This window comes from Hyperolius riggenbachi, chromosome 10, assembly GCF_040937935.1.
Source record: "Hyperolius riggenbachi isolate aHypRig1 chromosome 10, aHypRig1.pri, whole genome shotgun sequence".
NCBI lineage: Eukaryota > Metazoa > Chordata > Amphibia > Anura > Hyperoliidae > Hyperolius > Hyperolius riggenbachi.
Window position 1 is genome coordinate 152,529,850 of NC_090655.1, and position 72,089 is coordinate 152,601,938.

At 43.9% G+C, this 72,089-nt stretch overlaps 1 protein-coding gene across 2 annotated transcripts; it reads right to left on the reverse strand.

Annotated features, from left to right (window-relative positions):
- Nucleotides 1-5,180: 5,180 nt before the first annotated feature.
- On the reverse strand, nt 5,181-57,238 carry GHITM (growth hormone inducible transmembrane protein). Of its 2 annotated transcripts, none has more exons than XM_068258864.1 (9): nt 57,141-57,238; nt 55,112-55,258; nt 48,817-48,919; nt 44,034-44,145; nt 29,525-29,666; nt 20,276-20,384; nt 16,399-16,587; nt 15,385-15,556; nt 5,181-6,511 (listed from the first exon to the last, which is right to left on the reverse strand). In XM_068258864.1, the coding sequence occupies exons 2-9, from the start codon at nt 55,235-55,237 to the stop codon at nt 6,424-6,426; spliced, it is 1,041 nt and encodes a 346-aa protein (XP_068114965.1). In that variant the 5' UTR covers nt 55,238-55,258; nt 57,141-57,238; the 3' UTR covers nt 5,181-6,423. The 2 variants fall into 2 exon arrangements, with proteins under 2 accessions (XP_068114965.1, XP_068114964.1); XM_068258863.1 differs by having other exon boundaries at nt 57,117-57,224.
- Nucleotides 57,239-72,089: the final 14,851 nt, after the last annotated feature.

Here is a 72,089-nt window from a genome sequence, read left to right on the forward strand (position 1 = left end):
GGGAAGGATGTGTAGTTGAAGCGAGATGAAAAATTATCTTTTAAGTATGAATCATAATGTGCAGGTTTGAATACTGGTCAATAATTCACTGCCATGGAATTAAATGTGGCCACTGCCGTAACATTCCTATACTTTAAAATACCCTTCTTATATGCTTCAAGGGACCTAGCTAAGTAGGTTGTTAAATTATAAGTTTACAATAGCAGAATTGGCCATACAATATACAGGTGATGTAACCCATAGGAACTGCCAAATTACATTCTAACACATCCTATTTGCCACAAGATAATGTGTGAGTGGCACCCAAAGAGTTAATAACTTCTGTGGCGGTGGAAGAAAAAGCTGCTTTTAATTAAATTTAATAAAAGTGTTGGCATATTTACAAGATGTACTTCTTGTTTGGTGTTCAGACAACTCTGGAGTTTTCAAATGAAAAACCAGAGTGCGTACAATCCTGGCCAAAAGTTTTGTTTCAGTTGTTTATGTGATGTACTGCAATATAATTATAAGCACTTAAGTTTCAAAGGCTTTTATTGACAATTGCATTAGATTTATGCAAAGAGTCAGCATTTGCAGTGTTTGCCCTTTTTCAGGACCTCTGCAATTCGACTGGGCATGCTCTCAACTTCTGGGCCAAATCCTGACTGATAGCAACCCATTCTTTCATAATCACTTCTTTGAGATTCTCAGAAATAGTTGGTTTTTGTTTGTCCACCCGCCTCATGAGGAATGACCACAAGTTTTCAATGGGATTAAGATCTGGGGAATTTTCAGGCCATGGTGGACCGAACATTTTGGTCCCCGAGCCACTTAGTTATCACTTTTGCATGTTACATGGTGCTCCATTGTGCTGGAAAATGCATTGTTCTTCACCAAACTGTTGGAAGAAGTTGCTGTTGGAGGGTGTTTTGCTACCATCCTTTATTCATGGCTGTGTTTTTGGCAAAATTATGAGTGAGCCCACTACCTTGGATGAGACGCAACCCCACACATGAATGGTCTCAGGATGCTTTACTGTTGGCATGACATAGGACTGATGGTAGCGCTCACCTTTTCTTCTCCTGACAAGCTTTTTTCCAGATGCCCCAAACAAATCGGAAAGGAGCTTCATCTGAGAATATGACTTTGCCCCAGTCCTCAGCAGTCCATTCACCATACTTTCTGCAGAATATCAATGTGTCCCTGATTTTTTTTTGGAAGTGGCTTCTTTGCTGCCCTTCTTGACACCAGGCCATCTTCCAAAAGTCTTCGCCTCACTGTGCGTGCAGATGAGCTCACACCTGCTTGCTGCCATATCTGAGCAACCTCTGCACTGGTTGCACTCCAATCCCGTAGCTAAATCCTCTTTTAGGAGACGATCCTGGCACTTGCTGGATGCCCTGAAGCCTTCTTAACAAGCATTGGACCTCTTTCCTTGAAGTTCTTGATGATCCTATAAAAACTGGTGATTTAGGTGCAATCATAGTAGCCACAATATCCTTGCCTGTGAAGCCATTTTTATGCAACGCAATGATGGCTGCATGCGTTTCTTTGCTGGTCACCATGGTTAACAATGGAAGATCAATGATTTCATGCATCACCCTCTTAACATGTCAAGTGTTCTCTAACCCTATCAGCCTGACATAATGATCTCCAGCCCTGTGCTCGTCATTCCCACCTGAGTTAACAAAACGATTACTGAAATGATCTCAGCAGGTCCGTTAATGACAGCAATGAAATGCAGTGGAAAGGTTTTTTGGGATTCAGTTAATTTTCATGGCAAAGAAGGACTATGCAATTCATCTGAACACTCTTCATAACAATCTGGAGTATATGTAAATTGCTATTCTAAAAACTTACGCACCAACTTTTCTAATTTCCAATATTTTTGATCGTCTCAAAACTTTTGGCCAGGACTGTACACAAGACCAACATGCTCTGTAAGGATTCTTTTACAATACATGCAATTGTACAGGCTATTCCGATTTTTGATGCAATAAAAAAAAGAAAAAAAATGCAGCATGCAGGGTTTTTATGTATTTTTCTTCTCGTGTTGCAAGAATCCAGTGAAAGTTCCAAATTGAAATTGCAGTGTAAAGGAAGCCTCAGTCTTTCCTAATCACACACGGTCCATTTTCAGTGACATTGTAAAGTTACTTTTACTTTAACTAAAATGGGAAGAGACAGAATCATAAGCAGCAGCCCTCATGTTAGCAGTTTACAGAGAATGTGATAACGTCTGTGTAAATGGAGCACCGAGATTTACATATGTCTGGTACAAGCTTGATTAGCAAATCGCATTTATTCTGAAAATCAAATCAGAACACATACATTGGCAAAAGGCCCTTAGTATACCATAAACAACTGACACCAGTTTACAATATTGTAATGTAATAAAAATGATGCAGTACATTTTTCACTTGAGGACAACTTTGTACGTATAAGAAATTTATAACACGTGCTTGTTAGCAGGGAAGTATCTGTACAGGATGCTGGCTTTGTGTATTTTGCAGTGTGGTCAAGAAGAAGCTGTTGGGATTTGGAGGTCAGAAGCATTTATTTTAAACAATACAACACACATCACACTTTCACTTCATTCTCAGATTACAGTCAGCGATTTCAGCCGGCAGCCCCTCACACAGTCGACTGCTAGATTGAAGCTAGACTCCCAATATAATACTAATAATAATAATAATAATAATAATAATAAAAAAAAGTAGTTTCTGCATTGAAAAAACAGACATCCATGCACGCTCGTCAATCTGTCATTCAGCTAGTTTAGAGTGATTTTATCTGGATCGCAAAGTCAATGAAAGCTGCTGGTCGCCGAGGACGTTCCAGCTCTTCTCACGCCTTGTTTTTGGTCATCTCAAGTCCTCTGCCGCCAACATAGTTAGGCTCTACCACACGGGACAAGTGCCAGTATATAGTTCAGAGTCCTGGAAGAAGCATCAAGCTTGGTTCCCATCTGCTTTTCACTCATTTGGCACAGATCAGACCAGTTCAGTGTCTGCTCCACTCTAACTTTGCATTTGCTGCCATCCCACAGCATTAGTCCAGTCTCCCACACCGACATCTGAAAAGGGGCATGGTTTACATGCCACTCACTATTCCTTCACTAATAACTGGAGGGGTAGGATGGCTAGTAGAGCATATACCTCGCCTCCTAGTTCTTCAAGTGGCAAGGAGAGGGTTGGGGGAGAGGGAGCTCTGCGGAGATAAGGGAATGGTCTTGGGATGTGCCGTAAGTTGAATTGGGACAACTGTTATCAGCCAGACTAGTTGTGCAAAGGTCAAGACCCTCAGATGCCAGTATGGGTGGAGAAGTTGAAGGAGAAGATGGGGAGAAACAAAAAAATGGCATGGTCTAAAGAAGGGGGAAAAAAAAAAAATCACGGAATTGCACATACAGTGGAGGAAATAATTATTTGACCCCTCACTGATTTTGTAAGTTTGTCCAATGACAAAGAAATGAAAAGTCTCAGAACAGTATCATTTCAATGGTAGGTTTATTTTAACAGTGGCAGATAGCACATCAAAAGGAAAATCGAAAAAATAACCTTAAATAAAAGATAGCAACTGATTTGCATTTCATTGAGTGAAATAAGTTTTTGAACCCCTACCAACCATTAAGAGTTCTGGCTCCCACAGAGTGGTTAGACACTTCTACTCAATTAGTCAGCCTCATTAAGGACACCTGTCTTAACTAATCACCTGTATAAAAGACACCTGTCCACAGAATCAATCAATCAAGCAGACTCCAAACTCTCCAACATGGGAAAGACCAAAGAGCTGTCCAAGGATGTCAGAGACAAAATTGTAGACCTGCACAAGGCTGGAATGGGCTACAAAACCATTAGCAAGAAGCTGGGAGAGAAGGTGACAACTGTTGGTGCGATTGTTCGAAAATGGAAGGAGCACAAAATGACCATCAATCGACCTCGCTCTGGGGCTCCACGCAAGATCTCACCTCGTGGGGTGTCAATGGTTCTGAGAAAGGTGAAAAAGCATCCTAGAACTACACGGGAGGAGTTAGTGAATGACCTCAAATTAGCAGGGACCACAGTCACCAAGAAAACCATTGGAAGCACATTACACCGCAATGGATTAAAATCCTGCAGGGCTCGCAAGGTCCCCCTGCTCAAGAAGGCACATGTGCAGGCCGTCTGAAGTTTGCCAATGAACACCTGAATGATTCTGTGAGTGACTGGGAGAAGGTGCTGTGGTCTGATGAGACCAAAATAGAGCTCTTTGGCATTAACTCAACTCGCTGTGTTTGGAGAAAGAAAAATGCTGCCCATGACCCCCAAAACACCGTCCCCTCCGTCAAGCATGGGGGTGGAAACATTTTGCTTTGGGGGTGTTTTTCTGCTAAGGGCACAGGACAACTTAATCGCATTAACGGGAAAATGGACGGAGCCATGTATCGTGAAATCCTGAACGACAACCTCCTTCCCTCTGCCAGAAAACTGAAAATGGGTCGTGGATGGGTGTTCCAGCACGACAATGACCCAAAACATACAGCAAAGGCAACAAAGGAGTGGCTCAAGAAGAAGCACATTAAGGTCATGGAGTGGCCTAGTCAGTCTCCAGACCTTAATCCAATAGAAAACCTATGGAGGGAGCTCAAGCTCAGAGTTGCACAGAGACAACCTCGAAACCTTAGGGATTTAGAGATGATCTGCAAAGAGGAGTGGACCAACATTCCTCCTAAAATGTGTGCAAACTTGGTCATCAATTACAAGAAACGTTTGACCTCTGTGCTTGCAAACAAGGGTTTTTCCACTAAGTATTAAGTCTTTTATTGTTAGAGGGTTCAAAAACTTATTTCACTCAATGAAATGCAAATCAGTTGCTATCTTTTATTTAAGGTTATTTTTTCGATTTTCCTTTTGATGTGCCATCTGCCACTGTTAAAATAAACCTACCATTGAAATGATACTGTTCTGAGACTTTTCATTTCTTTGTCATTGGACAAACTTACAAAATCAGTGAGGGGTCAAATAATTATTTCCTCCACTGTACATGTATGTCTTTTTACCAAGTTCAGTTTCTAATGGCTCACAAAATTCTAAAACAAGGAAAATTGTTCTTTCACAGATGTGTAAAGAATGAAATATGTGATAAATCCAGACAAATCAAGTAGCACAATCTGCATGATTCTCGGAACTTTATGATACACACAAAAACAGCAACAAAAATACTCTGAAGAAACAATTTTATTAAATATTCATGAAAAAAAATGTAAATAAACAAACATTTTCAACAACATTCTGCAAACCCCTCGATGTACACTACTCCTCCATGAAAGTAGTATAGTACATTTCTCAGTAGACTTGCTAAAGAACAATTTATTGGTTTTCAAAACCAGATGTTGCAAATATTTTTAACAGCTTTAGTGAACACCATAGTGTGAATCTCCAAGCACCCCAAATTATTTTACACATATCTGCATGAATGGCTGCTCTACCAGTGTAATCAGATTCTTTATATGCTCTCTTTTCCTCAAAACACTTTCAAGAGATTGCAAAAAAAAAACATACAATATATTGCCAGGTTAGCATGGGTTTTTGTACTATTGCCAAAGCAAATGTTTTAAAGAAAACCCAAGGTGGGTTTCTGCAATCAGTATTAGGACACAGAGGCACATTCTGCATATTATCACCAGCCTGTGTGCCCTTCTAGTGTGCCTCCAGCCACCCCCCGTGCTCTGCTGTCCCCCCCTTATGAAAACTGCCAGGCTAGTGACACAGATGGTCGCTGGTCGGCTGTTTACATTCAGGCTGCCGCTCACTGCCTTCTGTATAGCGCAGCTCCCCGCTTGCGTCCCTTTCCTCCCCGCCTACGTAAGCTTCCTCCAATCGGCTTACAGAGGCGGGGAGGAAAAGGACAAACAGCCGACTAGCGACAATCTGTGTCGCTAGCCTGGTGGTTTTATCAGGTGGGACAGCAGAGCATGGGGGAAGCCTGGGGGCACACTATAAGGACACAAGAGGATGGTGATAGTATGCAGAATGTGCCTGTGTCCTAATATTGATTGCAGAAACCCACCTCAGGTTCTCATTAAATGTACTGTTAGTCAATAAATTACTTTTCATTACTCATTCAAAATTGCAAATATTTTCACCCTCAATACAGCACACAATGAAGGAAAAGGGCATTTCTCTGAAGATACTTTGTTTATCCATGCAGTTTATTCATGTTGAAGAGATTAATGGGTCTAGGCAACTCTTAACACTTATCCTAAATTATACACATAAATTGCGTGTTTATTCAGGAGGAAAGGCTTTCAGAATAGCTTCAATCAACACGATTCTAGTTATAATCAAGCAATATAGACATTATCTTGCTGATGATGTATATATTACTACATATTTATGGTCCAGGAGGTGAGTAAAGTGCTCATGGCAATCAATAAGAGATTATGAGTGCTGCGGTGGCAATTCATTTCCTTCTGCTTCCACCTCCCCCAGACAGCATCATGGCCACACGGATGAAGATATTCAGAGTGTCAGTGTAGATTCCCATGCATCTGCAAATGAAAATTCAAGAATATGATTAGCAATTTGTGTTTATGAGGGTCTGAAGCGCATAAGTACCTTGATGCAACAAACATAAAAAAAATATAATTTTCAACAATAATGCACAGGCCAGCTTGTGTGAAAAATGTTAAAACATTCTCTTCATGCAGGTGCTTATTTGCTTCAGAAAATGGGATGTTTCAAATGGTAAATCGCTGTAAAAAAAAAAAAAAAAAAAAAATATCTTTAACCACTTACTCCACTGCTACAGTACATCTACGTCAGCTGTGGCACCCTCCAAGCCACAATGATGTAGATATGCTGACTTGTTTGCAGCCCTGCTATGCACGATCGGGTGTGCTTCAGAGCGCATCCCCCGGCACTGTCAGCTGCATTACTAATTGGCAAAAGGGAACATGTTCCCTTATAGCCAATTAGTGCACCCCCTTCCCATGAACGATCGCTGCAGTAGTCAACTGCAGTGATTCTTCATCTGTCCCCTCCGTGCATAAATAGTTAAAGGGGGGGGGGGATGTTAAGATCACTGGGGGACATCTAACACGGGGGGGGGGGGGGGATTGTCTAATAGTAAGGCACATCTGGTTACCCGGGGGGGGGGGGGGGGGGGGTCAGGGAATAATCTAATACGGGGGGCACATTGGCTATGATGGGGGCCGGTGCAAATCCCGGGGGCATATCTGGCTAAAATGGGGGAATACTGATCCCAGGGGCACATCTGGCTATAATTAGGGGCACTAGTCTTAGGGGCGCATCTGCCGATCTATGCTGGGGGTGGCAAATGCAGGGGACACATCTGTCTATACTGGGGGGCTGATACTGGGGACACATCTGGCTATCTATTCTGGGGGGCATAATTACTAGTGGCATGGTTTTTATGACAGTAGCACCTTTTATTTTTAAGCTGGAACCGATAAAAACTGAGAAATCATGCATTTTTAATTTTTTCCTCATTTTCCCATTAAAATGAATAGAAAACAACTATTTTCTTAGTACAAAATACCCCCCAATGAAAGCCTAGTTTGTCTTGAAAAAAACGGTATATAGATCATTTAAGTGTCACGAGTAGGGATAAAGTTATTGCTGATTAACTAGGGTCATGGCTAAAACATCAAAACGGCTCTGGTCGATAAGGGGGAAAAAAGGTCTGGATGCGAAGTGGTTAATATCAGGATTTTGTACAAGTGCCATCTATATGCTTTCATTGAAAAATGGACCCTAAAAAGCAAAGTGTATATGTACGACTTTGTTAGTTCAACTACACATGAATAATTACAGTGATCTGAAAAACTATTTGCCCCCTTTCTGATTTCTTATTCTTTTGCATGTTTATCACACTTAAATGTTTCTGCTCATCAAAAACCATTAACTATTAGTCAAAGATAACATAATTGAACACAAAATGCAGTTTTAAATGATGGTTATTATTTAGTGAGAAAAAAAACCTCCAAACCTACATGGCCCTGTGTGGAAAAAGAAATTGCCCCCTGAACCTAATAACTGGTTGGGCCATCCTTAGCAGCAATAACTGCAATCAAGCCATGCCACAACATCTCAATAGGATTCAGGTCAGGACTTTGACTAGGCCACTCCAAAGTCTTCATTTTGTTTTTCTTCAGCCATTCAGAGGTGGATTTGCTGGTGTGTTTTGGGTCATTGTCCTGCTGCAGCACCCAAGATCGCTTCAGCTTGAGTTGACGAACAGATGGCCGGATATTCTCCTTCAGGATTTTTTGGTAGACAGTAGAATTCATGGTTCCATCTATCACAGCAAGCCTTCCAGGTCCTGAAGCAGCAAAACAACCCCAGACCACCACACTACCACCACCATATTTTACTGTTTGTATGATGTTCTTTTGCTGAAATGCTGGGTTACTTCTACGCTAGATGTAACGGTACACGCACCTTCCAAAAAGTTCAACTTTTGTCTCGTCGGTCCACAAGGTATTTTCCCAAAAGTCTTGGCAATCATTGAGATGTTTTTTTTTTTAGCAAAATTGAGACGAGCCTTAATGTTCTTTTTTGCTTAAAGGGAAGGTTCAGGGACAGTTGGAAAAATATAAAAATCCGAATCCACTTACCTGGGGCTTCCTCCAGCCCGTGGCAGGCAGGAGGTGCCCTCGGCGCCGCTCCGCAGGCTCCCGGTGGTCTCCGGTGGCCGACCCGACCTGGCCAGGCCGGCGGCCAGGTCGGGCCTCTTCTGCGCTCCATGCCGGCGCGCAGACGTCATCGGACGTCCTCCGGGCTGTACTGCGCAGGCTCAGAACTACTGAGCCTGCGCAGTACAGCCCGGAGGACGTCCGATGACGTCAGTGCGCCGGCGTGGAACGCACAATGGAGCGCAGAAGAGGCCCGACCTGGCCGCCGGCCTGGCCAGGTCGGCCACCGGGAGCCTGCGGAGCGGCGCCGAGGGCACCTCCTGCTTGCCACGGGCTGGAGGAAGCCCCAGGTAAGTTGATTCAGATTTTTATTTTTTTCCAACTGTCCCTGAACCTTCCCATTAAAAGTGGTTTGTGCCTTGGATATCTGCCATGCAGGCCATTTTTGCCCAGTCTCTTTCTTATGGTGGAGTCATGAACACTGACCTGAATTGAGGCAAGCGAGGCCTGCAGTTCTTTAGATGTTGTCCTGGGGTCTTTTGTGGCCTCTCGGATGAGTTTTCTCTGCGCTCTTGGGGTAATTTTGGTCGGCCGGCCACTCCTGGGAAGGTTCATCACTGTTCCATGTTTTTGCCATTTGTGGATAATGGCTCTCACTGTGGTTCGCTGGAGCCCCAAAGCTTTAGAAATGGCTTTATAACCTTTACCAGACTGATAGATCTCACTTTTGTTCTCATTTGTTCCTGATTTTTTTCTGGATCTAGGCATGATGTCTAGCTTTTGAGGTGCTTTTGGTCTACTCGGTGTCAGATAGCTCCTATTTAAGTGATTTCTTGATTGAAACAGGTGTGGCAGTAATGAGGCTTGGGGGTGACTACAGAAATTGAACTCAGGTGTGATAAACCACAGTTAAGTCATTTTTTAGCAAGGGGGGCAATCACTTTTTTACACAGGGCCATGTAGATTGAGTTTTTTTTCCCTCAATAAATAATAAAAGCCATCATTTAAAACTGCATTTTGTGTTCAATTATGTTATCTTTGACTAATAGTTAACGGTTTTTGATGAGCAGAAACATAAGTGTGACAAACATGCAAAAGAATAAGAAATCAGGAAGGGGGCAAATAGTTTTTCACATCACTGTACTTGCTTGTTAGCAAATTAATACAATCAATAAATTTACCGATTTATCATTCTTGGTTTTATTGTGGTATAATGATAAAGTATGAGGATATACTGTAGTTATAAAGGACACTTTTTAATTGGGAACAGCTGTTTTAATCAACTCAACAGGTGAGAGACAGCAGCTCTCTGCAGTTGGTTTGTGTACAGTCATGGCCAAACAAAAGGAGCTCAGTGAGGCTGCTCACAAGTCAGGAAAGGACTACAAGGCCATTTCTAAATGTTTTCAAGTTCCAGTGGCTACACTGCAAAGTATAATTAAAAAATACAAGATGTTCCGAACTGTGGAAAATCTCAGAGGACATGATCGGAAGCTAAAAGTGACACCTGTGCTCGTCAGGATAGTGAGAAAGGGAAAAAAGAATCCAAGGATCACCGCCAAGGCCATCCTGGTGAATCTGGGCTCTGCTGGTGGCAATGTCTCAAGGCAGACAATCAAACGGAAATTGCACACTGCTAGTTCCACGGATGCAGACCAAGGAGGACGCCACTTCTCCAGATAAGGCACACAGAAGCTTGCTTGGCCTTTGCAAATGCTCATCTGGACTAAAAAGAAGAAGGCTTCTCGTCTTCTGTATTATGGCCAGATGAAACAAAAATTGAATTGTTTGGTCACAATGAGGTTTCCTTCATTTGGCATAAAAAGGAGAAGCCATCAACCCAAAGAACACCATCCCCACTGGCTAACATGGTGGTGGGAGCCTAATGCTTTTGGGGTGTTTTTCAGCCAATGGACCAGGGAACCTTATCACAGTAAACGGCACCATGAACAAAGGGCAATACAAGAGGATTCTCAACAAACGACAACAGGCAGTTTGCAGATTAACTTGGCCTTGGGCACCAGTAGACATTTCATCATGACAATGACCCAAAACACACAGCAAAAGTGGTGAAGAAATGGTTAGCAGACAACATTAACATTTTGGAGTGGCCCAGACAGAGTCCTGACTTTAATCCAATTGAGAATCTGTGGAGGGAGCTAAAGATCAAAGTGATGGAAAAAAGACCAAACCAACCTGAAAGAGTTGGAGCTCATTGCTAAAGATGAATGGGCAAAAAGATGGTCTGCAATTATAAGAAGCATTTGATTGTTATAGCCAATAAAGGCTTTTCTATTGATAACTGAGAAGGGTTTGAATAATTTTGGACTGGACAATTTTTGCTCAAATGTAAATAAAAGCTGGGAAAGGTTTTTTTCCACAATAATACTTCTTGTACATCGTCTTATCTTTTCGGAGACATGTCATTTCCTGTCAAAAAATTACTTGCTGGTTAAATAAAAGTAACCAAGTCAAAACTTGCCAGGGGTATGCATAATTCTGGGCAACAACTTTTTTTTCTTTTTTTACAGAGAATACACATATATGTTGTTGTCAACATAATGGCCTCTATTCATAAAACATTTGGGGCGAAAATATTCGTGGAGGGAAAATACCGCATCGGTATTTTACTCTTCTGGGTGGTCATTCATAAAAATCTTGTCAGCTGCTATAGCAGTGCAGAGATTTCCCGCTATAGGCAGGCGGTAACCTAGCGGAAACACAGAAGCAGGCAGAGTCCCTCCGTGCTGTTTGGGAGGTCTGTCCCATTCACTTGTATGTATTCCGCATGCTTCTCGTTACATCAGAGGAAGCGGCATTTCCCGTCCGCAAACCGCTTCTTCTAATCTTTATGAATTGATGTTTTGTTACTTTTTCTAGATAAATCTATAAAAAAAAAAAAAAAATCACTGCACAAGGTGGAAATGTATCGCTCTGCTGGGGAATTGTAGCTTTTCATGCGGAAACAACATTTATGAATTGAGACTTTGCTAAATGGTAGGGAAAGTCAGCTGTTTCCAGCGGTAAGCATGCGGTAAAAGTTTTATGAATAGTAATAATTGTTAGTCTATCTCCAACAATTATATAAACTGAATACTGTGGCAACACCCATACATTTTGGGCCTTTAACCACTTAAGGACCAGCCTATTTTATTGATATCGGTGCTGCGTGGGCTCTCCAGCCCACAGCACCGATCAGGATTCAGCCAGGGCGATCAGATTCCCCCCCCCCTTTTTTCCCCACTAGTGGGATGTCCTGCTGGGGGGGGTCTGATCGCCGCCGGCCTGCTGCACTTTGCGGGGGGGCTCGCACACTGTTCACGAAGATGCTGTCCGTGAACTGGCATGGAAAGGCCGTTTCCATGCTATACCACTAACGACTCGCCGACGCCTATCGGCGTTAGGCGGTCAGTAAGTGGTTAAGCAAGGCAGACTGTGTATATAATTTTAAAGTAAACCGGGGACGAAAAAAAAGTTTTATACATACATGGGGCTTCCTCCAGCCCCCTTCAAGCTAATTGGTCCCTCACCATCATCCTCCTCCTCTGCCTGGATCTTTTGCTAGGCAACCTGTTAACTCTGTGAATCAAAATACTGCGCATGCAGGCGAAGAGCACTCCCAGCGAAATCAGCACAGCTGGGGAGCACGTACAACCAGACTGTACTGACTGGCCGAATTACCGGGCCCCCTAACGGAGGATCCAGGTGGTCTGGAAGGACAGGGAGGGACCTATAAGGCTGAAGTAAGCCCCAGGGTATGTATAATTCCCCCCCCCCCCCCATCTTAGGCACCCTTAAAAGTATATGTCTATTTTGTTTAAAAGTGAGCTTGGAATTATACATTAGAATTCAAAAATTACGTTTTTGATTGGTTTCTTTGGGTAAATTGATGTTGCAGCAAAGAACATACAGTTAGGTCCATAAATATCTAGGCAGAGAACACTTTTTTTTCTAATTTTGGTTCTGTACATTACCACAATATATTATAAACGAAAAAACTCAGATGCGGTTGAAGTACAGACTTTAAGCTTTAATTCAGTGGGGTGAAAAAATGATTGCATAAAAATGTGAGGCAACTAAAGCATTTTTTAACACAAACTTTTTATTTAAAGGGCTCCAAAGTAATAAGACAATTGACACAAAGGCTATTTCATGGGTAGGCGTGGGCAAGTCTGTCGTTAAATCATTATCAATTTAGCAGAAAAAACATGGTAGAGGTAGTGGCATGGCTTGGGCATGCATGGCTGTATAGGCTATATGGGGAACGCATCCACCTGCCCGGGATAATCACGGACTGCACAGAAGTGCTGTCCGCTTTCCATAACTGATTTATTGCAGACTGCATAAATAAAACAGGAGCCGTTCACTGTCAGTTTAGCGAAAAGCGGAGAACTGATAAATGTCCATTCTCAGCTCAAGAGGGAACAGAGGCTATATAATAGTTTATTAATAAGAGTCTGAAGCCATGCAAACCCCCCCCAAAAAAACACATACCTAAGAAGAGGGAAGGATCTGGGTCCTATAGTGCCTTCCCGTTCCTCTCATGGTCCGCTAGTTCTAGCGCAGTATCCCGTTTAAGTCCCCCGCCACGGGAGTCTTCCCTGCGGGAGCGCATGTACGGAGCGGCCCATCTTTGGGAGCACTCAGGCTCCAGAAGACTGCCAAAGCCTCCCGCAGCAGCAGAGAACAGTCTCCAAACAGGGGAGCCAATGCTGGAACGACTGTGAGAGGAGCAGGAAGGCTCTATAGGACTCAGAGCCTTCCCCCTCTCCTTTAGTTTTGTTTCCATGGTTTCAGACTTCCTTTAAACACTCCCCTCAGCACCCGCATTCTCTTGTTGAAGTTTCAGCACTATAGCATGGCTCTCATTAGTGGAGATATCAGAATGCTTTGTATGTTTTTATGGTCTGTTTGCTTAGCAGGTACTTGAGGGAAAGGGAGGTGAATGCAGAGATATGCCACTGCAGGAACTTGAATAGCCTGGTCAATTCTGATCTCAATCAACCTATAAATCTAAGTGTTGGAGACTCCTCCATGATTGTCTGCACAATTTTAAACCATGTTTTTATAGGGAAGAAATGGGAATCCCAGTGAATAAAAAAAGTACATCTTATGAAATATGATCTACAGTAGAGCTCATGTTTTTGAAGCAATCGCCCGTGTATAATAGTTTTTCTACTAATCACCCTTATCGTTTTTGGCCAGCAAGACAAGGCATACAAAATAGTGACAAAGACTTAGGGCTGGTTCACACGTGGGAGCTTTTTAGAGATTATTGCTAGGGTTTTGCCACTGTGTTTTTTACATGAGAATTGCGTATTTTGTACTGGCCATTTTTGGGATTTGAAATACATTGCAACCACTATAAAATTGTTAAAAAAAATGCTGCATGTAGCGCTTTGCATTTAGCGCTAAATGCCGGCGATTGCAGCAGTGAGATCACTGCCAAATAGTTACATTGCATCAGTGCTTTAAAACGCGATATCGCTCGTCAGTGATTAACAGTAAACGCCCGCTAATAGCCCAAGTGTGAATGGGTTCTTATAGTCCACAGAATAGTATAACTAAGGAGCTTCCATACCCAAACTGTGGAAGCTGCTAAACGAAGGTAAAGAGGAACCAGACTCCACAGAACCCCGGGAGTTAGGACCACCAGCTGGTTTCATAGTCAAAAGGATGTCACCACTCAGCAGACCTCAAACCAAGTTTAAATATCTTAAAGAGAATCTGTACTCTAAAATTCTTACAGTAAAAAGCATACCATTCTATTCATTATGTTCTCCTGGGCCCCTCTGTGCTGTTTCTGCCACTCCCTGCTGCAATCCTGGCTTGTAATTGCCAGTTTTAGGCAGTGTTTACAAATAAAAGAAATGGCTGCTAACCAGAGTGTGATAGGCTGAGAGGAACTCAGTCTGTGACTCATACAGAGCCTGCAGGGGGCCTGGAGAGGGTCTGTATAGCTTCTATGCTATCACAAACAGAGCAGCACATTCCTGCCTGAGCCCGACAAAGCTGTCAAAGGAAAGAAGATTAGATCATATAACAGAGATAATACAGCCACTGTGCAACTAGGAAAGGCTGCAGTAAGAGACCACATTAGAACATGTATAGGAACTTAAAGAATAGAAGAAATAAGGCTGAACATTTTGTTACAGTCTCTTTAATCCAAACCCTCATGTGTCCCATATACTTGCACCCCACCACAACATAGGAAAATGTAGTCCTACCAATATGTCAAAGTGACCTTACGGCTTGCTGGTCTGTTGCAGTCTAAGATTACTGCATAGAATCCTGCATCTGTGAAACGTCACACTCAAATGCACATCCAAGTTCCAACCGCAGATCATGTGTGGGCAGGTCGGTCTCCTGCAAACTATTAGGAGAGTCGGCCATAGCTCCACATCTGAAGACACCAGGCTGTTCCTGCAGTCCCTGCTCAGTTCCCCTCTGGTTTGAAGCATAACAGGAACATACACCACTAGCTGCTGCCCCTGCCATCTGACATGGATAGCACTCTACAGCTCAGTAACCTCACTTCTTCCTGAGTGGACAGGAAACAAACAAGAGTGTGTATGATTGAAGCACATATACACCCTGTGACTAATTTGAATGTTTTATCCTACTTCCTGTCCAGATTGAAGTGGGAAGGTTAACTCTCATGGATGCTGTCCTGAGATGACCTGGGAAGAAGATAGTCTAGCACAAAAAGTAGAGAATGTAATCATTTATATTACATCCCATGCAAGCAATTTCTTCTTAATACTTACGAGTTGATGGGGTCAAATTTCACCATTCCATACAAGGGTGTATGCTCAGCTCGATAAATAACTTTCTGTGTGTCATACAAAAGAAACATCCCAAAAAGAACCAAGCCTCCATAAATAGCAACAGAGTAGAGACCGGCACCAAGTGCAGATGTTGGTGGAAGGAATGCACTCCCTAATACAGGAAAAAACAAAAAGACAAGTTTAGAAGTCATTTAAATGAATTATACAAGAAACTTGAAAGCAAATAGATTTCAGTACCCTAATGGCCACTGTAGTAGTGGGCACCACTTGCTGAATGTACCATATAAGGTTAAATCAGATAGACTAATCTTATTACCATTACATTACAACTTAATGGTTCTTGCCTATGGAGTAACAATGTTTGTTTTCCTCACATCCATACTTTGTATACCCGGATATCCAGCTTGGGAGCACCCTGGAATGTCAGAAGTAAGGGAAGTTGTACAAATGCAGATGTCCAACAGCAAGAATGCATGGATACAGACACCTCTACCTGAGGTGTACTTGCGAGTGGTGAGAAGACATTACCAAATTCAGTCTTCACGAAGTGTTCTACTACCATATCACTTTTTGCTGAAAGCAAAACATGGACTCACAAATCCCAATTCTCAAGGAACGACAGGACAGCAATTTAATTTTTTAAATATTGATAACATGGCTAAATATTAAGCTTTGCTGCTTAAAAATCAAGATCAAGTGACTCGCCCAGCCATGACTCTCAGTCCGTTTCTCCTCCCCTTTGTTAAACACACTGCTCCCTGCAAGGGAACATGGTCAAGCTGGGAGTCAAACACCCTCTAATAGAAATGTGGGGTCGAGGGGCAAGCTCCATGACAGTTTGGGGGGAGCATAACTGTCAACCGGAGGCATGACATTGGTATGTCACTACATTCTTCAGGAAGCAATTACGGTAAAAAGACAGGACAACATTTCCTGCACTTTCAATCTAAAAGAATGTACAAGCATCAAAATGAAATTTAATTGCACACTTACCAATTGAAGATGCAAGAACAAAGCCCAACCCAATTCCAAGAGGTCCACCCATATTTAGGAACTTCTCACTTGGTGCACACATGGCTACGGTAGACAATCCACCGACGATTCCAGCTGTATACCATGCAGCTCTAATAAGCAGTGGTCCACCAAGTAAAGTTAGTGGAGCAACTACAGCTCCCATCACGCCTGAAAAAAAACATGGTTTAAAATAAATAATATATATATATATATATATATATATATATATATATATATATATAGATAGATAGATAGATAGATAGATAGATAGATAGATAGATAGATAGATAGATATGAGAAAGAGAGAGAGATTCTTTAATATATAGGGAATACACAGTGTACTACAGTATAAGTATTGCCGGATATGTTAATACAATAATAATACAACAACATTTGTAAAGCGCTTTTCTCCCATAGGATGTTCCCATGGACATGCTCTCCATCGGGTACAAACACAGCAATATTGTGCCTTCGCAGTAAGCCTAAGCCACTTGCCAACAAGCAACTCCGTGCTCCTGCGCGGGAGTCGCTGTGCTAATGTAGCTGCAGTGTGAGCATGCTCTTGCAGTAAACTAGGATCCAGGCCAGCGGAAGTGGGGTCTAGAATGAGAAGGGAAGCCTATGGATAATCCAGAGGCTTCCTCATTATTAAGTATTTAACTCTTTTTCTGTTGCCTCAGATTTTCTTTAACTACTTCATGCTATGGGCTGAAAGGTTCAAATGTGAGAGTATGCGCATGCTCCTACAGCGCGAGTGCGTTTCAGTGGAAAAGAAGAACTTGAATAAAAATGTCCTATTTGCACTAAAGGCAGTTATAAAATGCCTAAATACACTGCTCAAAAAAATAAAAAAAGGGAACACTTAAACACCACAGCGTAAATCCAAGTCAATCACACGTCTCTGAAATCAAAATGTCCACTTAGGTAGCAACACTGATTGACAATTTCACATGCTGTTGTACAAATTAAACAGGTGGAAATTATAGGCAATTAGCAAGACATCCTCAATAAAAAAAAAGTGCTTCTGGCTGATGTTTTGGTCACTTCTGAATGCTGGCGGTGCTTTTACTCTAGTGGTAGCGTGAGACAGTCTGCAACCCACACAAGTGGCTCAGGTAGTGCAGCTCATCAAGAAAGGCACATCAATGCTAGCTATGGCTAGAAGGTTTGCTGTCTGTGTCTGTCAGAATAGTGTCCAGAGCATGGAGGAGAGTCTGTTTCTGACCGTTTGAGCAGACACCTCCACATTTGTTTCCAGCCGGAGGTCTTTCTGCAGGGTTCTGGCAGTGCTTCTGTTCCTCCTTGCTCAAAGGTGTGTAAGAATCAAATATTTAGTCTCTGTGTGTGACTACCTTTAGCATCAGCGCTTGTCCTCATCACCTTCGGAAAGTATACAGCCGGTAGCAGATTTCCACAGAACTTGGAACGCCAGAGCAAATTAAGAGTCTTTATTGTATCCAGCCGGGATACTCTGTGCAATCTTGGTTACAACTTATATTGAAAATGGCATTACATTATCCCAAAACATACGAAGCAAAACAAACATCAGCATGTAATAATACGGATATAGAGCAAAGTTGAGATTAATATGAGTGCGCTAGTGCAGACATATAGGGGTCAATCTTATATATGGAAAAACCTCCAGATCCACAAGGGTTAACTAAACACACCCAGATGTCACCCCTATTAAACACTTGCTATTGGGTTACAGAACTCTGATTGACATCCAGAACTCTGATTGACATCAGTCTAGTGCGCAAGCGTGAAACCTGTTCCCCGTACCCCAAATACCTAGAAGCCTATGTTTAGGAACACAAGTCATTGTTTGGACTTAGCCATCCCAGGCTTAGACAGCCAGTCTGCACATCACATTGATAATGCTGCATTCTGACCTTTACTGTTCCCGCTTATATTCAACACTCTGGCCTTCTAGAATCTGTATAGAGAGAAACCTCTGCATAGAATCTTTGACTGAAACACAGGTCAATTTGGCTATAATAAGGGCCATAACTTGCAAGACCCTCTAAGGATCTTACAAGGTGGAGGTAGCAGTCCTGCTGCTGGGTTGTTGCCCTCTTACGGCCTGTAAGAGGACAACAACCCAGCAGCAGGACTGCTACCTCCGCCTTTGAGCAAGGAGGAACAGAAGCACTGCCAGAACCCTGCAGAATGACCTCCAGCTGGAAACCAAATGTGGAGGTGCCTGCTCAAACAGTTAGAAACAGACTCCATGAGGGTGGTATGAAATCCTGAAGTCCACAGGTGCTTACAGCCCAACACTGTGCAGGATTGGCATTTGCCATAGAACACCAACAGTGTTCTCCCCAGGATCTTTTAGCCGGGTGCTCCACCCGGCTAGATTTGGTGACCACCCGGCTGTCATCGGCTCACCTCTTCACCTCCTCCTATGCTGTAAGCAGAGTTGCCCTGCATTTTCATCTCGACCCACCCGGCTACTTTTTCATGCCACCCGGCTACTATTTCATGCCACCCGGCTGGGAAAAAAATTCTGGGGAGAACACTGACCAAGAATGGAAAAATTTGTCACTGGCGTCCTGTGCTCAGACGTGACGGAGTCTGGACATCCCGCGGAGAATGTTCTGCTGCCTGCAACATGAACGGTTTGGCAGTGGGTCAGTAATGGTGTGGGGTGGCATTTCTTTGGAGGGGCCTCACAGCCCTTCATGTGCTCGACGGCATTTAGGTACTGAGATGAGATCCTCAGACCCCTTGTGAGACCATATGCTGGTGCAGTTGGCCCTGGGTTCCTCCTAATGCAAGACAATGCTAGACCTCATGTGGCTGAAGTGTGTCAGCAGTTCCTGCAAGATTGATGCTCTGGATTTGCCTTCCCGTTCCCCAGACCTGAATCCAATTGAGCACATCTGGGACATGATGTCTCACTCCATCCACCAATGCTACGTTGCACCACAGAATGTACAGGAGTTGGTGGATGCTTTAGTCCAGGTCTGGGAGGAGATCTCTCAGGAGACCATCTGCCACCTCATCAGGATCAAGCCCAGGCTTTGGAGGGAGGTCATGCAGGCAAGTGGAGGGTGCGCACACACACCACTGAGCCTCATTTTGACTCATTTTAAGGACATTACATCAAAGTTGGATCAGACTGTAGTGTTTTTTTACCACTTCAATTTTGAGTGTGACTCAAAATCCAGACCTCCATGTTTGATACATTTTCAATGTAAATCAAATTTGTGTGATTTGTCAGCACATTCAATTATGTAAAAGATTATTATTTCATAAGAGTATTTCATTTATTCAGATCTAGGGGATCTTAGATTTGTTTTCCCTTTCTTTTTTTGAGTAGTGTATTTCTGAAGCTGGAGGCAGGATTGTTACATGTCATGATAGAGCTTTGACTTCCATTTCCGAATAATTAAAGCCATTCACTACACCCCAGACAATTATTATTAAACTATGAGAAAACGATTGGGGAGTAGACACTATTTCATCACCTCACACCACTTTATTTCCATTAGATTTCTGAAGCCGCGCCGCCACCACCACCAGCTTTGTACTGCTCAACATTATACAGAAACTATGAGGCCATGGGCTCCTTTTTGTTCCCGATTAAAACAATGTGATTGACTTATAGCTTCACTTGCAATTGACAATTTGATAGTCAGTTTAATAAAAAATCAATTTATATAAAACGTTGTATGGATTGGAAGCCCAAAGAGAACATAGAATAAACGTTTTGTTTCACCAGCATTTTGGCCACCAGGCATACTGCAGATATGCACCAGATTGGCTGAAATTGTAAGTTTCCCCATTTCTGCTCAAAACTACTATTGATAAACATACACAGCAGTGAGAATTTCATCTCATGAATGCTTACCTGCATGTAACATCCAAGCCAAATGTTTGGCACCAGGACTCTGTTCATAAGATATTGATCTAACCAGCATGCCAGCTCCAATCATTGCTGCAAAAGTTGCTCCAATAGCCTAAAAAGAGACATACAATGAGTATAAGCATTCTTGTGTTTGCTACAAATCCACAAGCAATTATTAGCCACTTTGCTACCTGAAGGCTCAGACTCCTTTAAGACCAAGGCTGTACATGCCCTTTTAAGCATCACGATTGCTGTGATTGGCCCACAGCAATCACGGGATCAGGAGCCAATGAAATTGGCTTCTGCCTGATATACTGGAGCTCTGCTGTTAGCACGACAGCAGAGCAAGTGGGTGCAGAGACGTAAACAGTGGCGGGAACGGTGAGAGAGCATACGGTGCAGTGGTGGTGAAATCTACACCCTGGCAGGAATTAGCAGCCAGAAACAGGGCATAGATTTCAATCACTGCCATCTGGAAGAGGTTAATGTGAACTTACATGATATGCATGTTAGAAAACTAGCAAAAAAAAATAAAAAAATAAAGTAGATAGCGTCCAGTTTGCGTACAAACTATGTAAATTTCTGACCTCTAAGGCATGTACACACCACTCAATTTTACTCTTAACTTCATTCTGATCATTTTAGTGAATGAACGCTGGACGCACGGTTCAGCTATTGCCAAATATGGCACAAGCAAGCAACATCCTGTCCCACAGTCCCACAGGAATCTATCCACATAATGCATTATGCACTTTTGACGCTGGTCATTTACGGATTTGGAATGGCATTAGGAGGCAGCTCTGTGCATGCTAGATTCTCAGACAAGACAGAAAAGAATGACTGGCTGAGGGCATGCAGCAACCATATGCTATACTATTTAAAAACACACCTGAAGTGGAGGCTGACATTTAATTTATTTTCAAAAAATCTAATTTCCTGGCTGTCATGCTGATCCTCTCCCTCTAAATGTGGCCACATACCATACAATAAAATGATCAAATTTTACAGCAAATTGATAAAAACAATTGGTTGTGCTGAAAAATCGAAATCTTGTTTTTTCATTCGTTCAAAGAATCTCATCGAATTTCAAATTTTTATTTGATAAAAGAAGTGTTGAATTTCTCTGATGAATGCTGCAGGGAAGATTGTCATTTACTTGATGTGCAGACCCAAGCACTTTTTTCTGAGTTTTCAATAATGTTTTTCATAATTGGGGAGAAATTGAACATGTGTGTGTGGTACATTGGTCAGGTTTTTGAAATGTTACAATCAAGAGATTGCAATTCTTGAATTGACGAGCTAATTAAAAAATGTTATGGTGTGTGGTCACCTTAACACAATTTACCACAGACCCTGAACAAGCATGCAGATCAAATGTTTCTAACTGAAGTCTGATTAGAGTAGCCACATGCTTGTTTCCAGTTTGTGATTCACACACTTTTGATGCATGAAAGGATCAGCAGGACAGCCAGGCAATTTGCATTGTTTAAAAGGAAATACATTTCACTGGCGCCATACGCCTCTCACTTAAGGTTCCCTTTAAGTGGAAGTTCACTATGAGGTAAAGTAACTTACTTATAGCTCAAATGTTTATGGCGGTCAACACATTTTTTGGTGTGTGGCTACAATTTGTTCAAATGAGGACAGATTATGATTAACCACTTCCCGACCGCCGTATATACAATTGGCGGCCGGGAAGTGGACCCCGCAAGGACCGCCGTATAGACAAATGGCGGCGGTCCTCTTACGGGCATGGGCGGCGCGATCGCGTCATTCGTGACGCGATCGGCCGCCGGCGCCTGGCTCCGCCCCCTCGCGCTGTAACCCGCCGGCCGTTCGGAAGCGCCGGCGGGTTACTAGCACCAGGATCGCCGCATACAAAGTGTATAATACACTTTGTAATGTTTACAAAGTATACAGGCTATATTATACACCCTAGTCTGCACCCAAGCACACCGATTCTCCCCCCCCCTGCCCCCTGATCGCCCCCCCCCCCCAAATGGGGTCATTTGGAGGTATTTATACTATCCTGGAATTCTAGCCCCTCATGAAACATGTCAGGTGTTTAAAAAAGTCAGATGCTGGAAAATGGGAAAATTCACTTTTTGCACCATAAATGCTATAACTTTTACCCAAGCCAATAAATATAGGCTGAATGTTTTTTTTTTTTTGGTTTTTTTTAATCAAAAACATGTTTGTCCACATTTTTCGCGCTGCATGTATACAGAAACTTTACTTTATTTGAAAAATGTCAGCACAGAAAGTTAAAAAAAATCTTTTTTTTTGACAAAATTCATGTCTTTTTTGATGAATATAATAAAAAGTAAAAATCGCAGCAGCAATCAAATAGCACCAAAAGCTTTATTAGTGACAAGAAAAGGAGCCAAAATTCATTTAGGTGGTAGGTTGTATGAGCGAGCAATAAACCTTGAAAGCTGCAGTGGTCTGAATGGAAAAAAAGTGCCTGGTCCTTAAGGGGGGTAGAGCACACGGTCCTCAAGTGGTTAAAGTTGTCCTTATGTGGTTCTACTTCCTATGGATGTTGGAGACACATGAATATCTACGTTCAAGTGTGAACACTGGCCCTTAAACTATGGTCCATATGTAGTTAAGATTGGATGTGGCCAAGTCATTAAAGGGAATGTCCAAGCAAAATTAAAAAATGAGTTTCACTTACCTGGGGCTTCTACCAGCCCCATGCAGCCATCCTGTGCCCTCGTAGTCACTCACTGCTGCTCCAGTCCCCCACTGGCAGCTTGCCGACCTCGGAGGTCGGCGGGACGCATTGCGTACATTTTTACGCATTCCCGCTAGTGCAGGAACATTAACACATACATTTTTACACGTTACTGGTTCAATGCATAAAAAATTACGCATTGAACCAGTAACGCGTAAAAATGTATGTGTTAATGTTCCTGCACTAGCGGGAATGCGTAAAGATGTACGCAATGCCTGAGCGGCAAGCTGCCAGTGGGGGACTGGAGCAGCAGTGAGTGACTACGAGGGCACAGGATGGCTGCATGGGGCTGGTAGAAGCCCCAGGTAAGTGAAACTCATTTTTTAATTTTGCTTGAACATTCCCTTTAAGAAATCCTGGTTTCCACATATGTAAACTGGTTATGTGATCCCTCTTTATATACACAGCATAGGCAGGTTGTTACTAGCCAGCTTTAGCTTACGGGGCATTGCAATACTACTGATGTATGGATCAAATAGGTTTCCTTTCGGACTATTTTTATACGCATGGTATTAAAACAGTGTGCAGCATCTTGGCTTTCTCAGGGCTTATTTCCACTAGGGTGATCCGTTTTGTTTCCACACATGTGAATTCAGACAGGGAAAGGCCAGCCCCTGTGATTTGCATGAGGGGGGGGGGGGGGGGGGAAAGACGGCATGCAGCAAAAATTAAATAAATAAATCATGTCACGTATACAAATTCCTATTGTCATGCATGGCACGGCAAGACCAGGGACGTGGAGTTGGGGTATCGATGTCAGAGGAATTTTTGGGTGCCTAGAGTTGGAGTAAAAAAAAAAAAAAGACTCCTTAGAATATTTTCTCATTTTTCTTTTAATTACAGTTTAAATTTATATTTTCAGTATGTACTGTATGTACAATGCTCAGTCCACAAAAATAAAATAAAGAAATGGAAGCGGGCATGCTGGGGTGCACATGCGCAGACTGGCCCAGACTTTTAATAAATAATCTCTGGTACACATTAAATATAATAATCACCATCTCTGCTGTGAGGCTTGGTCCACATTAGACATGTTTGCAGAACGGTGTCTGGGTCCGTGCTCCGGGTTTGAAAACCCGGAACATAAACGGATCAGTTTTTCAAAATGCTGCTAAGTTGCAGCATACGTTTCCAGTCCGGATACAGGGTTGGGAGGGGGCCGCCATGCTTGAGGGGGTAGCAGGAAGGAAGGTGTCAGCAGGCACAGCTGCGGGGCGGGGGGTAGGGTCAGACCCACCCCTCCCTCACCTGAGACCCCCCTTCCCCGCTCCCCCTCCAGCTAGTTTCTTTTAAAATCAATGTAGCAGCAAGCGGTGAACTCACTCTCTTCCTGGGACCTGAGGACTGAGTTTACTAGAACGATAACTAGGAGACACACACACACACACACACACACACACCTTAGTGCATTGCAAAAGGAGAATTCATTTTATATGAGCTGTAATTAAACAAGTGTATGTATGTATGTATGTATGTATGTATGTATGTACCGTATTTTTCGGAATATAAGACGCTCCGGCATATAAGACGCACCTAGGTTTAGGGGGCAAAAATCAGAGAAAAAAAAAATAAACTAATCCTAGGTGCGTCTATGGTGCAGGGGCGTCTTATGGACCCTTTCTCCCTTAACTGTCACTATCTTAGCTAAACTGCCCATCTACACCACACTACACTTCACTTCACTTACCCCTGCTGCCCCCACTACACTACACTTCACCAACTAACCCCTGCTGCTGTAACCACCTACTACACTACACTACACTAACTAACCCCTTCTGCCACTACCAAATACACTACACTGGCTAAACCCTGATTAAACATCTCACCTGATCCTGTCGCCACGATCCTCTCCTCCCCCATCTGGCTTTCTTCTTCAGAGGGTGTCCGTCATTCAGGATGCAGGTCTTCAGGGTCCCAGCTGCTACGCTCCTCTTCAGCTGCAGTCTCCTCGTCTCTTCATCCTAGGACGTCCTGTCCTCCTTTTTAAAGGTCTTCAGAGCTCCAGCTCCCTGCTCTACTCTTCGCAGCAGTCTTCATTTAGATTGCAGCCTTGCTGTATACATGTGCTGCTGCCGCCATCCTTCCTAGTTACGGCGTCCTCCCTAGTTACAGCGTCCTCCCCAGTTACAGCGTCCTCCCCGACGTCCTCCCTAGTTACAGCGTCCTCCTCCGACATCCTTCCTAGTTACGGCGTCCTCCCTAGTTACAGCGTCCTCCCCAGTTACAGCGTCTTCCCCGACGTCCTCCCTAGTTACAGCGTCCTCCCCCGACATCCTCCCTAGTTACAGCATTTCCTCTGACGTACTTCCTAGTTACAGTGCCCTCTGCTGGTTGATCAGCGGCGCACGTGTGCGCGTGATGTCAGAGGCACTGTAACTAGGCAGGACGTCGGTGGAGGACGCTGTAACTAGGGAGGACGTCAGGGAGGACGCTGTAACTAGGGAGGACATCGGAGGAGGACGCCGTAACTATGAAGGATGGCGGCGGCAGCATATGTATACCGCAAGGCTGCAGTCTATACGAAGACTGCAGCGAAGAGGAGCGCGGGCAGCTGGGGCTCTGAAGACCTTCACAGTGACTGACAAGACGTCCTGGGATGAAGAGAGCCAGGCGAGGAGAGGATCGCGGCGACAGGATCCGGTAAGTATATTCCGGGGCCACATTTGCCGTATCTTTGGAATATAAGACGCACCCACTTTTCCCCCGCATTTTTGGGGAAGAAAAAGTGCGTCTTATATTCCGAAAAATACGGTATGTATGTATGTATTTTTTTATTTATATTGTCAGCTCCCGTACCAATTCTACATGATTTCAAACTCACTTTGCTCATGAAATTAATTGATAAATTACTACATTTGGAGTTGGTGACTACAAATAAAGTCATATACTACTGTATATAACTTTATTTGTATATAACCTATATTTGTATATAAAACTTTATTTGTATATAACCTATATTTTACATATGAACTCCTTGTAAACAATTCAGATTCCGACCCACCCTTCCGATCGCCACCTATGCCCGTCAGGAAATCCCGTTCTGAACAGGATTTCCTTCAGGGCTTTCCCCGTTGCCATGGCGACGAACGGAATGACGTCATCAACGTCATAGGGAGTCCCGATCCACCCCTCAGCGCTGCCTGGCACTGATTGGCCAGGCTGTGCACGGGGTCTGCGGGGGGGCCCCTCTTACACGTCGGGTAGCGGTGGATCGGCAGCGATTGCAGCAAACACACAGCTAACAAAGTGCTAGCTGCGTGTTTGAAAAAAAAAAATTATCCAAATCGGCCCAGCACGGCCTGAGCGATGACATCCGGCGTCTCTGGATGAGCTCAGCTCGTCCAGAACGCTAGAGAGGTTAAAGGATACCACAGCTGAACAAACAGAAAGATCCAGTGTGTAGGGGTTAAAATTACATACTGTGACCTCCTCCAGCCCCCTCCGTTCGTGGAAGATTCATGCCGGTGTCCCGGCGACTTGCTTGACCTGGATATAAATCTTCGTCTCTTCACTTCTGGTGGCGCATAGCTATGGGCTCAGAAGCACGCTGTCCTCTGCATCTACACATGATTAATCATGTGAAAGCTGTGTAATGAAGCGCACACGCAGACCAGAGTAGATGCAGGGGACAGAGTGCTTCTGAGCCCATAGCTATGCGCCACCAGAAGTGAAGAATCGAAGATTTATATCCAGGTCAAGGGTCAAGCAAGTTGCCGGGACACCGGCATGAATCTTCCACGAACCGCAGCAGAAGGAGGGGGCAGGAGGAAGTCACAGTAAGTAATTTTTACCCCTACACACTGTATATTTCTGTTTGTTCAGCTGTGGTATCCTTTAAGAATGTGTAATGGAGGAAGATTCACCCTTATTTTCATGCAGAGTACCTAAGCATCACTCTTACTCTTTTCCACGGACTGTTGAGCTGTGTGCTCGACAATCAGTTAGCAGGCGGCAGTGAGCAGTTACCAGGCAGCAGTGAGCAGTTGTGAGAGTTTGAGAAGCATTTTACTGCCTATCAACAGTCCGTGGAAAAGAGGCCTTCAAGCACTGGCCCTATTTTTCAAAGTATTCACTCTGAGTGGCAATCCGCCAGACAATGGAGGCCGCACAGCCTCCAGCCGGGGACACTTTTCAAGGGCGATATTTCCTCACAGTATAGTAAACCCTCCCCCAGTCTCTAGTAATGATAGGTGAACGGGGCGGGATGAGTCAGCGTTCTCGCCAATCAACTGGCATCCATCCAGCCCACCTATCAATAGGAGGGCTCTTCGCTGTGGATCCGTCCCGCAGTGGTTGGCACGCGCACCGCTGGCTGGGGTGGATGGTGGAATCCGGGCGATCAGCAGGGCTGCACCCTGTCTGACAGCAGGGAGTGGGTGCTGAAGCTGGGGGACACTTTCGGGAAATAGCAGAGGATCAATGTGCAAAGCGATCTGCTGCCATGCTATCTAAGAGGGAGGGGGAGAGCCCTACCTAGCCACCAGCCTCACCTACTTACCCACCCACCCCACTAGCCACCAGCCTGACCTACTTACCCACTATACTGTTACATTACAGTTGGCTACACCCATGTCATGGCCACATCCATTTTCCAGCACACGTAATGGCTAACGACCATTAAACCCCACCCGGCTACTTTTCCATGCCACCCGGCTGAAAAAAAAATTCTGGGGAGAACACTACATGGTAAATCTTATTATGCAGACGTGCCAGGACATTTACGTCATCAGTGACGGGTCCGGATGGCCAACATGGTAGTGTGACAGCTTATTAGCCAGAATCTTTGTTTTGTTCCCAAAAGCAGATACAATCTTAATAAAACTTTAAAATTCCTAAGGTTTGGCAGTGATGAAATGCCTTTTTGTTACATACTTACAATCAACAAGATTGTTATATGTAAATTATAGTAAAAGGAATTACTGTATATACTCGCATACAAGCCCAAAAAGTGGCCCAAAAGTTGGGGGGGGGGGGGGGGGGGTGTCGGCTCGTATGAGAGTCATGTATGTAGTGATTCCCCCCCCCCCCCCCCAGTGAAGCACCCACCACTAGGCAACAATGGCCACGTGATCCCCCCAGTCATTTGCTCACTGTTTAGTGCTGCACATTAAAGCAGGTGGCTGTGTTATCCCCTCAGCGCGCCGCCAGACATGAATGGCAGCTTTGATGTGCCCCGCTGTGTCTCTCTCTACACCCCCCCCCCCCCCCCCAGGGTGTCCGCAGATGTGTGCATAGTAAAGCGGCTTCATTTGCTTACTATGCACACATCTGCGGAGACACTCAGGGGAGAGAAATACGCAGCGGACACATCAAAGCTGCACGCTGGGGGGTTAACACAGCCATCTGCTTGAATGTGCAACACTAAACAGTGAGCACATGATGGGGGGGGGGGTTGGGGGATCACGCGCCCATTATTGCCTAGCTTTTTATTTTACATTAAGGTGAGTGCTTCACTCGGGGAGGGGGGCCAGTTACTACATGTTGGAGCATGTAGTAGGGGCTGCATGGAGAGGGGGAAGCTCTGAGCAGGACTATCCTGAAAGCGGACCTGAACTCAGAATGTCCTCTCTGCTCTGAAAGATACACAACAGCATAAGCATTACAGCATAATACAGTAACCTTTAAACAAAAACATTTCTTTGTTACAGCTAATATAAATCCAATCAGATAAAATGTCATTGTAGTACAAATACTATGATCTGATCAGATCATTTCCATCTGCACCAATCTAGCATTTCCTACCCCCGACTTATATGTGGTCAATCATTTTTTTCTGTTTTTTCAGGTAAAAAAAAAAGAGAGAAAGAGAGAGAGAAAGAGAAAGAGAAAGAGAAAGAGAAAGAGAAAGAGAAAGAGGAAAGAGAAAGAGAGGAAAGAGAAAGAGAAAAGGAAAGAGAAGGAGGGGAAAGAGAAGAAGGAATGAGAACGAAAGAGAAAGCGAGAAAGAGAAGAAAGAGAAAGAGAAGAGAAGAGAGAGAGAGAGAGAGAGAGAGAGAGAGAGAGAGTGTGTGTGGATGATTTTTGTACTGACTCCACAGCCCTGTGAAAGCCGCATGCTGGCACAGAGGAAATGGGCCCCTTAGGGCCATTTTACACTTAATTAGTTGCTCTCAGTTTTAACTGAAAAAACTGATTTTCAAAGTAATGCCCATGGTTCCTATGCACCTTTCACATTTTACACGTTTTAACTGAAGTCTTTTTTCACAATGCACTGCTATGGAAAAAACGTGTACCAACGCGTACTAACACACACCAACTGATTAAGTGTAAATGGGCCCCTACTCTTGTTCTTGGTTATTTTAAGATTACCTCATTTGCATAAACTACCAATTTTTTTTAACTCTTGCACTGACATCTGAGAACAGCTAAAGGATCTTCTACATAGATAAAAACAAAGTATGCCAACAACCGACTACACAGTGTTAGGAAATGACCTGCGCCTGAGGTTAGATTTTAACTAAGAGGCTACATAAAGGTGAAGGTCAGGGTGAACCGAAAAGCCCAGGACACCTTACCAGCCAGGATCCTCTCATCATGAGGCTCATTAAAGCAGGAGATCTGCTGACAGCAACAGCAGACAAGGTTGTGAGACCAATGCTGCCGGCAAAATACATGTAAGTGGATCGGATCCTATCTTTCACATACTGAGGCCAAACGCTGCAAACAAAAATTAATAAGTGAATGAGCTAGTATGAGACAACATAACAACATAACTACCATGGACAAGGTCTCCTCCTGCCTATTTGCCATCTCCTCCTGGATGTCCACCAGGTTCCTGAAACTAAATCTAGACAAAATGGAATTTATGATCTTCCCACCCAGGTCATTCCTGGGCCTCCCAGATGTGCAGGTCACTGTTAACCACACTACCATTCGCCCTACCTCTCAAGCCCGCTGTCTGTGTGTCACCCTGGACTCCGCACTTTCCTTCACTACCCACATCCAAAACCTCACAAAGTCCTGCAACTTCCACCTTCGTGACATCTGTAAGATTCGCCCTTTCCTGACCTCTGCCACCACCAAACCTCCTAACCCATGCCCTCATAATTTCCCACCTTGACTACTGCAATGCCCTTCTGTCTGGTCTCCCTATGACCCGAATAGCCCCACTGCAGTCCATCATGAATGCAGCAGCCAGAATTATCCCCTCCTCCCATCGCTTCACCAGGGCGGCTCCCCTCCGTGAATCCCTCTCCACTGTCTTCCTATCCAGTCCAGAATCAGATTCAAGATATTGTGTCTGACCTACAAATCCGTCCACAAAACCTGTCCAACCTACATTTCTGATCTTACTCAGAGATACACACCAAGCCGCTCACTCCGCTCCTCCAATGAACTTCGCCTGACCGTCCACCGCATCACCCAGTCCCATGCACGCCTCCAGGACTTCTCAAGAGCAGCTCCAACACTATGGAACTCCCTACCTCCACCCATTAGGGCAGCCCCCTCCTTCAACACCTTCAAGAAGGCCCTCAAAACTCACCTTTTCACTCTGGCCTACCACCCCTCACAATTGCTCTAAACCCACAGCTGAACTCTGGTTCCCTACCTCTCGTGTCCCTACCTCTCCCTCTAGATTGTAAGCCTTTGGGCAGGGTCCTCCTTTTGTGTCCTACCTGATCATGCACCTCCATTACTGTAAACCCATGCTCTGCATTTGAGTGAACCTAACTTGCCTAATCTCCATGCTCCCATCAAAAGACTGACTAAGCATTACCTTGTACTCATACTGTGCTGCATGATCTGGGCTTTCTTGTATTCCTGTATTGTCATATTGCTGTATGTGACTCCTAACTATTGTCTGTAACCTAAATTAATGTCCAGCGCTGCGTAATATGTTGGCGCTTTATAAATACAATAAATAATAATAATAATAATAATAAGTAAACAAAGTTTGTATTTTAACTCAATTTCCTTTATATGTTAACATTTACCAGAAATCCGCTCTACATTTAACCAGAGTCCCTCAACACCGTTTATATTAAGCAAGTGAAATATGTGTCTTCTGGTCGCAATTGCATCTACACTGGGGTGGCGCAAGTAAGGTCTGCTCATATCTAGTAGAACAGAGTGCTTGTGCACAAAGGGGAAAAAGCTGTGCATAAGCAGCTTTGTCTACTAAACTTGCACATATTTTACCTGTGCATGCCCTGTCCATATGCACTCATTTGTGGTCGAAGTATGGTCAAAAGATGAAGGGAAACACTCAGGGCTGTGGAGTCGGAGCAATTTTGGGTACCTGGAGTTGGAGTCGGGAAAAAAAAATGCACAGACTCCAACTCCTCTCAGATAATAGTCATCAATAATTTATATATACAGTAATAGCTGTGCTTAGTCCACAAAAATGAAATAAACCAATCAAAAATAGTTACTTGTGCTGCTTCAATAAAGCAGTTCCCGTATTTTTAAAGTCAGGTATACAGATCTGATTGTGACTGTATATATGATGTGTACACTGGAATCTTTTATATATACTAAACATCTATGCCTGTGGTCCTCAAACTAAGGCCTATGGGCCGAATGCGGCCCGCCGAGGCTTTTTCACTGGCCCCCACAAGCAGAAAAATGTATAACTTATAGATGCGGCCCACTGTACCTTTAAATATTGGTTGCCCGCATATAGAATAGCAGTGCTGGCACCACCCATCAACATACTGTAGAAACCAGCGAGCAGTCATTCACTGGCTTCCAGCAGTTATTTGGTCACCTGGGTATGCTTCACTGTCTGGTGGAAAAAGACATTTTCCTCGGGCACCGCATGACTGAATGACTGCTGCTGGGAGTTCTCCTCCAAACAGGATTCGGGGGAATCAATACCTAGACTCAATGGAATGATCTTCAACATCATTTTATGTATGTTGCGCCACCCCCCCCCCCCCCCCAGCAGTCTGCAGTATGTTGACCCGGCCCTTGACTGAAAAAGTTTGGGGACCTCTGATCTACGGTGTAAGACTAAAGCCTGATGAGCTGTCACACTAATAGAGATGGTCAATGAGACAAATAATTCTGAGCTGATGCTGGTTTATGCAAATGCCCTTTGCTCATGAAATCAAATAATTTGATATGTTAAAATTTGGTTTGGTGACTACGAATTAAAGAAAAGTTTTATAGATACCTGGGGCTTCCTCCAGCCCCCTTCAGGCCAATCAGTGCATCGCTGTCCTCTTCCACCATCTGGATCTTCTGCTACGAGTCTCGGTAAAACAACCAGTCAGCGCTGTCCGGCCGTGTGCCGCTCCCACAGCCAGGAATATTCTGCACCTGGGCAATAGTGCTGCGCTGGTGTAGTATGCTCCAGGCGGCAGAGTGCGTGCATGCGCACTACGCCCAAATGGCTCAAGTACCTGGACCCATAGTACAAGATCCAGGTGGCGGAGGACAGCGAGGGACTGATTAGCCTGAAGGGGGCTGGAGGAAACCCCAGGGATGTATAAAACTCAGGATTACTTTGTTACACAGTATTACTAAACTGTACATATGCACTCCCAACAGAGCTGCAGGGAATCCACTTAGAACGTTGTGCATATTGAACAGAGGTGTTGTCTATCACCCATAAACCTGGTGCAGATTGTACATGAAGAATGTGTAATAGAGAAAGAATCCCCTCATTTCCCTGCAGAGTACCTGAACATCCCTCTTACATGTACCCACAGTTACATTGCCTAGGGCCTGATATATGTTCTTCGTTCCTGTCTGTACCTTCTACAAGTACTCTTACCAAGGACTAGTTTTAGTCTATGACTAAGGGGAATAAATATGGCAGGCTACATATCCTCACTTCAGTTGTCTTTTAAAATTCCTAAGCGTTGGCTGTTAAGAGATGAATTTCATGTTATATACTTTCAAACAACAAGATTGTAATATGCAAATTAGAGGAGTCGCAGTCAGTGGAATCCTAAACTGAGAAATTGGAGTCAGTGGATTTTTGCACCGACTCCACAGCCCTGGAAACACTGCCCTTGCCTTGAATGGTGGGCTCAATGAGGAGCAGAGAAGCCTCTTGACCATCCAGAGGCTTCCAACAATAGTAGAAATAACCTCCCACCCACCTCATGCTTTAATAAAAGTAATCCTGCAGTTACATCCGTTGTTTAATTTGTTACTGTTCTGTATTTTTATTGCAATATTCATCATTTCCTATCCAGACATATTTATGAAACTCACAGCATGCAGCAATTTTAATGGTATTGTACAACTTGTATGCCATGACATATACCACTCATTTCATGATTATGCCTCAATGCGAGGAAGTTTTTTGTTTTTTTTTATAAATTACAGACGGTGAAAAAACATTTTGAAGAACAGTGAAGAGTTAAACTACGGGTAGAGCTAACCGGTAGTGGTATTTCTACAAATACTCCAGGACGGCTCAATTACATGAGAGATAGCCAGCTCCTCCCCCAGAAGGAAACAGTTCTCTCCTCATCCTCCAGGACGGCTCAATTACATGAGAGACAAACGAGAAGCGAATTACCTTAGGGAAGGATGATATTCTGTAAAACTTTCCTGCCAAAGGATATGTCCTGGCTGGATAGGAGATCCACCCTATAGTGCTTTATGAATGTATGGTGATCCTTCCAAATGGCCGCTTTGCAGATCTGTTCCAATGATGGGCCTGATCTTTCAGCCCATGAAGTTGACAGAGATATTACAGAATGAGCTTTTATACCCTGTGGAGGTGACTGGCCTTGACTGCTATACTCAGAAACAATAACCTCTCCTAGCCATCTTGATATACAGGATCTTCTCCAAAAAATAGCATATTGTGATAAAGTTCATTATTTTCTGTAATGTACTGATAAACAGACTTTCATATATTTTAGATTCAAATATGCACAACTGAAGTAGTTCAATCCGTTTATTGTTTTAATATTGATGATTTTGGCATACAGCTCATGAAAACCCAAAATTCCTATCTCAAAAAATTAGCATATTTCATCCGACCAATAAAAGAAAAAAGTGTTTTTAAATCAAAAAAAGTCAACCTTCAAATAATTATGTTCAGTTATGCACTCAATACTTGGTCGGGAATCCTTTTGCAGAAATGACTGCTTCAATGCGGCGTGGCATGGAGGCAATCAGCCTGTGGCACTGCTCAGGTGTTATGGAGGCCCAGGATGCTTCGATAGCGGCCTTAGAGGGATGCTTAAAGGGATACTGTAGGAAGGGGTCAGGGGAAAATGAGTTGAACTTACCCAGGGTTACTAATGGTCCCCCACAGACATCCTGTGACCACACAGCCACTCACCGATGCTCCGGCCCCGCCTTCGGTCACTTCTGGAATTTCAGACTTTAAAGTCTGAAAACCACTGCACCTGCGTTGTCGTGTCCTTGCTCCCGCTGATGTCACCAGGAGGGTACTGCACAGGCCCACTATGGTCTGTGCCTGCCCAGTACGCTCCTGGTGACATCAGCATGAGCAAGGACACGGCAATGCAGGAGCAGTGGTTTTCTGAAATTCCAGAAGTGACCCCGAAGGCGGGGCCAGAGCATCGGTAAGTGGCTGCACGGGCACAGGATGTCTGTGGGGGACCATTAGAAGCCCCGGGTAACTTCAACTCAATTTCCCCCTACAGTATTCCTTTAAGTCAAAAATAAAAAATGATTTTTATTCACCTGGGTCATCCCTCAGCCCCCTGAAGCTGTATGGTGCCCTCGCAGCCTCGCTCCGATCCTCCTGTCCCTGCTGGCGCCTACTTCCGGCTTCAGCGACAGCTGCCGACAGGCTGGGAACGCGAGTGATTCCCCGCGTTCCCAGCCGCTATATCATCCTCTATGCTGCTATAGCGTATAACATATACGTTATAGCAGCATAGAGGGCGATATAGCAGCTGGGAAGGCGCTATATCACCCCCATCTGGAATAGTAAGGCCACATCTGGAATATGGAATTCAGTTCTGGGCACCACATTACAAAAAAGATATTGCAGTTTTAGAGCAGGTGCAGAGACAAGCAACAAAATTGATACGTGGGATGGAAGGTCTCGCTTACCAAGAAAGGTTAGATAAACTGGGTTTATTTCGTCTAGAGAAAAGACGCCTTAGAGGAGATCTAATTAACATGTATAAATATAGCAGAGGGCAATATAATAGCTTGGCGGCTGAGCTTTTTGTCCCTAGGCCTTCTCAAAGGACAAGATCTGCGCATGGAGGAAAAATGTTTTAGCCAAGAGTGATAAGATGTGGAATGCATTGCCACAGGAAGTCGTTATGGCAAACTCTATACCTGCATTTAAAGGGGGCTTAGATGTTTTCCTTGCGTTGAAAGACATCCATGGCTACAATTACTAGGTAATGCCTAATGATGTTGATCCAGGGATTTTATCTGATTGCCATCTGGAGTCGGGAAGGAATTTTTCCCTTTTGGGGCTAATTGGACCATGCCTTGTAAGGGTTTTTTTGCCTTCCTCTGGATCAACAGGGATATGTGAGGGAGCAGGCTGGAGTTGTACTTTGTACTGGTTGAACTCGATGGACGTATGTCTTTTTTCAACCAAAATACCTATGCAACTATGACATGGCACCCCAGACCATCACTGACTGTGGGTACTTGACACTGGACTTCAGGCATTTTGGCATTTCCCTCTCCCCAGTCTTCCTCCAGACTTTGGCACCTTGATTTCCGAATGACATGTAAAAGTTGCTTTCATGCGAAAAAAGTACTTTGGACCACTGAGCAACAGTCCAGTGCTGCTTCTCTGTAGCCCAGGTCAGGCGCTTCTGCCGATATTTCTAGTTCAAAAGTGGGTTTATGCTTCCATCTGCTGAAAAGCTTTATGGAGATGAAGATTTAATTTTTCAGCACGACCTGACACCTGCCCACAGTGCCAAAACCACTGGTAAATGGTTTACTGACCATGGTATTACTGTGCTCAATTGGCCTGCCAACTCTCCTGACCTGAACCCCATAGAGAATCTGTGGGGTATTGTGAAGAGAAAGTTGAGAGACGCAAGACCCAACACTCTGGATGAGCTTAAGGCCGCTATCAAAGCATCCTGGGCCTCCATAACACCTGAGCAGTGCCACAGGCTGATTGCCTCCATGCCACGCCGCATTGAAGCAGTCATTTCTGCAAAAGGATTCCCGACCAAGTATTGAGTGCATAACTGAACATAATTATTTGAAGGTTGACTTTTTTTGATTTAAAAACACTTTTTTCCTTTTATTGGTCAGATGAAATATGCTAAGTTTTTGAGATAGGAATTTTGGGTTTTCATGAGCTGTATGCCAAAATCATCAATATTAAAACAATAAAATGTTTGAACTACTTCAGTTGTGTGTATTTGAATCTAACAATATATGAAAGTCTAATGTTTATCAGTACATTACAGAAAATAATGAACTTTATCACAATATGCTATTTTTTTGAGAAGATCCTGTAGTGTCCTTAGACACCTTTAAAGAGAACCCGAGGTGTGTTTAAAGAATGTTATCTGCATACAGAGGCTGGATCTGCCTATACAGCCCAGCCTCTGTTGCTATTCCAAACCCCACTAAGGTCTCCCTGCACTCTGCAATCCCTCATAAATCACAGCCATGCTGTGAGGCTGTGTTTACATCTGTAGTGTCAGTCTCAGCTGCTCCCCCGCCTCCTGCATAGCTCCGGTCCCTACCCTGTCCCTTCCCTCCAATCAGCAGGGAGGGAAGGGATGCAGGCGGGGACTGGAGTTCTGCAGGAGGCGGGGAGAGCAGCAGACTGACACTATAGAGATAAACACAGCCAGCTCTGACAAGCTGTTTGTCAGCAGCGTGGCTGCGATTTATGAGGGATTGCAGAGTGCAGGGGGACCTTAGGGGGGTTTGGGATAGCAACAGAGGCTGGGCTGTATAGGCAGATCCAGCCTCTGTATGCAGATAATATTCTTCAAACCCACCTCGGGTTCTCTTTAAGCCCTTCTTTGTACCAACAAAAATGACACAAATGGTTTGATCTTCTAAAAGAGGCAGTTGCTTCCAGGTAGGCTAGGACTGCTCGCCTGACATCTAGTCTATGCCATTCAGCTTCCCTATCATTGGAGGGAGGGTCACAGAAAGACGGAAGTATTATCTCTTGGGACCTATGGTAGGTAGAACTGACTTTTGGAAGATACGCTGGATCTGTTCTAAATACAATCCTATCTGGAAAAATCTGCATAAATGGATCTTTAATTGAAAGGGCCTGAATGTCCCCTACTCTAGGGGCCGAAGTTACCGAAACCAAAAATACTGTCTTTAACGTCAGAACATTGAGCGTAGCCTTATTCAGCGGCTCATAAGGAGTATCAATTAATGATTTCAAAACTAAATTTAAGTCCCAAGGTGGGACAATTTTATTAGGCAAGGGTCTAGCTCTAGACACCGCCTTCAAAAAAATCAATTACAGCCTGCTCCCTGGCTAATTTGACATTCAAAAATAAAGAAAGAGCCGTCACCTGCACCCTTAGAGTGCTAGGGGCTAACCCTAAATCAACTCCATCCTGAAGGAACTCAAGAATAGAAGGTATATCATTGTTAATGATTCCTTTTTAACCTTCCAAGAACAAAAAACCTTCCAAAATGTACAATAAATCTTTCTTGTGGTAAGCTTTCTACAGCTGACCATTGTAGTAATCATACGGTCTGAGAAACCTTTACTCTAAGGTTTCCCCCTGAAGAACCAGGCTGCCAGGGAAAAAAAAAAAAAACTTCCCTGGATCTGGGTGGACATTGTCCTGTTGTAAAAGAAGGTCCTCCCTGGGGAGGTAAGAACTATGGACCCCTGGTTGCCAGAACGCAAAGATCCGGAAACCAGATTCTGCGTGGCCAGTAGGGAGCAATGAAGATTACCTGAGCTGCATCCTTCACTTTCCAAAGTGCCCGGAAGATCAGTGGAAACGGCGGAGAATGCATACAAGAGACCCTTTGGCCATGGGACTGCCAGAGCATCCAATCTCTCCGGAGGGGAGGATGGATCTAGAGAGAAGACCTTTGTTTTTGAATTGAGAGGAGACGCAAAAAGGTCTACTTCCAGAGGACCCCACATGTCTGAGATTTCTTGAAATAATTCCCCATTTAGGGACCACTCTGCCTCTATTAGTCGAGGCCGACTCAGACGATCTGCCCCAAAAATGTGCGAGCCCTTTATATGAACAGAGGTTATTAAAAGAATTTTTCCTCTGCCACCTGTAGAATCTCTTGCGCTAAAATTCTCAGATCTCTGACTTGTACCTCCCGGTTTTCAAATGTATGAGACTGTGACTATGTTATCCGAGAGGACTATCACATGCGTTTGTTTGAGCAGGGGAAGGAAATCGAGAATAGCTAGCTTCACTGCCAAGAGTTTTCAGAATTTTGTAGTATATACAGGCGCTGATCCAAACTTTATCTCATGTGTATGTTCCACCAGCTGCTCAGGATCAACCACATCCACAATCGGTTCCAAGAAAAATGCATACAAATCCACAGCGCTTGGTACTCAAATCCGCATCTGCAGTAACCCCACAGTGCTCAAAAGCATATTTCCACAGTGACCATCACCAGAAATAAATCGAGAAAGGTCACTTCTCCATCCAATAATCACATAAACATTTATTAGAAGCTGAATCTACATCACATATACTACGACTTACTTCCAGGGTCCTTTTGACAGGGACCCTTAGTAGTTAAAAGCATATAGTGTAACCCAGTACACATTTAAAATCCAAAAACCGATCTCATTTAAGTTGTCCAGTCTCCAGTTCCTACCGGTTTCGGCCTTGCGCCGTCATCAGGGAACACTGTGTTTCTGGTGATGGTCACTGTGGAAATATGCTTTTGAGCACTGTGATGCCGATTTGAGTACCAAGCGCTGTGGATTTGTACGCATTTTTCCAAGAGTTTTCTGAAGTTTGAGGATTTCATACTCCCCTCCTGATCACATAGGCCCTAAGTGTGAAATTTCCCACAGTGAGCCCCCCAGCCCTCCCGACATCTGTGAAAATTCTTACCACTGCAGCGGGGTGCCATAGTATGCCCTGATTGAGATTGGATTCCTCCTCCCACCATCTGAGGGAATCCCTTACTACCAGGGGTAGCGAACACTGATCTAGAGGGGTTCTGCCATGGTTCAATGCCTGCAGAGTCCACTCCTGTAGCTTCCTGGTGTGTGCTTGAGCCCATACCACCCCCGGAATGGAGGAGGTAATTAATCCCAACAGATACATCGCCCTTTCTGAGAGTTGCCTCCTCTTTCTCTGAAAAAAACAAATCCTCTCTCGCATACAGAGTTGCTTTTCTTTCGGTAGAAAAGTAATTTCTCTTGATGAGCCTATCCAGAATCCCAAGTACTTCACCTTTTGGGATGGGGTCAACATGGATTTTTCCAAGTTTAGCAACCAACCCAGCTTCGAAAAAACCTGAATGGTCCAAATCCAAGTAAGCCAACAATTTTTCATTTGAATCCGCAAAAATTAGCAGATCGTCCAAGTATGGGACTATTTGTATCTGAAGTAGATGTAAATGAGCAGTAACCTCTGCCATACAGTTACATAGTTATTTTGGTTGAAAAAAGACATACGTCCATCGAGTTCAACCAGTACAAAGTACAACTCCAGCCCGTCCCCCACATACCCCTGTTGATCCAGAGGAAGGCGAAAAAACCTCCACAAGGTCCAATTAGCCCCAAAAGGGAAAAATTCCTTCCCGACTCCAGATGGCAATCAGATAAAATCCCTGGATCAACATCATTAGGCATAACCTAGTAATTGTAGCCATGGATGTCTTTCAAAGCAAGGAAAGCATCTAAGCCCCCTTTAAATGCAGGTATAGAGTTTGCAATAACGACTTCCTGTGGCAATGCATTCCACATCTTAATCACTCTTACTGTAAAGAACCCTTTCCTAAATAAATGGCTAAAACGTTTTTCCTCCATGCGCAGATCATGTCCTCTAGTCCTTTGAGAAGGCCTAGGGACAAAAAGCTCATCCGCCAAGCTATTATACTGCCCTCTGATGTATTTATACATGTTGATTAGATCTCCAATAAGGTGTCTTTTCTCTAGACTAAATAAACCCAGTTTATCTAACCTTTCTTGGTAAGCGAGACCTTCCATCCCACGTATCAATTTTGTAGCTCGTCTCTGCACCTGCTCTAAAACTGCAATATCTTTTTTGTAATGTGGTGCCCAGAACTGAATTCCATATTCCAGATGTGGCCTTACTAGAGAGTTAAACAGGGGCAATATTATGCTAGCATCTCGAGTTTTTATTTCCCTTTTAATGCATCCCAAAATTTTGTTCGCTTTAGCTGCAGGGGCTTGGCATTGAGTACGATTATTTAGCTTGTTGTCGATGAGTACTCCTAAGTCCTTCTCCAAGTTTGATGTCCCCAACTGTATCCCATTTATTTTGTATGGTGCTAGACCATTAGTACGTCCAAAATGCATGACTTTACATTTGTCAACATTGAATTTCATCTGCCATGTATGTGCCCATATAGCCATCCTATCCAGATCCTGTTGCAATATGACACTATCTTCCTGAGAGTTGATGATTCGGCACAAATTTTGTATCATCTGCAAAAATAGCAACATTGCTCACTACTGCATCTACTAGGTCATTAATAAATAAATTGAAGAGCACTGGACCCAGTACAGACCCCTGTGGGACCCCACTGCTAACAGTCTCCCATTTTGAGTACGATCCATTGACCACAACTCTTTGTTTTCTGTCCATTAGCCAGTTCCCTATCCATGCACACAAACTCTTCCCCAGTCCTTGCATCCTGATCTTGGTGAAGATCCGAGCGGCAGTAGAAATACCGAAAGGGAGAGCTTGGTATTGAAAATGACAAATCGAGTCCCCCAAATTTGATCTTGTATCCGTTGGAAACCAGATCCACAATGTATTGATTCTGAGTAATTTGACTCCATTGCACTGCAAGCTGAAGGAGTCTTCTCCCCACCTGTACCCCGGTCATTTGTTTTCTTTTGGGGCCCCTTTATTGAAAATGAAGGGGGTTTTCCCTTTAGCTGAAGGGTAGACCCACTTCCTTTTCTGGGGTTGTGCTCGCTGGTCTTTTTGAAAAAAAGGGTTTTTTTTACTTCGAAAAGACTTCCGAGTAGGGTTTTTCTTTTGTCTGGAAATTTTCCTTTTGCCTGAAGATTTTTTTAGAATACTTTCTAGATCCTTGCCAAACAGAAGGTCACCCTCAAATTGTGGCGCATAGTTTCTGTTTTGAGCTAACATCTCCTTCCCAAGTGTTAAGCCATACTGCTCCACAAAGTTTAACATAACCTCTGAAGGGTCTGGCTTAGCTTTTCCACAACACTTCTGACATACAGTTTTAGTATATGGAGGCTGAATGCTTAGCTTCACATTTAGCACATCTCTTAGACTTGTCTCTGTGTTTAACAGTCGGTGTCTACAAGAGAACACAAACAGAAGAATAGTGCTATTAGTCACCAACCAAGTAGTAATGCACTACAAACAATAGCTGAGGCTCCATGTTAGAAAGTGAAAGAGTTACTTAAATCACTTTCCACAGCAATGCCTCTAACCAACAACTTGCAGACCACCAGCACATATTTGCTCCGTTGTGTCTGTAGTTTTGCGGCCATTTCCAGAGGAACCACCAGCCTGCTCCATCCAAGTGGCAGGACTCTAATGGTGTTAGAATGCCGCCGTCGTCACGCTTACATCCGGCCGCGTGACATCTGAACCGGAAGTAATACTTGCACTTCCGGTTAATCCGGCCCACACGCTTAGCGCGTCAAACCTCTGCCACCGCCCCCTCCTGGACCAGCCACTGCTGATCGCACATACTCCCAGCCAGCAGCCTTCACCCACCGGAGAAGCTGTGGGCGGACACGGAAAATAGGATGCACTCACCCTCTCTCCCCCGCCCGAAACAAGCTCCAGCACGCAGGCATCCAAGAGTGGAGGGGAGAGGAATACACTGAGCCGAGACCAGCCCAGACACAACAGGTATTGCAAACCTTCACCGGATGTTTCCTGGGTGGGAAACACAGTAATACCGATGGGTGCTGTGTTCAGAGGCGTTTTATGCAAAACCTGTACTGGGTGTGTTTCCTTTGGGGGGAGGAGCTGGCCATCTCATGTAATTGAGCCGTCCTGGAGGATGAGGAGAGAAAATCCCAATGAATTTTTTTTTAGTCCTTTTACCTATTCTTGGGTCTACTAATTTTCATTTTAATTTAAAAAAAAATACTCAACTAAGGCAGGATATGAGAGGTAAAAAAATTCAGACTGCTTTAGTCCCTTTTAATTCCACTACAAATAAAAAAAAAAAAAAAAAAGAAATCCTCAAAGTGAAACTTCAAAAAAGGGACCCTGAGCAGACTGTGGGGGTATGCATTTAAGCATACTCACGAATACACAGTAATAACCCCTCACTTACCGGCCGTGAAGTAAAGCTTTCTGTGCCCAGGCCGGTGTGAATTGCATTGAGGCCATTGACTCTCAGTAAAGTCGAGCTATGACCCCAGAAGCTACTCATGCACTGAGCATGATGACATGCTGCTCGTGCACTGATAGGCTGAGAGGAGGAGGAGTTAAGCCAAAGCATGTGCAGACCGTATGACCCAACTTCCAGGGTCACAGCGCCACTTTGCTGTGAGTCGCCGGCCCTAATGCAATTTACACCAGTGGGACCGGGGAACAGAAAAATTTGACTTCACCGCCGGCAAGTGAGGGGTTATTACCATGTATTCGTGGGTATGCTAAAATGCATACCCATGCAGTCTGCTCGGGGTCCCTTTAAATGAAAACAAAGTGAGGAGATAAACAATTGTATCTATCCTCCTACTCCTAAAAATGATTTTAGAAATCCTCCAGTCTTATCTTTAAAAAAAGATGCATTTTTTGGTCTCAGCTGAATTTAACAGTCTCCGAATCTCAGAGTGCTTAAATATATTAATTAATAAATGATCTACTTACCTGGGCCTTCCTCCAGCTCCTGGCAGCCAATCTGTCCCTCACTGCAGCTCCAGAGTCCCAGTATCTCCTCCGTTGCAGATGCCAACCTCAACCAGCTCGGTATCATCTGTGCCTGAGCGAGCGTGCGGCTTGTGATCGCACTTACGTGGTCTGGAGCATTCTGCGCATGCGCAAAATGTTCAGAGCCATGTGATCGCGATCGTGAGCGGCCGCAAAACATGCTAACCTGGCGAGGTTGGCATCTGCAATGGAGGGGATCCCGGTGCACCGGAACATCGGCGAGGGACAGATCGGCTGCCAGGAGCTAAAGAAAGGCCCAGGTAAGTAGATGTGGTTCTTTTTTTTCCCCTGTTCACACCTTCCCATTAAAGCAGTAGGATCAGCCATACTATGCCAGGGAAAGAAAAAAAAAAAAAAAAAAAAAACAAAACACATATATAGGCCTCTTGCACACTGCACGCGATTCAGATTCCGCTTTTTAATCAGTTTTTACATCCGATTCAGATTCTGATTTGCAGTTTGCTCCCTGCACACTGCAAATTGGAATCTGAATCGGATGTAAAAACTGATTAAAAAGCGGAATCTGAATCGGAATCGCTTGCAGTGTGCAAGAGGCCATAAGTAGATAAATACTTGATCTACTTACATAACACATGTATTAACTGTCCACGTTTTGATTTCAGCGAATGTTATATTGTAAATTACGAGAATTCTGTTCCTGGTGGGGGCCATGTCTTTTGCCCACAGTTAAGGCTAACTCGTGATGTCATTTCTGCCCTTTACTTTTTTTTCTTGTCTCCTCCAATCGCTGAGTCGCCTCAGCCTTGCTTGTAAACACAAGTGAGTAGGGGATTAGGTTTCAGATAAGCAGCAGACAGGGAAATAAAGGGAAGAGGAGGAAAAAGAACCCCCATCATGTAATTCTTTGGCACGACTACTAAAGGGCCAGTGTTCCTTCAGTATGTGATAACTCCAAATCATAACAGCAGAAAAAGTTTTGAATGCAGGCTTAGCATCTTTATCACTTAATACACTCAGACCAGTTGCTGAAGTTTGATTTTTATGGTGACGATACCGCTTTAAGAATCACCATCAAGCCACTATGGGGTAAAAATGTAATATCAGAACTTACACAGCTTTCTCAACTGCACCAACTTCATTGGACATCCCTAGACCATAGTAACAAAGAGCACCAAGACCAACAACAGCTCCTCCCGCAACGAATAATCTCCCCATTGCATCAACTGAAACAAAAGAAAATTTGTAAGCTGAAATTTAGGTATTTGCATCACCTGAAGTCATGGTATGATCTAGGAAAAAAAAAATAATATATGATGTATTAATTCAAATACTGCACACCACCTATTGATTTGTGATAAGGAGAGTACAGTTTAATTTTATTATATGGAGCGAAAAAGCTAGCAAGCAGATTTTAAAGGATACCCGAACTGAAATGTGACAATGAGATAGACATGTGTATGTACAGTGCCTAGCACACAAATAACTATGCTGTGTTCCTTTTTTTCTCTCTCTGCCTGAAAGAGTTAAATATCCAGGTATGTAAGTGGCTGACTCAGTCCTGACTCAGACAGGAAGTGACTACAGTGTGTCCCTCACTGATAAGAAATGCCCATTTTTTTTTTACCTCTTTTTTGCTTTCAGAAGCCATTTTCTGCTAGGAAAGTGCTTTATAGTTGGAATTTCTTATCAGTGAGGGTCACACTGTAGTCACTTCCTGTCTGAGTCAGGACTGAGTCAGCCACTTGCATATCTTATATTTAACTCTTTCAGACAGAGAAGGAAAAAACGAACACAGCATAGTTATTTGTGTGCTAGGCACTGTACATACACATGTCTATCTCATTATGTCACATTTCAGTTTGGGTATCCTTTAAGCACACTGCACTATCAAAACGCACAACAAGCTTAGGAGTAATAAGGCACAGGGCTGTGGAGTCGGTACAAAAATCTTTCGACTCCAACTCAGGCTCCTCTAATTATGAAACCTCCAACTCCGGGTACCCAAAATTGCTCCGACTCCAACTCCACAGCCCTGGTTCACACTTACCAGAACTGGCGTGCATTGTACTAATACCAATGCATTTCAGTGGCATCTCAATTGACATGTTTTTCTTATTCTTGTCATGCATTCTTAGATTTCTCTGCACTTTTAAAATCACAAATTATATTTTGTGTGTGCATAGAGGGGGAACTGGGGGAGAAATCACTGTTTTGTGTAGAGGAAAAAAGAAACAAATTCACATGCAAATTTGAAGTTCTTCAGACACATTCTCATGTAAAATTATTCTCACTAGAATGCACACACAAAAAAATAAATAAAATAAAAAAAAAAATGCAATCCTGAAAAAGAAATGCTTAATTCACAAGTCTATATATGAGCCAAAATTGATAAGTTCCGTGACTGGAAAATCAAGTCAATCCTGGCACAATATCTATTCGACCTGAAAATTCAAGGGAAATTGCATGGAGTGTACCAGGCATTTAGACACTACTAAAGTGTCAAAACTCAATTATTAGGTAATTATACAACAGAAAGAAAAAAATAAATGAAAAATATACAAATTTGCTGACAAAGATTATTTTCTTGTGACACACCCCTGCACAGCACCAAAAATGGGCATGGCTACGCAACCAAACTTGAGTGGGGACAAATATACATAACCTTTGCAGTGCTGCAAATAGGCAAGTTTGATCACCGCCGTAGTGTTTACCCCAAAAATACACAATCTGACAGCATTTTACCCAAAATACTCATAATCAGGCAACAATTTTCCTCAAAAATTAACATAATTTGCCATGTTTTCACCCAAAATACACATAATCCGCCAGGCCGAGTCCATTGTACCCCAGAGGAAGAAGGGAGCATGTACAGTGTCATGCAGCCAGTGACAACCACAGTTCCAGTCCTGCTAGCTGACAGCCAGTCACTCACTTAAAGGAGAACTGTAGTGAGAGGTATACGGAGGCTGCCATATTTATTTCCTTTTAAGCAATACCAGTTGCCTGGCAGCCCTGATGGTCTATTTGCCTAAAGAAGTGTCTGAATCACACCAGAAACAAGCATGCAGCTAATCTTGTCATATCTGTCTAAATTTGTCAGAAACACCTGATCTGCTGCATGCTTGTTCAGGGCCTATGGCTGAAAGTATTGGAGGCAGAGGAGTAGCTGAATAGCCAGGCAACTGGTATTGCTTAAAAGGAAATAAATATGGCAGCCTCCATATACCTCTCACTACAGTTCTCCTTTAATGTCTTCTATTCTCTCTCCCTTGCAGAAGGTGTGTGAGTGTGTGTGTGAGTGTGTGTGTGTCTAAGGACTTTATTGGCTAAGGGGAGGGACTGAGACTGGGCTGCAGTGGCTGGCTGGCTGAGGGGTGAGACTGTCACCAGTCTCTGCATACAGAGAGTCTGTAAATTATCAGACAGTGGGCAACACTGATGTTATGCTAGATCATGTACAGTCTTGGCCAAAAGTTTTGAGACTGTCAAAAATATGAGTTTTCACAAAGTTTGCTGCTAAACTGCTTTTAAATCTTTGTTTCAGTTTAGGTGATCAACTGCAACAGAATTATAAGCACTTCATACGTTTAAAAGGCTTTTATTGACAATTACATGACATTTATGCAAAGAGTCAGTATTTGCAGTGTTGGCCCTTCTTTTTCAGGACCTCTGCAATTTGACTGGGCATGCTCTCAAACTTCTGGGCCAAATCTGACTGATGGCAACCTATTCTTTCATAATCCTTTGAGTTTCTCAGAATTAGTGGTTTGTCCACCCGCCTCTTGAGGAATGACCACAAGTTCTCAATGGGATTAAGATCTTGTGAGTTTCCAGGCCATGGACCTAAAATTTCAACGTTTTGGTCCTCGAACCAGTTAGTTATCACTTTTGCCTTATGACACGGTGCTCCATCGTGCTGGAAAACGCATTGTTCTTCACCAAACTGTTGGGAAGAAGTTACTGTTGGAGGGTGTTTTGGTGCCATTCTTTATTCATGGCTGTGTTTTTTGGCAAAATTGTGAGTGAGCCCACTCCCTTGGATGAGAAGAAACCCCACACATGAATGGTCTCAGGAGGCTTTACTGTTGGCAAGCCACAGGATTGATGGTAGCGCTAACCTTTTCTTCTCCTGACAAACTTTTCTAGATGCCCCAAACAATCGGAAAGGGGCTTCATCTGAGAATAGGACTTTTCCCCAGTCCTCAGCAGTCCATTCACCATACTTTCTGCAGAAGATCAATGTGTCCCGGATGTTTTTTGAGAGAGAAGTGGCTTCTTTGCTGCCCTTCTTGACACCAGGCCATTTTCCAAAAGTCTTCGCCTCACTGTACGTGCAGATGCGCGCACACCTGCCTGCTGCCATTCCTGAACAACCTCTGCACTGGTTGCACTCCAATCCCGCAGCTGAATCCTCTTTACCAGACGATCCTGGCGCTTGCTGGACTTTCTTGGACGCCCTGAAGCCTTCTTAACAAGAATTGCACCTCTTTCCTTGAAGTTCTTAATGATCCTATAAAAATTGTTGATTTAGGTGCAATCTTAGTAGCCACAATATCCTTGCCTGTGAAGCCATTTTTATGCAACGCAATGATGGCTGCATGCATTTCTTTGCTGGTCACCATGGTTAACAATGGAAGATCAATGATTTAAAGCATTACTCTCCTTTTAACATGTCAAGTGTGCCATTCTAAATCTATTAGGCTGACTTACTGATCTCCAGCCTTATGCTAGTCAACATTCTCACCTAAGTTAAGACGATTACTGAAATTATCTCAGCAGGTCCTTTAATGACAGCAATGAAATGCAGTGGAAAGGGTTTTTTGGGATTCAGTTAAATTTTCATGGCAAAGAAGGACTATGCAATTCATCTGAACACTTCATAACATTCTGTAGTATATGCAAATTGCTATTATAAAAACTTAAATCACGAACTTTTCTAATTTCCAATATTTTTGACAGTCTCAAAACTTTTGGCCAGTATGTTCATATAACGACCATATTAACCGGATGGGCATGAACGTGGTGGATCCCCAGGACCAGATCGGCGTAAAGTCCAGGGGAATCGTTTTGCAGGAGCGCGCATCTCTGCTTGGATGATGGAGCTCCGCTTCACCTTCAGTCTCCCAGCGACGATCGCCGCTTGGATAATGTTAGACGTCTTTTATTGCTGTACAGCGCTGCGATCTATAGCAGCGCTGTACTGGGGACAGTCGTGTGACACGGCTGTCCCCCTGGCAGGCTCAGTGATTTGCTGGCGGGGGGGGGGGAAATCAACTTGTTGCGACGTTTATGGATTTGATGAAACATTCACCCATAGCCAATACATACATAAAACCGTTAGTGTGGTCCCAAGTGCTATGCTATTGTCATTACATTTTTAATGTAAAGAAATTTGTATTTGGTTGCCATTTGAAAAAATAATTTCAGGTAGGGTCGTACAATTGCATAGCAGTGGCTCTTTCTGAACAATCTGCTAAACAGAGCTCAGAAGACAGAGGTAAAATGCTTGTCACAGAGCCCAAAACTTTAAAATGCAAACAAACCAAAGCGTAGATGCTGTCAAGCTTCCTACTGCATGTGTGATAGTGCCTCAGTCTGAAAACTTTTATTCATAGTATTCTGCCTAAAGATCAGGCCAGTTTCACACTTCCAACTAGCATTAGTGTTGCGAGGGTCACATAGCACCACCAAAAACAGCTTTTGGGGATTTCTGCAGTAATACGTGCTAATTCCCATTCAGGTATTAATCAGGATGTGAGGCTCTCTAGTGCATACTTCCTGTGGCAGAAAAGACAAATGGCGTGGAAGTGTATTGACAAAATATGCTTCCGCGTTGCAACGCTACCGTACGGAAATCATCTTGTCACTACAGTATTACTTTGTGTATTACTTACCACGACCTGCTGTCTGCAGTGACGGCTCAAAGGCAGCTTCTTTAAGTTCTTCACGTGCAGTTTTAGCACGGCGTATTCCAAATCTTGCTTTAGTTGCATAACCCTACGTGAACAGAAACCATGTAAGGAGCCAATAGTAAAAATGTTGACTTTCCTGTAAGTTATATGCCCGGTCTATAAAAAGATGTAAATCTCCACCTCTTAAAGAGGAACTCCAGTGAAAATAATGTAGTAAAAAAAGTGCTTCATTTTTTACCTTAAAGCGGTTTAACACCCAGCATTACAACTTTGCTTTAAAAGATTGCTTACAGCTTACAAACTATTATGCCAGATTTTTTTTTAAGCAGAAATTCACTGAATGGGTTAAACATGATATTTTAGTGTTGGATTTAACTAGGAATCCGCATCCGTTCTTATCTTTTAGTTACAAATGTATCTTTATTTGGAATACAAATAGACCTTTGAAAAGCCTGCCGGGGAAGCCCTCTTTGTTCTCTCAGAGCAGTGTTTGTTTGTTACATTGTAGATAGATACATTTGTAACTAAACAAGCAAGCACGGAGGAGTACGGTATTTCTAGCTAAATGCAGCACTAAAATGTCATGTTTAATCCATTCAGTGAATTTCGGCTAAAAAAAAAAATCTGGCATAATAGTTTATAAGCTGTAAGCAATCTTTTAAAGCAAAGTTGAAATGCTGGGTGTTAGACCACTTTAATTATGTATAAATGATTTAGTCAGTGTTTGCTCATTGTAAAATCTTTCCTCTTCCCGATTTACATTCTGACATTAAATGGTGACATTTTTACTGTGGGCAGGTTATGTAGCTGCTCCTAGCCGTTTTGGCTGTTAGAGACAGCTGTAAACAGCTAGTTCCTGTCTGTGAGCCTTGTTACATTGTGGCAGTTTGCCCAGAGTATCGCGGTCCCAGAGCTTCTTGTGGGAGGGGTTTCAGCACAAAATCAGTCATACAGCGCCCCCCAGGGCCGGGCCGAGGCAGAGGCTGGAGAGGCTCCAGCCTCAGGGCGCAGTGTAGGAGGGGGCGCACAATTCATTCAGTTGTCACTCCCAATTGTGTTTGAAGCAGAAAGAAATAGTAAAAGAGGATACATGGCAGTGACTGCAAGTCAGATAACTAGAGATTAAGGTATTGGGGAGGTTGGGGACCCTGGGGCGCCTCTTAGTTTAGTAGCAATCAGTGTGTGACGGCTGGGGTGGAGGGATGGAGGGGCGCACTTTGGTGTCTCAGCCTTGGGTGCTGAAGGACCTTGTCCCAGCTCTGGCGCCCCCTGATGGTCTGTTTGTGAAAAGCATTATATTTCTCATGTAAAAGGGGGGTATCAGCTACTGATTGGGATAAAGTTCAATTCTAGGTTGGAGTTTCTCTTTAAAAGCGCAGAAAGGAATTTTTTTTGATCTGAACCTACCTCAATATTTCACAGGTGCAGTAGCGGCTCTTTGTTCGGGCTAAGGCAGAAATAGCCGAGCTCGATTGTATCCACTCTACTGCACAGACGCAAATCCTTTGCGCCTGCGCAGTAGAGTAAATCAATTGGGCCTCGGTTATTTCCGCTTTAGCCAGAATGAAGAGGCATTACTGGACCTACACAATATCGCGGTAGGTAGGGCTGCACAATATATGGTTTTAAAAAAAGATATCGCAATTTGAGGCAAGACGATTTCCTAATCATCAAAGTGACGATTTTTTTCATGTGTACAATTTTAAGCATGCATGCTTTTTATGCGTACTATTTTAAGCGCTCCATGTGTAAAATTGCTCTGACTCCTTCTGGCAGAAAGCAGTCAGAGCGGTAGTGAGTAGTGTAATGCAGCCAGCACGGCTCTTGTGGAGGAGAAGGATCCGCACATCAGGCACTCCTGTTCTGCACTCCTGTCTCCCACTGTACATTTTGCTCACTGCCCAGGATCTGTTATCTCTCCACTATCCTGTCGAACGAACAACTTGGCTCACCGTCACTGCCCAGTGAGTGGCCACTGCCCAGGATCTGCTGTGGTACTCAGCTTTGCATTTATTAAGACCTGCTGTTTGTTTTGATAAATTCACACTGCAGTAAAATGTATAAACATAAAAGAAAATGACATCATACTTTCAATTTGAAAGTATGTCATTTTCTGTCAATGCATGTTTGTAAATGTTACTGTACATTGTGAATTTAATGCTAAAAGCTTGATTTGAAGATAATCGTGGGAAAAAAAAAAAAAAAAAAAAAAAAAAAAATCGAAATCACAATTTGACAGAAAAAAAAAAAATTTAATTCAATTTTTTCCCTAAAATCGTAATTGTTTTGTTACAGGTTCTCTTTATAGCATACCTGAAGTCTTAAAAAAAACAGCTAGATTATGTCCTCAATAAAGGGAGTGCCCTTCTTATTACATAACGCTAGCCACACGGCTTACATAAAACAGAAAAGAGGAATGTATTTCATTGTGGGAGCCAGTTGGCTAGGTACAGCCCTATGATCTCTACCTGCAAAATTTGTCTGTGCAAAGATATTGTACACAGAGTATTATTATTCCTGTAAGAGATCAATGCAGAGGCATGGAGTATATTTCTCCACTTCATCTGAATTCCCTACTCCACCAAGCCCCTATGTCTTTCCTCCTCGGTGCCTCTCGGATTTACAAGCCCTACTCCATAGAGCCAAATTAATCCATGCCATGCACTGATGAGGATCAAACAATCCGAAACAGTCTGTATGCATGTTGGATTATTATGGCTCTGTACATATTAACAAGCTGACACATCATTGCATTCCAGCGGTTCTGGAGGTGTGTTTAGCTTCTAAGGGTACAATGGTTAATTTGCATATATTCAGCAGTGGTGCCTGGGAGACATCTCGAGCTCACTCCAACCTGAATTATCGCAAATTCTTTCTGTTTTAGGAAAGCAAACTTTTGTATGTCTTTCCTCCTTGAGGCTTCTTTGCATATGCTTCAAATAAAGGCAGGCCAATCTGCAGCTCATATGCTGGTATGAAGTTTTGTTCATATACAGCACATTAACCAGTTTGGCCTCGACGTATAAAAACGTCAAGGAGGACAGGCACGCTCCCGCGGCCGATCGCGCGCGTGCACGCGCACTCCCGGCTGTGGATTCGGTAGCCACGGAATCAATGTATCGGGCTATGAAGCCCGATCACTGATTCCTCTCCCCCGCTGAAAAAGCGAGCTTCTCTCGGAAGCTTCGCTTTTTCTGAAGCTATGTCCCTCTACGCTTAGAGTGACGTCATGTAAACAAAATAGAGATTGCCATCTTGTGGCCAAAAAGTAAAACTACAAGTAAAAGTAAAAAAACATTACAATATACAAATATTTCCCCAAATAAAACACTTTTATATCCCACCCCCCCAAAAATGCCCACATAAAATATTTGATAAAAAAAAACAAAAAAAACATTACTATAAAAAAACAAACACATAAATATTTACCTAAGGGTCTAAACTTTTTAAATATCTATGTAAAGATGAAATATTTCTATCTATTTTTTTTATAAGCTTGTAAATAGTGATGAACGCAAAACGGAAAAAATGCTCTTTTATTTCCAAATAAAATATTGTCGCGATACATTGTGATAGGGACATAATTTAAACGGTGAAATAATAGTGACAAATTGGCAATTACAATACGTGGGTTTTTATTTATGGAGGCATGTATTATTTTAAAACTAAAATGGCAGAAATCTGACAAATAATGAATTCTCATTTTTTTTCTTATTCTTACTGTTAAAATGCATTTACAGTAAGGTAGCTCTTAGCAAAATGTACCCCCCAAAGAAAGCCTAATTGGTGGCGGAAAAAACAAGATATAGATCAGTTCATTGTGATAAGTAGTGATAAAGTTATAGGCTAATGAATGGGAGGTGAACATTGCTCGGATGCATAAAGTGAAAACGACTGAGAGCTTAAGTGGTTAAAATGTCAGAATATTACAAATAAGTAAAAATAGAAAGGAGCCTTAAAGCTAATGGGAAGAGTACATTTAAAAAACGGCGCCGGTAGACTTGGGCGCAGGATACAGCTGTTATACGGCTGATCCTGCTTCTGCACAAGTCCGGGCTGTTTTAATTACTATTCCCCCTCCAGGTCGCCATGGATAGTGTGGGAATGAAATAATTCGGCTTCCAGCGATTGCTGGAGGCCGAATTTTTGCGTTTTTAAGCAGCCTCGGCTCCATCTTCGGACAGAGCCGACGTTACTCACTGAGCGCTGCAATAGGAGTGATTCCTATTGTAGTCTACGGAAGCGCCGGCTGCGCCCAAATCTAGCAGCGCTGAAAAGCACTGCTCTGAATGGGAACCCATATTTAACCTATTTTGGTTCCTGGACGTAGTTTCTACATCCAGGAACCATGCGCACTACCGCGCGCTCCCACGGCCGATCGCGCGCGTTCACACGCACTCCCGGCCGCGTATTCGGTAGCCACGGAATCAATGTATCGGGCTATGGTGCCCGATCACTGATTCCTCTCCCCCGCTGAAAAAGCGACAGCTTCTCTCGGAAGCTGTGCTTTTTCTGGCTGTTCCCTCACCGATGCGTCACTCTAAGCGTGTGCTACGCTTAGAGTGACGTCATGTAAACAAACTCATGGCCGCCATCTTGTGGCCAAAAAGTAATACTACACCTGAAAGAAAAAAAAAAAAATTAACACACATTTACATTATAAATCTATTGTTTACCTCCCACCCTCCCAAAACTACCCAAATAAAAATGTTTACTATAAAAAAAAAAAAAAAAAAAAAAAAAAAAAAACATTACAATTAAAAAAAAAAAAAAAAAGGTAAATATTTACCTAAGGGTCTAAACTTTTTAAATATCAATGTAAAGATGAAATATTTCTATATTTTTTTTATTTTAAACTTGTAAATAGTGATAGATGCAAAATGGAAAAAATGCACCTTTATTTCCAAATAAAATATTGTCGCCATACATTGTGATAGGGACAGAATTTTAACGGTGTAATAACCGGGACATATGGGCAAATACAATACGTGAGTTTTTATTATGGAGGCATGTATTATTTTAAAACTATAATGGCTGAAAACTGAGAAATAATGAATTTTCTCATTCTTCCTGTTAAAATGCATTTACAGTAAAGTGGCTCTTAGCAAAATGTACCCCCCAAAGAAAGCCTAATTGGTGGCAGAAAAAACAAGATATAGATCAGTGCATTGTGAGAAGTAGTGATAAAGTTATAGGCTAATGAATGGGAGGTGAACATTTCTCATGTGAAAACGACGGAACGTGAATGGGTTAAATAATAAAAAGTGTCAGATACTCACCTAAGGAGAGGGAAGGCTTGGTCCTAATGAGCCTTCCCTGTCCTCTCCCAGTGCTGTGCTGGCTCCCCCGTTCACATCCCCCGCTGAGGGGACTTCGGGAGCAGAGTCCTCCCGAAGTCAGGCGGCTCCACACTGCGTATGTGCAAGTGCGTCAGAGGGCGCTCGCGAGTGCGTTAGAGGGAGCTCGCGAGTGCGTTAGAGGGAGCTCGCGAGTGCGTCGTGTAGAGCGGCCTGTCTTCGGGAGCCCGAAGCATTTCCGAAGCCTCCCTTCGGCCGGGAAACAGCGGCATTTGGCCGAAACAGTCTAATACCGCTACGGGGGAGCCAGTGCAACAGCGGGGACCAGGAGAGGGGATGCTCTATGGGACCCAGAGCCTTCCTCTCCTTTGGTGAGTATCTGACTTTTTTTTCTTTAAATATGGGTTCCCATTCACTTTAAAGGTTCTCTGAAGCAGGTGTGGTGCCATTGCTTGGATCCCTACTCCTAGAGTATGAGAGCTAAGGGTTTTCTTTTAATTCAGATATGAAATGAAGGGTAGCGTTTTCTGAGGAATCCCTGGACAATGGAAATATGCCTAAAAAATAAAATTAGATTATGTTGTCATTTAGATGCACCTAACATTTTGCTGAGTTTTGTTTGTTTGTTAGCTTGGTGTTGAAAGATAAACATTCAAATAGCCAAGACTTCAGACAACCATGAGGGCACAAATAACCTTGTCCATAAAATGTTTTAAATTTTGTTCCCAACCAGGAACAAAGCTAAACTTCACTAAAGCCTCCTGTCACATGACTACTCCAGGCTTGTAGTCAGATAAACAGGGCCAAAAGATACAGATTTCACAAGAAATATGCTTTTGACTGTGAGGCTGTTGAGTGATTTAAAGTACACTGGTGCAAACAGATGCGTTACACACACACTAAATGTTAGTTCCAGAACTGCATAAAAAAAACTAAAAGTCCTATAATGGAAAGAAAAAAAGAGTTGAGCTCAATATTACCTGGTTAGGTTGCACAAGCCACTGGCTTGTTTTCAGAGGGGCATTCCGAAGAGCAGAAGTCTGAGTCAAAGCCGGACGGACAAGTGTAGGAAGACCCCTAATACATGCCAACCTTGCTGCAAACATCTTGTCTCAATATATATAGGTCTATAAATCAGGACAATAGTAATATGAAAACACTGTAAATACATTTAAGCACTATAAATACAGTACATATACCAATACATACAGTTGGAGGATAAGCAGGGCTGCCAGTCCTCCAAGAAAGTACAAGTTTAGAGCAGAACATTACCCTAGCATGCAAGTCTGAACCAAACAAAAAAAATCCATGATAGATAATAAAAACTATTAGCTGCTAAATTGTTAATTAACATAGCTCTCAGCTACTGACTGGACGATAATGGATTTATATGCTATCATAACTTCCATCTCCTAGGTTAAAGGAGATTTGCATGTAATAAAAGTTCCATTCTCAGCCCTTTTCCCAACCAGATGGTACATATATAAATCTCACAGATGTGCAATGAGCATTATAAAAACACAAAGTAAAGGTCACCATACACTTTAGATGGCCACCAGATTTGACGAACAGATAGATCCCTCTGATCAAAATCTGATCATAGGGATCTATTAAAGGACAACTGAAATGAGAGGATTACGGAGGTTGCCATATTTATCTTTTTAAGCAATACCAGTTGCCTAGTTGTGCTGCTGATCCTTTGTTTCTAATAGTTTTAGCTAAAGACCCCGAACAAGCATGCAGCAGATCAGGCGTTTGACAATATTGTCAGATCTAGCAAGATTAGCTAAATGCTTGTTTCTTGTGTTATTCAAACACTACTGCACCCAAAAAGTTCAGCATGGCTGCCAGGCAACTGGTATTTCTAAAAAGGAAATAAACATGGCAGCCTATATATCCTGCTCACTTCAGCTGTCCTTTAATGTGGAGCAATAACGAATGGCCTCTTCAGATACATTGTTAAATTTTTCCCAATTTCTCCCTCTCTGATCACCCAAAAATAATTAGCCTCACACCCTTATCTATTTACCACCACAGTTCTCCTGGTTGCAAGTGCTCCTGAAAGCACCTCTCCTAAAACCAAAAAAATGCAGTAAAAATACATGCATTTTGACATGAGATTGGTCACTGGCAGTCAGTACGCTGAATATTTTTAACCCAATCATTTTATCAATCAGAAATAGGATGTGAAGTGAAAATGACATGGTGCGTACCCACCATAACTCTCACACACCTCTAATAGGTATTTAATAGATCTCACTGTCAAATCTATTAAAAATCTATGGAGCCACAATACAGGGCCCCCAGGTCTCCCCCATCTAATAAGCTCCCTGGCCCCATGCGTAGTGTTGCAGCGAAGCACACTCATATGTCCGCTGGCCTGCTCCTCCTGTGTCCTCATGTAATGTAATGTAATGTAACATACGTACCATTGTGTTACAGGGCTCAGGCAACCCAGCATGGATGAAGAGAGTACACACAGGAAGAGCATGCTCCACTTCCATCACTCCATGGGCCCCGAAGAGCACATTTTAGATAAGGTGGGAGACCTGGACCACACCCTTTATAGGGAGATCTGTTTGCTCAGAATGATTAATAACTTTAAAGGAGAAAGATTGGAATTACAATAGGACAGTGATGTTGCGGCATTAATCTCTGGCAGGCTCAACCACAATGATCAAATCTGTCTGGGGGCAGAGAAATCAAACTTAGTGCATGGACAAATGTAATTAAAAGAAAAATGGCTGGGTGAAAACTCAAAATCCATTATTACTGAAAATTATGAACCTAGCAATACCCAGGATGACAGGTTCACTTGACTTCATGGTGCATATACATATTCCACACACCCTGAACTTCTACTTCTAATCAGCAACATACACTGCATAAACGAGGAGTTCACAAGCCTGATAAAGATGTCACTAATAACATAATAGCAACATGCATGTAAACACAACGGAAAGCAGGGTACATAAGACGACTTACAACCATGCAAGGAAAGCAGCTTACAACTAAGCAGCGCCTCTCTGATGTAACCCTTCAGCAACCTTCCCGAATCTTCCCAGAAGAAGAATCTTCACATGCGCATGGCATGCCGGGGAGTGTAGTTCCCTCTCGTCTCCACTGCAATCACACAATACCTGCTGGTAAACTACATCTCCCGAGAACCATTTCGGAATTTACGGCAATCCCCTGTGCGGCTCGATGTTATGACGCTGTGGTTTGTGTTATGAAAGCTACAGTCGTCGTGTTTGTAATTGGTTCGGAATCAGGAAGCAGCGAACTACTTTTAAAGAGACACTTACATAGCTCCCAACTGTCCCTCTTTTGGAGGGACAGTCCCACTTTGGGAGCCCTGTCCCTCTTTCCTTCTCATTTGTCTCTCTTTCAGGACTTTGTCCCTCTTTCTATGTAAATATATATATTTATCTACTAAAAATGTGTTTGATTGACTCTAAACTTTATTCCTATCCTTTAAATTGATATATTACTAATTTTAAAATGTTAATAAGAAGGAAAATGAACCAGGATAGAAAGGACCAGTGTGGTTTGAATTATAAAACAACATATTTTTCTTCTGAAATCTTTATCGTATGTGTGACCTGGGGTGTGACGAGGGCGTGATCAGGGGTGTGGCCTAAGTGTCCCTCTTTCTCATCTCAAAAAGTCGGGAGGTATGCACTTAAGTCAGAAAAAAAAAAAGAGTTTTACTAGAGTGACCAGATTTTTGTGTGTCCAACCTGGGACGGGGAGCGTGGGGGGTGTTTGTAGGGGGGGCCAAAAGTGGGGAGGACTGAGGAGCGCGCAGCAACGAAGACGGGGGGGGCTAGCGTACCGCGCTGCGGCGAAAATGGGCGTGGCCATGAAATTGTATGGGCGGAGCTAACGTAATGATGTAACAGCGAGGCATAAGACAAACGAGACTTTGCTTAATGGGTGTGCAGAAACTGTGTGATGCTAATAGTATACCGTAACCACAAAGCAGCAAACATAGCCATCTATGACCATTAAATAATAAATGCAGTGACAGTTACCCCGGACAGCAGAAAAATAACGCAATGGGCAACATGTCAGCACAAAATAAATGCAATGCGGGCAACATGTCAGTATAAAAGAAATGCAATGCGGGCAACATGTCAGTACAAAATAAACGCAATGCGGGCAAACATGTCAGTACAAAAATAAACGCAATGCGGGCAAACATGTCAGTACAAAATAAACGCAATGCGGCCAACATGTCAGTACAAAATAAACGCAATGCGGGCAAACATTTGACCGGAAAATTAACGCAATGTGGGCAAACATTTCACCAGAAAAGAAACGCAATGCGGGCAAACATTTCACCAGAAAAGAAACGCAATGCGGGCAAACATTTCACCAGAAAAGAAACGCAATGTGGGCAAACATTTCACCAGAAAATTAACGCAATGCAAGCAAACATTTCACCAGAAAATAAACGCAATGCGGGCAAACATTTCACCAGAAAAGAAACGCAATGCGGGCAAACATTTCACCAGAAAATTAACGCAATGCGGGCATACATTTCACCAGAAAATAAACGCAATGCGGGCAAACATTTCACCAGAAAATAAACGCAATGCGGGCAAACATGTCAGTACAAAATAAACGCAATGCGGCCAACATGTCAGTACAAAATAAACGCAATGCGGGCAAACATTTCATCAGAAAATAAACGCAATGCGGGCAAACATTTCACCAGAAAAGAAACGCAATGCGGGCAAACATTTCACCAGAAAAGAAACGCAATGCGGGCAAAAATTCTACCTGGAAAAGAAACGCAATGCGGGCAAACATTTCACCAGAAAAGAAACGCAATGCGGGCAAACATTTCACCTGGAAAAGAAACGCAATGCGGGCAAACATTTCACCAGAAAAGAAACGCAATGCAGGCAAACATTTCACCAGAAAAGAAACCCAATGCGGGCAAACATTTCACCTGGAAAAGAAACGCAATGCGGGCAAACATTTCACCTGGAAAAAAAAACGCAATGCGGGCAAACATTTCACCTGGAAAAGAAACGCAATGCGGGCAAACATTTCACCTGGAAAAGAAAGCAATGCGGGCAAACATTTCACCAGAAAAGAAACGCAATGCGGGCAAACATTTCACCTGGAAAAAAAAAACGCAATGCGGGCAGACATTTCACCTGGAAAATAAACGCAATGCGGGCAAACATTTCACCTGGAAAAGAAACGCAAAGCGGGCAAACACTTCACCAGAAAAGAAACGCAATGCGGGCAAACATTTCACCTGGAAAAAAAAACGCAATGCGGGCAAACATTTCACCTGGAAAAAAAACGCAATGCGGGCAAACATTTCACCAGAAAAGAAACGCAATGCGGGCAAACATTTCACCTGGAAAAGAAAGCATTTACTCACCTGGCAGAAGTCTCCGGCCTCTGGCGCACTGCTCCTGGGACCATCTTGCTGCTGATCTTCTCTCCCGTGCTGACAGGGCTACGGCAAGATGGCGCCCGAAGCCCTGTACTGGAGACACAAATAGTCTTCAGTACAGGGCTCCGGTAGCCATCTTGCCGTAGCCCTGCTCGCCTGCCGGTGTCGGAACACCGGAAGACAGGTTGGAGCGGGGCTGCGGGCAATGAACTGGCACGGCATCTATAGACGCCGTTGCCAGTTCATGAGTATAGAGTGGCCAGAGTCCCAAGGCCGGGACGTCCCGCTGCTGAAAGCGGGACGTTTCCCGGGACCTCATGCTGCCTGGGACAGCGGACCCCGAATCCGGGACGCGTCCCGGGCAAACCGGGACGTCTGGTCACTCTAGTTTTACACACCTGGGGCTTCTACCAGCCCCCTGCAGCAGTCCTGTGCCCTCGCAGCCACTCACTAATCCTCTGGTCCCCCACTGCCAGCTAGTTTCATTTTTGCCGACAGGCCCGTCAAGACTGGCCACGCGTAGCTTTTTCCGCATTCCCGACCGTAATTAGCGCTACTAGGGCCGCAACGCTTACAAAAATACGCGTTGCCGCATTATGAACGCATAGATATGTGTCAACGTGTATTTTTGTACGCGTTGCAGCCCGCAGTTAAGTACAGTCGGGAATGCGGAAAAAGCTACGCGTGGCCAGTCCTGAAGGGCCTGTCGGCAAAAACGAAACTAGCTGGCAGCGGGGGACGAGAGGATTAGTGAGTGGCTGCGAGGGAACATTACTGCTGCAGGGGGCTGGTAGAAGCCCCAGGTGAGTTAAACTCATTTTTTTTCTGACTTAAAGAGGAACTCCAGTGAAAATAATGTAATAAAAAAGTGCTTCATTTTTACAATACGGTAATTATGTATAAATGATTTAGTCAGTGTTTGCTCATTGTAAAATCTTTCCTCTCCCAGATTCACATTCTGACATGTATTACATGGTGACATTGTTACTGTGGGCAGGTTATGTAGCTTTTTCTAGCTGTTCTGGCTGTTACAGACAGCTGTAAACAGTCATTTCCTGTCTGTGAACATTGTTACATTGTGGCAGTTTGCCCAGAGTACCGCAGTACTCAGAGCTTCTTGTGGGAGGGGTTTCACCACAATATCTGTCATACAGCGCCCCCTGATGGTCTGTTTGTGAAATGCAATAGATTTGTCATGTAAAAGGGAGTATCAGCTACTGATTGGGATAAAGTTAAATTCTTGGTCGGAGTTTCTCTTTAAGGTTCACTTTAATAATGAAACTCATAATAATAATAATATGTACAAAGACGTAGGAATTAATTAGAGATATCGCGGGTTTGGGCTGCTGTAAAATTACATAACGGATTTTAGAGTCAGCGAGTTTTAGAGTTATGGAATTTGTAAGGGTGGGGTGCACTGGTGTTTAGGTTTAAGAGAAATATCATGTACGATTACTACTGGTGGCAGGTTGGGTTGCATTGAAGTAACACATTATTTTGTGGTAGAGTTAAATATTTTGATGGTTTTTTTTTCTCCCTTTTTGATGCATATGACAGTAGATTTGCTTTAACTAGTGAGGCATATTTAGTGCATTTATCCTTTTGCAATTAATGTATTGATGCTGGGCTGAGACTGGTCAGTGGCATGACGCTCAGGTTATAATGAGTGTGAACTGCAATGCAGACTGGACATAGGTTTTGAAGGGAATCTGAAAGTAAAGCTGGCCATACACTAGGCCGATTCACGCCAGATCAACAGCAGATTCAATCACTGGGATCGAATCTGCTGTCACATCGTTCCCGCTACACGCCGAATTTCGATCTATCCCGTCCGATCCCGTCGATCGCTCCGTGCAGGAAATTTACCATCGATCGCCCGTGGGTAGGGAGCGCGTCGCTAGCGGCGTTCGAGTGCCCGATGACTGACGCAATAGAGCCCGCATACATTACCAGCTCCGCCGGCGCGACTACCCCCCGGTCACCGCTGCACCGTCTCGCGCTGGTCTCCGGGTCTTCTCTTCTTTCTGCCCGGCAGGAAGTTTAAATAGTAGAGGGCGCTCTACTGTTTAAACTTCCTGCTGGGCAGGAAGAAGTGAAGCATGCCGGACCTGGAGACCAGAGCGGAGACGGAGCAGCGGTGAGCGGGGGCAGTCGCGCCAGCGGAGCAGGTAATGTATGCGGGGGGGGGGGGGGGAGCGGCAGCAGCAGCACCACCACAGATTGTGAACGGTTTCAGGCTGAAATCGGTTCACAATCTGTTGGCAGTAAAGGTAGCCATACGATCCCTCTCTTATCAGATTCGATCAGAGAGGGATCTATCTGTTGGTCGAATCTGATGGCAAATCGACCAGTGTATGGCTACCTTAAGTGATTAATTGTATATGTAGTACAGCTAAGAAATTAAACATTAGCAGCACAGATATTGTTTCCAGTACAGGAAGAATTAGAGCCCATTTCCACTGGCGTATTGGATGCGAGGCAATTGCCGTATCACCTCACATCCCCCCGCAAGTACTTCCAGTTGCCATCCTTGCAACCGGATGTCGCATCATGCAGCTTCTCGTCGGCGGCTATGGGGACTCGATGCATGCTGTGGAAAACTGCAGCATGCTATCCATAATTTTCCCTGTGTCGCATTGCGCCCGATCGAGTAGGTAAATTTGCGTCAATTAAACCTACTTCATTGATGTGAATTGGTTGCAGTTTCCTTGCATTGCAGTGCACAGCGGTTTACGCATAGCAATGCGTCTAGTGGAAAGGAGCCCTTAAAGGACTTACGAGCCCAAATCCGTAAAAAAAGAGAAGTACCTTGATCATTTTTAAATGCACGGAGGACGCCATCCGCGCCCTTCGTGCAGTTCCGCGGGTCCCCGCAGTGTGATAGCCCCGTGCCGCTCCCGACCCCACAGACGGGGTCGGGCTCTCTTTCCTCTCCTAATATGGCGGCTGGAGCTGGCCGCGGCTGCGCAGTCCGCATACAAGTTTGTGCGGCTGCGCAGCTCTAGGGCCTCCCCCCACTATCCACGCTACTGTGCGTGGATCGTAGGGGGAGGCCCTAGACCTGCGCAGCCGCACTACCGTGTATGTGGACTGCGCAGCCGCGGCCAGCTCCGGCGGCCATATTAGGAGAGGAAGGAGAGCCCGACCCCTGTCTGTGGGGTCAGGAGCGGCACGGGGGGCTATCTCACTGCGGGGACCCGGCGGAACTGCACGGAGGGCGCGGATGGCATCCTCCGTGCATTTAAAAGTGATCAAGGTACTTCTCTTTTTTACGTATTTGGGCTCGTAAGTCCTTTAAGAAACTTCAGTTGTTATCTATGCAAAAGAGCTTATCTGAGCTCCACGACCTGACCAAAAAAGTAGTGGACAGCACTGTCTTTTGAAGTTCTAATCTCAAATGTCTCTCATGGTTTCTTGTTTGTTTATGGGTTTCCTGCAGAGTAAAGTTCAAAGGGTCATTAGCTCTGCTCTGTGAGATCATTTAAAATGCTGAGTGTGATGTGTAAACTGCATATATTAGAGAATGATGCAATGTAATTAAAAAAAGCTATATAAACTGAAAATAAAAATATGAAACTCTTTTCTTTGCTACTAATGTTTTATTCATTGTCCGTACTACACATACAATTCATAATATTATACTTTTTTTCGCTTCAGCGTCACTTTAATATGTAGTCTGATTGCAGCAAGTAAAAATTAAACACAATCCGTTACAATGCAGTACTTTGGAACAGGTCCATAGATTTGTATGGGTAGTGAGTTGACATGCAGAATTATTCTGCAACTGAGCACTGTGATCTAGCCCTGAAAGTATCGCTCCCTCTAGCTTTTAGTTCCAAGATGATTTTGATATTTTATTGAACTGACCGGGTGTGTTCTCACTGTCAAACTCCTCCCCCTCTTACCTCTGATACCTACTTTGGGGTGAAAATAAACTGATGAGATTAACAGTTGTATCTGTCCTTGTACGTCTAAATTTTTTTTTATTTTTTTTTCCTAAGAATACCACAGTTTAATTTGTGTGTAAAAGCTAATAAAGTAGGTTTCATGTTTTGTTTTATTGTCGCTGAATATTATAGGACCTCATCTAATTTCTCCTCAATTTTATCCCAGGAGGTAATTTTTCAACTTATCCAAAAATAACTTTTCAACATTAAGGCTGCTTTCACAGTGGGACGTTGCAGGCGCACGTTAGAGCAGCCTGTAACGCACCTCACCGCGCAGTAATGAAAAATCAATGGGCTGTTCACAGTGCCCACGTTGCGTTACATTGTAACGCTGCACGTCAAGACAACGTACTGCATGCAGTACTTTATACGCAGCTAAGCCACGTTAGGCTGCTTGCACATGCTCAGTAATGTTGGGGAGGAGGGGAGAGAGGCCAGGCACATGGCTAATTAATATTCACTGCACTTTGTGACGTGTGCAGTGTTTACTTCCTGGAGCGACCGCTCTGTGCGGCCATTGGCTGGCGGGACCACGTGATGCCGCATGCGTCCAAGAGTACGCATCACGGCATCACGGACGCCAGAGTGAGCTGCACAACGCGACTCGCTCTGACGTCCACATCCAAGACCACCAGGTGTTGCATTAGGGGCACGTTATGCGACCATAACGTCCCCTAAAACTTAATGTCCTGGTGGGAAAGTAGCCTTAGGAATTGAAAAAAAAATATATTTAAAAGTGGGTAAAAAAGGTAATGTCAAACTTCTTAAACAATTCTTGCTTGGTGGCCGGTGGGACCTCGAGGTTTTTATATATATATATATATACATATATATATATATATATATATATATATATATATATATATATATATATATATATATATATTTATATATTTATATATATATATATATATTTATATATATATATATATATATATATATATATATATATATTTATATATATACACAGTGGTGTGAAAAACTATTTGCCCCCTTCCTGATTTCTTATTCTTTTGCATGTTTGTCACACTTAAATGTTTCTGCTCATCAAAAAACGTTAACTATTAGTCAAATATAACATAATTGAATACAAAATGCAGTTTTAAATTATGTTTTTTATTATTTAGTGAGGAAAAAAACTCAAAACCTACATGGCCCTGTGTGAAAAGTGACAACTAGCGCAACCAAAGCTATGGTAACGCACGTTATATATATAGGCTTGAAAATATCTACTTGGAGAAAACTCAAGAGAAAAGTTAATAGGGTATGGGTCATAGAACCTGATGCAGGAAACCGTGTGATGTTGCCGTGCATGGACATTGCAGGGCGATATTACCCTTACTAACCGCACCGTCTATTAGCATGATCGGCGGTAGACAACTAGCGCAACCAAAGCTATGGTAACGCACGTTACTAAGGAGCATTACCGTTAGCAGTGCGCATTACATTTCCAACAGACAATCCTAGGCAAGTACAGCGGGTGGCTCTAATAGCTTAATTCTAGTGATGAGTGTAATGACCTGACCGGTACACTGTGCCATAATTAAGGATAACATTGCCATGCAATGTCTGTGCATGGCAATATTACTGTGGTTTCCTGCATCAGGCCCAGTGGGCTTGATTCATGAAGACAAATATCCAAGGTAACATGCCTTGTCAGAGTTAACACGCCTTATCAGTGTAGTATAGCAAACGCTACGAACTTATGCCTGCTAATTGGCAATGAGGAGAGCTCCACTCGTCCTGCCCTGAGCCCCTGTGGGTCCAATCACTTTAAAGGACATTATCCCTGCACTTTGCTTGGCCCAATAGGCTGCCCAAGTGACAGGCAGCCTATTGGGCCAGTCAAAGTGCGGAGATAATAGCTTCAATTCATCAAGCATTAACACATTCGGTAATACTGAAAACAGCTGACTTTACGGAGCACTTAAGAAAATTTCAATTCATCAAAGCTGTTACCACATGAAAAGCTAAAATTACAGAGCAGTGAGATAAATTACCGACTTGTGCTCAACACATGTCAGCAAATGTCAATTCATCAAGGTTACAGCATTCGCTAACACATTCAGTGATTATCTTCAGCTCTCCTCTGTCGGTAACTAGCTTCGAATGCCTTCCTGTGGATGTCCCCATGATTGACAGGAGCAGGCAGCCAATAGAAACAGCCCCTGTTCTCCTGCAAGTGCCACTGATAGGTCGCACAGGCTTCTCCAGTGGAACACGCTTTTAGACCCCCCAGGCAGTGAGCAGAGAGAACGGGACAAAATATATTTTCCACGCACCCTTCGGTGGTGTAACCCTTTGAGTTCCTGTTTGAAAATGCAAAGTTGCTGGTGGTGAAATCACCAAGCATGGCATTTGTAATGTCTCCAGGAAGTTCATCTAAGTTGTGGCAATTACATAACTGATGGACAGATTCAGAGCAGCAGAGGCAGTATAAAACACAGTAAATATAACAAACGTTCACATCTAAAGGGATGTCGGGATGCCTTCTATTGTAAATGCCTCACGGCAGCTTGTAACAAAACTTAGGCCCAGTGCACACCAAAACCGCTAGCAGATCGTCAAAACGCTAGCTGTTTTGGGAGCAGAGAGCAGATGTTTGGCCGGGTGCACACCAAGCGGATTTTGTATGCGATCCACCAGCCGCATCAGCCAGTGAAAACGCTTGGCTATTGTATTTCAATGTGTGGTGCACACCGGCGGTTTGAGGTTTTTTAGCAAACCGCAAACGCGCAGCAGGAGGCGCGTTTGCGGCTTGGCAAAAACCTCAAACCGCCGGTGTGCACCATCCCATTGCAATACATTAGCCAAGCATTTTTCCAGGCGGATGCGGCCTGCGGATCGCTCCAAAAATCGCTCGGTGTGCACTGGGCCTCAGAGACACTCCAAGCTGCTCTGCACTTCTCTGCTGTTATCGAACAGCCTTATATGAATTGAAGCCATAGTAGTTCGGTAACTTAACGAACATCTACCGCACATGTGAAAATATTTATGAATTAGTACACACAAGTGGAAAATACCGAATGCAGTATTTTAAAGACTTGGATTTTGTTATCGAACAGCCTTTGATGAATTGAAGCCTATGTCCTTTAAAGGGAAGGTTCAGGGAGGGTGGAGGAAAAATAAAAATCAATTTCCACTTACCTGGGGCTTCCTCCAGCCCGTGGCAGACAGGAAGTGCCCTCGCCGCCGCTCCGCAGGCTCCCGGTGGTCTCCGGTGGCCGACCCGACCTGGCCAGGCCGGCTGCCAGGTCGGGCTCTTCTGCGCTCCAAGTCCTGGTACTTCTGCGTCCCACGCCGGCGCTCTGACGTCATCGGACGTCCGCCGGGCTGTACTGCGCATGCGCAGTAGTTCTGCGCATGCGCAGTACAGCCCGGCGGACGTCCGATGACGTCAGAGCGCCGGCGTGGGACACAGAAGTACCAGGACTTGGAGCGCAGAAGAGCCCGGCCTGGCCAGGTCGGGTCGGCCACCGGAGACCACCGGGAGCCTGCGGAGCGGCGGCGAGGGCACCTCCTGCCTGCCACGGGCTGGAGGAAGCCCCAGGTAAGTGGAAATTGATTTTTATTTTTCCTCCACCCTCCCTGAACCTTTCCTTTAAAGCAATTGGACCCGCAGGGGCTCAGGGCAGGACGAGTGGAGCTCTCGTCATTGCCAGTTAGCAGGCATAAGTTCATAGCGCTCGCTATGCTACTCTGACAAGGCGTGTTAGCTGATAAGGCATGTTAACTCTGATAAGGCATGTTAACTCTGATAAGGCATGCTATGTATCTTAGTGAATCAAGCCCATAGTCTTTTAATTTCCCAGCGCCACATTTTATGGACCATTGACTAAGGATGCACTAGCACGGTTTCTGTATCTGCTCATGTCCGAGATGGTGGCCACAGCTTGGAGGGTTAATTTACTTGTGTGATGTCCTCATTCTTACTCATAATTCCTGCTTCACTGCCTGAATTTCTAATTTGAAGAAGGAAGTGTCGGAGATTGAGCAAAGCAGCACAAGGACATCACTCAAGTAAATTAACCCCTGAACAGGAAAATTGAGCAGAAGAAAGGCACTAATGATAAAAGCTGATTAGCTTCAGTGAAGTGAAATTTGGACACCCAAACACATGATTAGTGGCAACGAAGGGCGCCTGAGACCACATGAACCTGGGATTAGCAGTTATTATCGGCGCCTGAGGCTGCGTTTAGCAGCAATTAGGAGAAATTTGAGCACCAGAGGCTAATCGCGCAAATTAAGTGACATTTGGGGGGCTCAAGGCTGCCGATAAAATGGCAGGCGCCAGGACTACCTGAAATGCAAATTGCTGCAAAAAATAGCCGGCGTGCTGATTGCAGTTTTGCGGAGGGGGGTTAAGGGTTAGGAATCAGCAGAGGGAGCGTTCTGTGTGAGAGTAGGGTTAGGTTATAGTAAAATATTGGTAAAGATTACTGTCATTTTACTATCGTAATAAAGTAGTAGAATATTGGTAATTCTACTTCTAAGTGACTCCAGACTTGAGCTGCTTTGTAGTGCATGCATGAATGCAGCACTGTCAGCACTGCTAAATGTATCTGCAAGCACAGTTTGTATTGCAATCATCATTCACCACATCGGGTATACATGCATTGACAGCACCAGTGACAGGTTCAGTAACAGTTACACAATGATTGACTGGTCGTACATTTAACACAGGCACATATGACTTAGGTATTATAGAACTCAGTACCCTCAATAGGGCACATTCAACCATAGCCGGCCTTTGACCTGTGCAACCAGAGCGGTCGCTCAGGGCGCCGGCTTCCAACGGGGCGCCTAATAGCTGGCTACCTATACTTGAGGGCACCTACACCTGATTTCCTATACTGGGGGCACCTATAGCTGGCTACCTTTACTGGGGACACCAACACATGGCTACCTGTACTGGAGGCTCCTACGCCTCGCTCCCTATGGGGGTGATGGAGACTTTCAACTGACTTCCTATACTGGGGGCACCTAAGCTTGGCAACCTATATTGAGGGCACCTACACGTGAGATTGGGGGGGGGCGCGTTTTTTTGGGGGGTGCACTGCAGCTATAACGCATCACGTGGGGCAAATTGTCGGTGCTGTGCTATCTTTCTAAATGGGGGGGGGGGGTGGCGGCTAATACGATACAATACAATATCATTTGTAAAGCGCTTTTCTCCCATAGGCTAACTGTCCCACTGACTGTTTTTATTAATAGTAATGAAAGGTTCTAGCTTTCATTTTTAAGTCTATTCAGGATAATGCACTCTTTCCATCAATTTGTGGTTAATAATAGTATTTTTTCTATTATACATATGTGACGTGTCACAGAGATCTGAGCATTTTGCGTGATATGTCATGACGTCAAAAAAGTTGGGACCCACTGACCTAGGAGAAATGAATTGCATATGGGCCTGTGTGCGTGTGTGTGCGCGCATGCGTGAAGAGGATGAAGGGGGGCACAAAAAAATCAGGTTTCGCTCAGGGCGCTGTGAAACCTAAGGCCGACCCTGCATTCAACGCACCCCCCCCCCTCTCTCGCCCAAGTATGCAAAGTACCTGTGTGTGGGCAGAGAGTCTGTCTCCTTCCTTGGACTTTGAGGTGTTTGTGGCAGGTTCATAAAAAGACACAAGCTTGCACAAATTGGTCCCTATTAACACAGGATGCAGGAGCTCATCCAAAACACCAACGACCTTTTCTTGAACCCCCAGTGGATTTTTACTCTTGCCTGGGCTATGTACAAAAGGGTGCCCTCCATTCCAATAAAGGCAAGGAATTAGTCAGAGATGATGCTCTTCTTTAAAGCAAGGTGTGAGTAAACCAAATTGATGTAGGCTACAGTATCTCAGAAATTAGTAACTATCTGGTCGTTCACTCTGAATTTCCTTTCTGCGGACGAACAGAACAGAGGATGAAGATACAGGCTGTGGTTTGGTGGCCTGCTGCATCTGTCATGGGCTATAAGGGCTGGTGTTTCAAGTGTAGATGGTGTCTGCCTCCACTCTTGACAGTTGAACGGTCTGTGCCCTGTCGTGTGGCGGAGGTGATAGGTGGGATTTTCATATGCCTTGAGCCTAGAAGCAGCAGCTGCTGCCGCTGGCCACTGTGCCAGACGGCTCACAGGGGAAGGAGGGTTTAACTGTACTTTGCTGACCCTCTCTCTGCAGCTACGTGGCACAATTCTGCATGTCAGGCACTCGGGTAATCACAAAGGTATCAATGAGCTCCGCCACTGCGGTTGGCAACACACCCCAAACGCTGCCAAACACTATCACACAGTCACAGATGTTTACACATTGAGCACTTGGGCTGACAAACTGGGAGTGGAAGTGCAAGGATGCATCCAAACAGTATAATGCTTTGTGATCCAATTGTTTTTTATGCATGACATTTATGAGGAGCAGTTCCGTATATCGTTCAAGGGGCTTGATTCACTAAACCATGATAACTGATATCACGCTTGCACTAGCCATTTTGTGCGCATTTTTGCGAAATTTCACGCGCAATGGCAAATTTTCGTGTGCGAAACTTCACAATTACGTGCGAAAACGCTAGCGAAATGAATTATCACGGTTTAGTGAATCAAGTCTAAGGAGCGTTATCTCAAACACGCTGTTTATGCTGGTCAGCCATTGCTGTCAGTGAGCGCAATTTGTCTTAACTTAAAGGAAACATGAGGTGAAAATAAACTGATGAGATAAACAATTGTATTTATCCTCTTCCTAAAAATGACCTTTTTTAGTTATCCCATAGTTTTATTTTATTTTTAAATCTACTTTTGAAGTTTTTACTGTTTCATTGTCTGTGCTCAATGACACATGCATTGAAGTATGCCAGAGCTAAAATCTTTGAACTATTGACCCTTTTTATCTTGTAGTTGCTTTCAGGAGCCATTTTCTGCCAGGAAAGGGTTTTATGGCTGTAATTCCCTATCAGTGAGGGTTACGCTATAGTCCGACTTGGTCCTGACCCAGACAGAACTGTCACTTGCATACCTGATTTTTAACTCTTTCAGGCAGAGAAAGAAAAAAAGAACACATTACAGTTATTTGTGTGCTTAGCACTGTACACACACATTCTATCTCATCATATCACGTCACCTCATGTAACCTTTACGCCTGAACGGAAGTTTGGATACACATTTTAATCATGAGCTCAGAGGATGATGGGGAGTGCATTTATAGTGCTGCCCATAATTCATACCATTGGCAAATTTTGACTTAAAGGGACTCCGAGCTCAAAATAAATAATAAAATAGTACTCACCTGGGGCTTTCTGCAGCCCAGTGTAGGTCGGGACGTCCCACGCCGGCGTCCTGGCTCTTCTCCCATCACCTCTTCAGAAATGGCTGGCGGATTGGCAGCCGGGCAACACTGGGACGACGGTTTAATCGCGCATGCGCCATACAGTCACGCCGGCCGCCATGATGTCGCGAGGCGGCCGGCGTGTGACGTCAGCAAATTACGTTTACGGAAGAGGAGCCCGACACTCGTCCCAGTGTTGCCTGGCTGCCGCCCGCCAGCCATTTCTGAAGAGGTGATGGGAGAAGAACCAGGATGCCGGCGTGGGACGTCCCGACCTACACTGGGCTGCAGAAAGCCCCAGGTGAGTACTATTTTATTATTTATGTAGAGCTCGGAGTCCCTTTAAAGTTACTTTTATCCAACCAGTAATTTTTTGACGGGAAATAACATAGGTGTCTCCCAAAAGATAATAAGACGATGTACAAGAGGAATTATTGTGGAAAAAAATTCTCAGCTTTTATTTCCATTTGAGAAAAAAGTGTCTAGTCCAAAATTATTCATACCCTTCTTAATAATCAATAGAAAAGCCTTTATTGACTATTACAGCAATGAAATGCTTCCTATAATTTCAGACCGGCTTTTCACATTTTTCCACAGGTATTTTTGCCTATTCATCTTTAGCAATGAGCTCCAACTCTTTCAGTTTGGAAGGTCTTCTTGCCATCACTCTGATCTTTAGCTCCCTCCACAGATTCTCAATTGGATTCAAGCCAGAACTCTGGCTGGGCCACTCCAAAACGTTAATGTTGTTGTCTGCTAACCATTTCTTCACCACTTTTGCTGTGTGTTTCGGGTCATTGTCATACTGAAATGTCCACTGGTGCCCAAGGCCAAGTTTCTCTGCAGACTGCCTGATGTTATCCTTGTTGAGAATTCTCATGTATTGCTCTTTTTTTCATGGTGCCGTTTACTGTGATTAGGTTCCCTGTTGTCAGTTGGCTGAAAAACACCCCAAAGCATTAAAGGGACTCCGAGCTCAGAAAAAAAAGGAAAGTTGTACTCACCAGGGGCTTTTTCCAGCCCAGTGCTGGTCGGGAGGTCCCACGCCGGCGTCCTGGCTCCTCTTCTTCACCCCGCTCCGGAATGGCTGACAGGCCGCAGCCCGGGCGACACTCTCCCGAGTGTCGGGCTGCTCCTTCCGCATATGACGCGGATTACGTCACACGCCGGCCGCCTCGCGTCATCACGGCGGCCGGCGTGAAAGTACTGCGCATGCGCGCTTTGTGCTTTACGGCGTGTGACGTAATCCGCGTCATATGCGGAAGAAGCAGCCCGACACTCGGGAGAGTGTCGC

Bases quoted from the DNA above. Each gene is read 5' to 3' on its own strand.
- GHITM (XM_068258864.1), bottom strand. From the start codon at position 55,237: ATGTTTGCAGCAAGGTTGGCATGTATTAGGGGTCTTCCTACACTTGTC. The intron at 20,385-29,524 runs GTAAGGTGTCCT...GTCTCTTTTTAG, and splicing joins TGATGAGAGGATCCTGGCTG to GCTATTGGAGCAACTTTTGC. The intron at 16,588-20,275 runs GTAAGCATTCAT...GTTTTTTTTCAG, and splicing joins GGCTTGGATGTTACATGCAG to GCGTGATGGGAGCTGTAGTT.